Source organism: Neomonachus schauinslandi, chromosome 2 (assembly GCF_002201575.2).
Source record: "Neomonachus schauinslandi chromosome 2, ASM220157v2, whole genome shotgun sequence".
Lineage (NCBI taxonomy): Eukaryota > Metazoa > Chordata > Mammalia > Carnivora > Phocidae > Neomonachus > Neomonachus schauinslandi.
Window position 1 is genome coordinate 10,419,359 of NC_058404.1, and position 72,089 is coordinate 10,491,447.

The window sequence follows — 72,089 nt, forward strand, 5'->3', positions numbered from 1 at the left end:
TGCAGAAGTTGTTTAGTTTTGGGGGCACCTGGGTGGTTCAGTCAGTTAAGTGTCTGACTCTTGATTTCAGCTCAGATCACAATCTCAGGATCATGACATCAAGCCTCACCCCAGGCTCTGTGTTCAGCATGGAATCTGCTTCAGACTCTCTCTTTCTCTCCCTCTGCTTCTCCCCCACTACTCATACATGCACTCTGTCTCCCTCTCTCAAAAAAAGAAGTTGTTTAGTTTTTCACTTTATACATAGGTCTATGGCCCATTTTGAGTCAATTTCTGTGAAGGGTTTAAGGTCTGTGTCTATGTTCATTCTTTTGCATGTGGATGTGCTGTTGTTCCATTTGTAGAAAAGCCTATCTTTGTTCCACTGTATTGCCTTTGCTACTTTGCCAAAGATCAATTGACTCTATTTATGGGGGTTTATTTCTGGCCCGTCTATTCTTTCCATTGATATATATCTGTATCCCTATCTATCTATCTATCTATCTATCTATCTATCTATCTATCTATCATCTATCTAAATAGATAGATATTGCCAGTACCGGTAGTGATTACTGTAGCTGTACCATATATCTTGAAGTCAGGTAGCATCTCCTATAGGATTTTTTTTCCTATAGGATTCTATTCTCTCATTTCTCATTGACCGTAGTCTTTCAGTTCTTTGAGACAGTAAAAACATTGATTTTTACTTGGATTCTTGATTTTACCTCTGTAGCAAATCATTAAATGCTTCAAGAGAAATATCAACATAGACTGTGTAAAAGTGGCCCACCCATTTTTGTATCCTCATTTACAATTAAGTGTTGATATTTAAATCTCTAAAAACATTTTGTTCGCTTGTTTTTAATATACAATCCAAATTTTGTCATTTTTCTTTCAGGAAAACTGTTATGATAAAAGTACCTTAAGCATACCCAGATGTAGCTTGCTATGTCTTTTGTTTATTTCATATTTCAGAATCTTCCCTATTCAAAGTGTATAATAATCATTTACATGTACATTTAATACTTAATTTTTCACACTTAAACCATTTTCATCTTGTGTATAGTAGGTGTGTGTCTCAAAGGGAAAATTTAAATTGCTAAGTTTTCAATTAGTTAACTACCTACCTGAAAATTACAAATTGGCCTGCTTTGTCCTACTGACTTTTATATGACAATTATTACATTTTCAATTATTATATACAAGGGTCTGTGTATAACTGTGTTTGTTTTACTGAAAAGATTACGTGTATTTGCATTAGTGTGATTTGTTTTCAGTTATTTAGCTTTTAATTTTCCTTAATAACAACACGTATAATTAAATTTTCTTATTCCTTATTTAAGAAATTATGTGCACGTTTTTACTTGGTGATATATTCAGATGGATCATTAAATTAATTTGTCATTTTAAAAATATTACAAAGCAATTATTTTAATTGTGGTTACCAATTATTTATATTTAACTTCGGAAAAGATAAAATATGTAGAATAGTCTTCCCACCCTGCAATATTAATATATTAACTCCACTGAAAAATACATAACATTTTTGCCTCGTTTTAGTTTCAGACTGGATTTAAGGTGCTTTGGGTATAAGTAAGGTAATTGTTTTATTCAGTTTTCTGAAACCCACTGAGATTGCAAAATTATTTATTTATGACTGTTGTTTATATTATCCAGTTTTAAGTTATCTAATATTCTAGGAATAAAATTTACCCAACTGTGGGGCGCCTGGGTGGCTCAGTTGGTTGAGCAGCTGCCTTCGGCTCAGGTCATGATCCTGGAGTCCCGGGATCGAGTCCCGCGTCGGGCTCCCTGCTCAGCAGGGGGTCTGCTTCTCCCTCTGACCCTCTTCCCTCTTGTGCTGTCTCTCATTCTCTCTCTCAAATAAATAAATAAAATCTTTAAAAAAAAAATTTACGCAACTGTTATTACCATTACTTAAAATGTACTTTTAAAAATATTTTATTTATTTATTTTTAGAGATAAAGCAAGGGCATGGATGCACACACCAGCTGGGGTTGGGGGGGATGGGACAGAGGGAAAGGGAGAGAGAAAAAATCAAAGCTGTCTCCCTGCCCAACATGGGGCTTGATCTCATGACCCTGAGATCATGACCTGAGCTGAAATCAAGAGTCAGATGCTTTACTGACTGAGCTACCCAGGTGCCCCCACTTAAAAATATGTTAATAAATTTGCTAATAGGCAAACTTTTATTTGCCTCAATTTGCAAACTGATATTTAGTATTATCAGTTCCATGTTCATTACATTGATCTGTGTCTGCCATGTTTCATATTATAGTTAATGCACAGAACATGTGGATAGGCTATAATTGTCCTGTGGTTTATTGTAGTAGACCATAATCTACCCTGTTCCTGGCTCAGTGGTAGAGACATACACAAAATATTGAGATAGGTAACCCTGTGATAGCAAAATTTAATAGTAAGTTGAGTAGAATGAAGACGTTACCTGGAATAAAGAGTAGCAACTCTTCTGGCCAGCTTTTCCCATTGATTGTCTTACTGTGGAACTTCAGATCTATTCATCAGTAATTCTGGGAGGCATACCTTATATTTCAATAATAAAACAATAATAAAATAATTAATAATTTAGAGATAATATAAATGCCACAATAATAACAGTGCCATAATGAATGAACTATCATTCTATCAAGCCTTTCAACCCCTATCAATTTTGTCCTATAATATTTTATATTATATATATTATATAAATAATATATAAATAATATATATATTTATATTTATATATAAATATATATTTATATTTACATATATTTATTTAAATATATATTTATATATACATATATATGTGTATATATAAATATATAAATATATATATAAATATATATAAATATATATATAAATATATATATATACACATATATAAATATATATAAATATATATAAATACATATATAAATAATATATATAAATATTATAAATATTTATAATATTTATATTTACTATACTTCGCTGATTAATAAGAATAATCTTACGGTTTAAGTGTGGAGACGAGAAGAAACTAAGGTTGGTGGCATGGGGCTGTTACTTTGTATTCGTTTTATGACCGACTAATAGTTGAACTCTAGTATGTGTCTGACTGCTTTCTAAATAATGGGGAATCAGCACTAAACAACACAAAATACAACAGTATTTTCTGTCCTTTTAGAGTTTATATCCCAATGTGAGGGGGATAAATAATAAAGCAAAGTAAGTTCCATTTCGGATTGCAAGTGTGGCACAGAGAAGTGTAACTGAGGAAGGGGATAAGGAATGGGGCGTGCACTACCATTGTGTATGTGATGCTCATGGCAGATCACATGGGGAAACCTGCATTGTTACAAAATGCTGAAAGAAGTAAGGGAACCAGAGGCAGAGTTAGCAAGAGGCATTTTGAGAAAAAGCAGGAAAAGAAACCTATCTATCTGATAGCCTCCCTTCAGAGGAAAGGAAAGGAGAAAGCCAAGGTTTGGGACTAGGGCAGGCAAGCCTGTGTCAGACCCAGAGGTGTGAACTCAGAGCTCTCCAGCTCGCCTGTGGCTACCCTGTATGAGTCTGTCTTCTGAGGGCAAGTAGCCTGAGGTGGAGATAGCTAAATGCCTCACTCCAGAAGTGGATAAACAGTTTGTAGACTTTTAGTTGACGGTACTATGTGTGCACTTTGTTAAAACGCTGGGTAGTGTGAACCCAGGGTCTTCGTTATCTTTTCAGTATCTCATGAAGCAACCAATGATGCCAAATTTTTAGTGGCTCTGTAGATTATACAGATGGTGAGTACAGAGCTGTGGTTCCTGATCAAAGGGCTGCTTTGCATGTCACAGAATGAGGGTAAAGTGGAACTGAGCACACTGTAGCCTGGAAAACTTCTGAAGGTGTGGACACTGAAGGTTCTACACCTGGGTGAAAATGTCAGCATGTGGCTGATGGACAAGAGAATAGTGTTGTTGCTGTTCACAAGAGCAACAAGGGAGTGAAGCCTCTGTGCTCTGCTTCTAGTCATTTAAATCTCAGCAGGACAGAGGATAGAAAAAAGACAGACAAGTACACGGAATTACTGTATCACAAGTGGAATGGGGTAGACCGCTGGAATCACAGATTTTATACGTGGATGTACATGGTGATGAATTCTTCAGGTGAGAATTCGGAAAGTGAAGATCTCAAAATCTGGCATAAAATCGGTAACGGTCAAATTTTAGGAAGAAGCAGTTGACAGTGAAAGCATTCAGATCTCTTTAGGAAAAAAAAAAAAAAAAAAGACCAAAAAATGAAGGAATGGACATAGGACTGTGTGCTGATTATAATCACCTCTCCTTTTTCTCATTCCAGCTGCCACAGTTAGGATGATGGTCACTGGACAGACTGTAAACATAGACATTGGAGGAATGTTTAATCTGGATGATTGTATGATGGTCTCATTTAAAAAAAGATTATAAGTGGGAGATGTGATACAGTGTCTCATTGATTTTGCTTCTAAATCTCTGAGTAAAGATGAAAAGATGGGAAACAGCAAGGCCATATTGCAGAGAAATTTGTGCTAGGTGTCACCGAGTAGAATATGGCACGTGCTTTTTACTAGGTTGTCCACAGTATATGGGGCACAGGAAAAACTAAATGAGTGACATAATAAGCCTAGATTTCACATGTTAAATTTGCTCCAACTGGAGTGGTACCTCTTAACAACCTCACTTAGGTATTATCCCAGAGGACCAGAAGATTTCAGGAGGCCATCCTGATGTGGACACTGGTTTTGAATTATATCTCATATTCCATTATCACCCTGAGGACCATCGCCTCATTCTTGACTTGAATTTACCCCTATGAGTACGGTTTAAATTAAAAATGGTCTTTCTAGTAGTATTGTCATACTTTTTACAAATTTTGAGCTTAATATGCATTTATTTTATAATTGTTTCTTCCTGATTTTGTGCTAAGTTATGTCCTCTCTTCTGACTTTCTGAACTTCATTTTGTCTTCTTTGGACACAAGATGGATAATTTGACTTCATTTCTGTTAAATTTGATATTGTTAGATTAAACCCATCTCTCGACTCATTCAATGCAACATATTTTCTTCACTTTCCACCACAGTATTATTGCATATTTTATCATTACACCAACCATAAAATTCAATCCAATAATAAACATGTTTTATAGAACATGGATGATGACCACCCTGTACATTATAGTAAGACTCTTTTAATCTAATATGCATAATTACAAGCTTTGTTTCCATGAAAAAAAAATCCTATATTATTGTAGCAACGTGTAATTTGGCATGAAAAATGAAGAGGTTCATTTGTTGGGTTTTCTGATTTTTCAGACATTTTATTTTCATTATTTTTAAAAATAATTTTTCAAAATCAGATTAAAGACACTGTAATTTTTCTAACCTATTTCTTGAAAGAAAGGTAAAAAAAAAAACCCTCTTAAAGTTATAATAGTAGCACTCATCCCAAAAATCCTACAAATTAAGAATTACAACAGAGATTAATTTCAATATTAGCTGTGACAAAATATACTTTTCCCAATCTTTGAGATAGCACAGTTCTATTTTAGATAGTTAGCAATTTTATTCAGCAACATCTGTAAAGCATTACACATACACACTCACACACACATTTCAAAGAATAAAGAGAAACATTCTAAAGTACTCTGTGGGTGAACTGGACATAATTAGCAGATAAAAATCAATATCCCTCTGGCACGCACTTTCATCAAGGACTCTTTAATAAAATTTGCTTTTGAAAATTAACAGCCAGTGTAAATACTTCACGTAATCTGCAAGGTCATTCTTTCATTACTATTTTAAAAGCATTTTTAATTTGAAAAAAAATCACATTTTGGTTAAAAAGTATAGACACAAATATCTCAGATTTAGAAATATATGAATTAACAAAAAGGAAGAGTGTCTCTACTATGTGTATTTTCTTTTTTTTTTTTTAAGATTTTATTTATTTATTTGACAGAGACAGAGATAGCGAGAGCAGGAACACAAGCAGGGGGAATGGGCAAGGGAGAAGCAGGCTTCCCGCTGAGCAGGGAGCCCGATGTGGGACTCGATCCCAGGACGCTGGGATCATGACCTGAGCCGAAGTCAGACGCTTAACGACTGAGCCACCCAAGTGCCCTTATGTGTATTTTCATTAATAATTAATAATATAAATAATCAAGTTCTTAATGGTAGAACCGAACTGTTTCTGTACACCATTGATAGCATTTAATATAAAGAGTTGAGCAAAGATGAAGGTAACTTATTTCCTCTTTTGTGACGTAGTAGCTGAAGACCATATACGTATTTTGGTTAAAATAGGAGCATTTTTAGTTCTATAAGACACAACAAGGAAATACCGTTTTGACTAGAAATTGCCGAACACATAATTCTAGAATTATATACACTATAAACAGAGAGTCTTATTAAAACTAATAAGATACGGGAAGGAAGTGCCGTTGGCAGAGGGTTTACTCAGGAGGACTCTATTCCTCATATATATGTTTTTTCTTACTTCATATCCCATGAAGATCACTGTGCCGGAAATCCTACCTCTAAAACATCAGATGACTTAGAAGAGTCTGAGAAAGGATATGGCCTAAATACATACAGGTCAGGAAACTCAAGCATCCATGTGTGCTAGGGTCAGAGAGAGCAAACTTCAAAGCATGCGGGATGAGAAGCACATCCCCACCAGTAAACATGGCTGGTTCTATGGTTTTTACATGGTCTGTATGCATAGCCAAAGTTTTCCTTTTAAACGTTCAATAAATTATCTTGATTGCTCCAGATGCTTTAATCTTTTCTAAGAGAAACAACTGGATACACTGTGCGAACAAGAGTCGTCTTCATTTGATGCGGGTAACCCAGGTAGAACTGACCAAAGGTGGACAGAGCAACTAGGTGGCCAGCAGATCCTTCCTGTTGAGATGTCCATTTCAGAACTGTCAGCGGTTTGGAGTTTTGATTACATGCGGTGAAAGGAGAGATCCCTTTCCATTTATGTAGAATTACTGTGGTTTTTTGGTAAGTTATAGGACTGATCTCAGATCTACTGAAGCAGAACAGACTCTCTGACAATGGGGCCAATAAAATGAACCTAACAAGATCATCAAGTGATTATTGGGCCTACTCACTTTTGGAATAGCTTTTTGCTCTAAAAGATATGAAAGGATAGGGACACCTGGGTGGCTCAGTTGGTTAAGAGTCTGCCTTTGGCTTAGGTCATGTCCCAGGGTCCTGGGATGGAGCCCCGCACTGGGGTCCCTGCTCTGCTTCTCCCTCTCCCTCTGCCTGCCCCTCCGCCTAATTGCGCTCTCTCACTCTCTCTCAAATGAATAAATAAAATCTTAAAAAAAAAAATGAAAGGACTGAAAGAAAAGTGAAAAAAATAGGAAATCATAAAAAGGAATTTTTAAAACCAAGATACAATTAAGTCCAAACTTAAAGAATTTACCTCCCCAGTAAAATAGAAGATATATTTTAATAAGTTCTGATAAACAATTATATTCTCCTTATAGAAAACACAATTAAGCTTCATGTGCCACAAGAAGAAGATCAAGCATATGGAAGACAGCGATTATCACAAGATGAATATTAGATTTATCTATGGACTCTTGAATAAAAAGGTAATCTCTGGCCCCTTTCCCAGAGACACTAATTTAATTGGCCTTGGCCTGGGGTATAACTTAGGCTTCTATATTTTTCTTATTTAAAATTTGTGGTTGATTACAATAAGTTGTCAGGATTTAGGACTAAGACAGTACAGAAGGCAAACACCAATCAAAAGAAAGTTGGTAAAACTGCAAGAGGAAATTAAGACAAATGAAGCACAATGATCTTGAACCTTTACCACTAAGTAATTTAGCTTCAAAATAGTATGCTAGAGATACAAGGATAAACTGGCAGGAACGTGAACTTAGATGGAAATATTAGCCTGATGTTCCTGATTATTTGTAGATCAAATAAAGGAAAATAAATAAAATACAGTATTTTTCTAACTAGTAATAATAAGCATAGAGTAGGGATCAGCTAAATATCTGATATTAATTGCACGGATACACAGCTTTTATGAAACAATAATGGAACATTCTATATTAGTAAATAACAATTATTATCATCACCAAAATAGGCAATAATATAAAGTTAAGTGACCTTTTTATTTATTTATTTTTTTAAAGATTTTTTTTTTTTTTTAATTCATTAGAGACAGAGCGAGAGAGAAAGGCAGAGGGAGAAGCAGGCTCCCAAGGAGCAGGGAGCCCAATGCGGGACTCGATCCCAGGACCCTGAGATCATAACCTGAGCCGAAGGCAGACGCTTAACCATCTGAGCCACCCAGGCGCCCTTAAGTGACCTTTTTAAAAAGATACTTTGGTACCACTCTCTGACGATAAGGTAAAGTTGAAAAATGAAATTAAAAAGAAATAGAAAAAACAAACAAAAACCATTTCTTTCCTAAATGGCTTCTACTTTGAAGCAGAAAAAAAATAAAAAATCTGTAATAACCACACTTGGTATCTGCCACAGAACAAAATGGTTTTCAACCCATTATCGCTCTGATATAAACTGGAGGTAGAGCATCTGAGTGTCATTTTGTTAAAAACAAAACAAAACAGTGTACGTGGATGATTACAAAACACTTATCACATGGCCACTTTCTAAAGCTTTAAGTCCTTAATTGGGGGAGATAAAACATCCTATCCTTTTTACTGCCAAAGACCTGCTTTGAGAACCATAAGGTTAATTATTTCTCTATCCCTATAGACATTATCTACATATACCATTTCTCATCAAAGTCAGGAATAAAATTCAGATAACATCACATCATGAAGGATTGTAGGGGAATTCATGTCCTTTAAAAAATCCTATGGGGCATTTACTCTGAAAGTTATGGAAGTTCATTGGCTTTCACTAGAAAAGAAAGAAATGTAGGTAGTTTCAGATTGATCGAGGATATTTAGCTTAAAAATGTTTATTTAGTGTTAACTTTCTTCTATGTTCCTGACACTGGATTAGGTTAAACAGATGTGTGGACTTGAAGGAATGACAGTCTAGCAAACAATGGGAACAATGAATAAGTTAATGTACATCATGAAAAAGGAAGCTGGTATTATTCAGGAACAAACATCCTCCTTAAAAATAAGATGAACAGGTACCAAAGCCAAAATAAGCCAATAGTGAAATACAACACATATCTTTTAAGAGATTAATAGGTAATTTTATTTATTTTTTATTTTTTTTAAAGATTTTATTTATTTATTTGAGACAGAGAGAATGAGAGGAAGGAGGGTCAGAGGGAGAAGCAGACTCCCCGCCGAGCAGGGAGCCCGACGTGGGACTCGATCCCGGGACTCCAGGATCATGACCTGAGCCGAAGGCAGTCGCTTAACCAACTAAGCCACCCAGGTGCCCAATAGGTAATTTTAAAAGCATCATATTTGATTAGGCTAGTCCTTTCACTGAAACTCACTAATTTATAATTTTAAGTTTTGAGGTAAAATTTATAAAGGTATTTTTTTCATTTGAAACTAAAATATATTGCTGAGATATTTGAAAAGCTGTATAATGAGAACAGCTATGATATATTTAAAAATAAAGTTATTTTAATACTTTATCAAAGTCTAGGGAATTTTCCAACTCTTGGTAAAATATCATATCGGCACAAGAAAAAAATAGAGACCCTTGTTTGTATAAAAAATTAATATTCCATGGACTTGGCATGTTTAGTGAAAGTAACATTAATCAATAAATTATTTATTGGGTAGAACTTGTGAAAATGTTAAAATGCTTTGTGCTTCAAACTGTCCATCAAAATAAATCACAAATGGAATTAGTTGTATTTGAATGTAATGTGGTAGATATGGATCCAAGTGTACTTGGAACAAATGTTGAGGCAGTGATCTGCAAATATGTATTGATTAATCTATCTTTCCCTATTGATTTGACATTCACATTTATTATATATTGTTTAAAAATGCTTGGGATTTTTAGGAATTTTTAAAGTGTAAGGTTATTAATTTTATTTGAAACATATGCATGCTTTTTGTTTTGGTTATATGCATAAAGCCACCCTCACTAAAAGATGAAAGAAAGCAAAAAAAAAACCTAAAACATAAAGAGAAAAAGAGAATAAAAAGAAAAGAAGACAGAAATGCCAAGTCAAGCTGACATTCTAGTTTCTAGTTACAAGGATTTGTAACATACAAGTATATTTCTATCTTTGGGTGCCATGAGACACCAGTGTCTATTTCATATATTCTCCTTTCCTAAATTTGAGTTGGATTTTTTATTATAACCAAATATGCACCACCTGATATAAATTACAAGGTGACATTCTAATTAAAGAATGTGCATAATCTGCCTGGGCAAGTACTACTTTTACTAAGGTTCAGTAAGGGAAAAATAAATTATCAGGATGGGCTCATCAGTTTTAAAACTGACACTTAAATGTCTTTTCTTAAATATGTGATTTTTATATAATTAAAATCCTGTTTAACTATCCAAATATCCTTATTTATTTCTTTAAAATTATCTCAAATGAAAAAAAAAATCGTGCTTGTGATATGAACCTTCATTGATACTCTGAACTTCAAGTTACAGAGGAGTATTCTGGGCAAGACTAGTTTCTGCTAGCAGCTCTCTTGTTTTCTCAGAGAAGATGGACAGCATTTCAAATGTCATGTTAAGGAAAATCTATTAATATACACAGTGATTTCCAAATGAATTATATTTTCAGCATCTTCAATTACATTATAAACCATCAGACATCAATAATTATAACTTTGGTTCACTTCTTTTTAAAATTTCTTACAACTACCTGCTACATAAGGTTGTCAGGATAACTGGCTAGTACCAAATATAAAAAATTCTGACGACATGTTAAAATAATTTTATTTAAATCAGTATAACCACTATTGAATTACTTTGGCCTATTGAGGGGAATTTTAGCTACATATTCCCATGTTAAGTGTTTACCTCGAAGATCAAATCATAGAGTATTTTTCCTTGCATTCATGAATCAGATTACAATTAAAAACTATAAGCACTGGAGGGGGCGCCTGGGTGTCTCAGTCGTTAAAAACTATAAGCACTGGAAATCCTAAAAAATGATGGTTCAATCTACAATGTGTTGTGACCTTTAATAAAGGAAAGAAATAAAATTATTGCCCTGAATAAGCAAAGAAGTAGCATGCATAAAAAACTGTTTATGATATGAAATATTAACAATTGACAATAACATTTCTTATTAAATTAGTTATAGCTGATGAATATTGAAACATTAAAATTTGAGTCATTATCGTGTCATAAAATATTTTCTAAATTGTCATCGTATATACTTTGTTTCATTTTATTTTATAACAGGGAGCAAATTGTGAAAAAAAACATGGTAACTTAAGTGTCACATTTTTGGTGGCAATTAACTTTTATTGATTTTATTTATTTTTTTAATTCTCTAATTTTTACTTTTTTTCTAGTTTAAAGTTTTTATTTAAATTCCAGTTAGTTAATATGCAGTGCAATATTAGTTTCATGTGTAGAATTTAGTGATTCATTGCTTGCATACAACACCCAGTGCTCATCACAAGTGCCCTCCTTCATCCCCATCACCTTTTAAAATTTTAAAATAGTGATGAGATGTACCTTTTTGTGAATTTTGGATTCTTCTTCATGGACTACAAAGGTTAAGTTATAATTCATGAACAGCAAGTTACAATCTTGTTTCAACTATAGGAATATGAATTTTGTCTGTTTTTTTTTTTTTTAAAGATTTATTTATTTATTTGAGAGAATGAGAATGAGAGAGAGAGAGAGAGAGAGTACATGAGAGGGGGGAGGGTCAGAGGGAGAAGCAGGCTCCTCGCCGAGCAGGGAGCCCGATGGGGGGCTCGATCCAGGGACTCCAGGATCATGACCTGAGCCGAAGTCAGTCGCTCAACCAACTGAGCCACCCAGGCGCCCGAATTTTGTCTGTTTTGTATATTAAGACTGCATATTATTTCATTGTAGATCTCCTCTTCCTGCCAACACCAACTCACCTACAAACATATCAGTTGGAAAAAACCTACTCTTCCATGGGTAAGTTAATGAAATTTGAGTAACACAAGATGGAATGATTTCTGGAACCAGATTGTCGTGTTTGAAGTCTTGGCTTTCTGTTAGTTAGTGATTTCTTAATGATTTGGTTCTTAAGATATAATAGTCATCTAAAAAATGTGAATAAATACTCTGAAACCAAGTGACTTTTTCATTCTTCTATCCATAAGAGGTCACTATGTCTTTTGAAGGATATGTTAAAATAGTGTTGTCTGGTTAAATAAAGCTTCTCTGCCTTACAAGCCAGGGTGCTAATTTTAAGGGGTTTTTTTGTTTGTTTTTTTGTTTTTTGTTGTTAACGAAAGAGTTTATTGGCTTTCAATATACATCAATAAATTTTTAAATGTAAGTTTGTTAAACTTTATGTTTTATGATAAAAGAATACTTAAGGTCATTTTTTTTGATAATTCTGTACTTTTAAATAAAGCTTATATCACCTAAGACTTCATCTAGTCTATCTTTTAGAATCTTACATATTTTATGGGAATTCCTTGAATGAAGACATTTAGATATAGAAACTGAGAATTGTCAAATTAAGTGTGTTATATTTGTTTGGTTTCATATCCATTAACCAAACAACTAATTGTTTATAACGGAACTTCAGGAAGCTGCATGAATGTAGATATTCATCACAATTAACATAATTACCAATTAATCTTACCTCCCCTAAAATATTTATGGCATGCTGTGTATTTCTTGACCTACTTTCATATACTCATTCCTTCTCTGCCTGGAAATGAATGTTTCTCACTCATTCCCTTTTATATCTGTACTCACTGTTCATCCATTAAGATTCAGTTTGAATGTAAACTTCTCTAAGTCTTTTCTTGACATTCACTCCCTTTTTCTTATTACCGACCTAAGAGTCCAAACAAAACAATAGGTTTGTTATTACTTTCATTGATTTCTCATGTTGTATTTTATTACCTGTGTATGTTTCTCCATTTCTCATTGGATTGTTAGTGTCTTGAGGACAGAAGCTATTATTTATCTTTGTTTTCCTAACAAGAAGCAAGGTGATCAGCACACAGTAGGTTCTTAATAAATATTTATAAAATGAAAAAGCAAACAAATGAATGCAAGAATAGAAGAAAGTAAAAAAAGAAAAAGAATAGAAGGAAACCTTGTGTGATTGACTATTATGCACCTAGCTCCTATGAATGATATTCTCATGAGCTAATCTTTCCAGTTTAGTTTAAAACTTGAAAGCATATGCAAGGAAAAACAATACATGTAGACTGACAGTAGTTCCAGAAAACAAAATAAGTTATAAAGTATGTTAAGGAAGGAATGAATAGTTAAGGTAGGGTTTTAAAAAACAAAATGTGGCAGGAGTGTAGACACATTAAAATTTGGAGACCTAGTAACCCATGTGATGTAATAGGTTGGAAATTAAGAAAGAGGTACCATCAGAAATGTTACAAAAGTATTACTTTTAGTTCATCAAGTATGTGCATGCTGTACACATGTATGATGTATTTTGTGACACAATGAAGAGAAACTTATCAAAGTATGTGGAAAATATCAATTAAATTTAATTTTTATAAGTGAGAGTTTTGAAAGTGGTTAATAATTACTTTTAAATAAAGAAATAATTCAACTTCTATTGCATATTGAGTTTATTTAAAGATTAGTGAGGATTTAGTTCCTGAATTACTTGTCCCTAAAAAGAAATTGTAGGGGCGCCTGGGTGGCTCAGTCGTTAAGCGTCTGCCTTCGGCTCAGGTCATGGTCCCAGGGTCCTGGGATTGAGCCCCGCATCGGGCTCCCTGCTCCTCAGGAAGCCTGCTTCTCCCTCTCCCACTTCCTCTACTGTGTTCCCTCTCTCACTGTGTCTCGCACATTTGTATATACATGTGTGCATATATCAAGCACATACACAAACAACTTTATTTATTTTTTTTAATTTTTTTTTTTAAGATTTTATTTATTTATTTGACAGAGACAACAGTGAGAGAAGGAACACAAGCAGGGGGAGTGGAAGAGGGAGAAGCAGGCTTCCCGCTGATCAGAGAGCCCGATGCGGGGCTCGATCCCAGGACCCTGGGACCATGACCTGAGCCGAAGGCAGACGCTTAACGACTGAGCCACCCAGGCGCCCCACACAAACAACTTTAAATAGATAATAATTTCAAACTATTTTGTAACTCTCATAGTGGTATATATTAATTTCCATTAGTCAAATTATATAATTTGCCATTTTTACCGTGGCAGCCTGTAAAATCTGTCACCTTCTTTAGGATCTACATGCATCCTCATCATTAATCATTTCTATTCAATGACCAAATTAATTAAATATACCTTAGGAACAACTTATGATTTCTATGGGGTTCTAAAGTCATCTTTTGCTAAAATAGCAGAAAACTTCCTTCTAAGTTGGCATAAAAGTGAAAAAAAAAATCATGTTGAATAGAAAAATCAAGGAGAATAATATCCTAAAGGCAGGGATCTTAAATGCCAAGTGCCCTTTCTCAGCCTCAACCATTCATTCTGAAAATGGCCTATCAAAACAGCTTAGAGGGAGCAGGTTAATTACTGTTCCTTTGACATATGTAATACATTTCCACTTGCAGGCCTGTGCATTTATTTAAGGCCAAATGTTGTACAACAAAAGTGTCCTCTAAGGTATTTCTTTCTACCATTTTTTCCCAGTTGGCCTACAGAGCGATTTTTTTAAGTAACACTGTCTTTTTTGGAGATATTTTAAAATAAGGCTTTAATCATGTGCCTCTTTAGGGATAATACAGCCCAGGAATGGTATTAAGAGAAGAGCCTAATTTGCTTTTAAATGCCACCTTAATTTAAATATTTAAGCATATCTATACACAATGCTTTTATCTATGCATTTTTGTCTTTCTGAGTCTTTTCTATACTGTATATGCCAATATTGACACTTCCTTCTACCTGCTTATACTTTCATATCTTTATGTATGTACAGACCCTTATTTATGTAAATGAATAAAGAAATCAATGACCGACTGCCTTTAGTGGATGGCTCAAAGACAGAGTCCATCTTCTTACATGGTGTATTGTACCATCTCCGAAACACAGTAGGGACTCATAAAAAATAATTAGGTAAAGAGACTAAACCTTTTAATTCAGCATCCTAATAATAAAAATACTAATTTCCTATTTTAATGACCTATCTTGGATTTAAAGGAGTAGTAGATGAAGAAACTATAGAGATGATAGATAGATAGATAGATAGATAGATAGATAGATAGATAGATAGATGGTAGATCAATCCTGCATTTATTAGTCTTTATCCTGTTATAAAGAGGAACACATATAATGTTTTTGAAGAATTAAAAATGTCTTTAAGAATTGCCAATGTGTCATTAATACATTAGTAATATTAAGTATTATAGTTTGTTCAAAAAACAAGAGATCACATATATAGAGACATATCTATAAAGATACATTTCAGTCTGTCTACCTACCTTTTGATCAAAGAAAAACACAGACTACATCAACAAAACCAAGAAGTTTAAGTAAACCTGGCAAAATTTCCCATCTTACAGGCAAATGCAATGCTCTGGTGGATCTAGCCTAGGCAGCTATTTCTGCACACTTTATTTTTAATCTTCATATGTTCTTCTATCATGTACAGCTACAAGCAAAATAGTTTTTAATGACTTCATTCCTGGTAAAATTTGTCACAAGAAAGTACTAACTATCAATCTCCCTTATCTATTTTATAAGGGTTATATGAATAGCAATTTCAGAAAGGGACTCAGAGGACTCCAATAATCAAGAATGGTTCAGAGAATATTATATTAAAACAAACAAAAGCCCCGCATCGGGCTCCCTGCTCATCGGGAAGCCTGCTTCTCCCTCTCCCACTCCCCGTGCTTGTGTTCCCTCTCTCGCTGTGCCTCTCTCTGTCAAATAAATAAATAAAATCTTAAAAAAAATAAATAAATAAAATAAAAATAAAATAAACCCCCTCTTTTATTAATCTACATAATCCCTCTTTGGTTTAATAGGATTTTAACTAGCTCTAAATATATGAACCTCACTGAATTTTGAGAGGCTTAAAGCTTTCTTCCAAGCAAGCAAAGTGGATTAAAATCAACCTTTGTGTTTTGTAATTTGCATTTAACTGAACTATACTGTGAGTTTTACTAAAGCCCTTAAGTGGTTTCTTCCTCAGTTGCTGGCATCTCTCTAGGATAAGATCATGAGATTCTATTTCCTTTGATGTATTTCAACTTGCAAACACATTACATGAACAAATTCCTTGCCAGATATGCTCTCTTCTCCCAACACACTCATGCCCCCCAAAACATTTCTCTGCTTTCAAACATTTCATACATAGCTCTTTATTTTCTTTCATTTACGGGTGAAAAATAGATTCTCTGAGAAAATCCTAAAAGGGAAGAAATAGATCTTAATCAAGTGTCAATGAGATGTTAAGATAGGTCAAATCTATGACGGAATTTTTCCGTCTTTCTCAATATTTTCTCTAAATTTCCAGTAGCCAGTGTTGACAAAATGAAACACAACCTTCCTTTTGTATTATCTGCACTGCTCATTTCGACATTCACAGGATTCCTGACTTACAGTTCTTTTTTGAAACAGAATCAAGATGTGTATTTCTTTGATTCATGAAAGCAAAACAAAATATCATGCATGAATTATACTGTGTAACTACTAAAATTTTTATCACTTCTATAAAAATCTTGTATATATGGGTATATAAATATAAAAATAAGGGAATAGTTAACATATACTTTCACCTTTGGTTTCTCAGGGCTATAACCTGATATGAGTTAAGTTGCATAGTTAAATATGGATGATAAATAAAAAGGTCAGACTGTAATAGAAGGGAAAATAGGAATGAAAGAAGGGAGGAGGGGAGGAAGGGAAAAAAGAAGGAAAGCTGAACTTGTTAAAAATGAAGAGAGAGCTGGAAGGCATACTTAGAAGGCACTGTTTGTCTAAATGAAGTGGATGGATGCTTGTATATAGATTTTGGAAGCATGAAATTGAAAGATTTCAGAAGTGTGTAAAGTGGAGTGATGTTTTATGGTTTGGCTGACTTTCAGAAGTATGCGGTTGTAATTCATTGGCTGGCTCTCAGCAGCCTGGCTACTGATGCTGAATTGTCATGGATCAATTAGAACTACTTTTACACAGTTCTGGTGGCTAGAGGTTACTAGAGTCAAAGAACAATCAGTCCATAGGTCAGAGCTTTTTATCCCCAATCCACTTCTCTGTGCTTCTTAGGCAAAGCTGCAGGAGATATTATCAGGGAGTGTCCAGAGCCTCACCAGGGTGCCTGATTCTACCAGAGATAAATGTTTCATTTGCATGTTGGTCAGCACTATTGCAGTTTCCCTCTTTGAATAATTTAGTGAGTCATGTAGGGATAATGGCTGGACAAAAGCATCAAGGTTCTGGATAACATATCAAATGAATATAAGACTTGCAAGAATATGATTTATAAGATTTTTCAGGCTTAATCAAGAAAACAGGTGCCAATTACTCCCTAATTCTATCTCTTCTTTAACTTGCATATATTCTCTTCTTTAAGTTAGAGAAAGCTTAAAAACTAATAAAAAATAAAGAAAAAGAAAAAAGGGCGCCTGGGTGGCTCAGTTGGTTAAGCGACTGCCTTCGGCTCAGGTCATGATCCTGGAGTCCCGGGATCGAGTCCCGCATCGCGCTCCCTGCTCGGCGGGGGTCTGCTTCTCCCTCTGACCCTCCTCCCTCTCATGCTCTCTGTCTCTCATTCTCTCTGTCTCAAATAAATAAATAAAATCTTTAAAAAAAAAAAAAAAAGTTAGAGAAAGCTTAGCCAGGCGGTCATTCCATTCATACAGATATGGCTTTTCTGTACTAATTGTGATACTCATTTGGGTACGTGAAGTCTGGCAATAGTGCAGACTTCCAGCTGGTTGGCCACAAGAAAATCAGAGGCTATTTCTTCATTCATAATTATTAAAGCTAAGGAATTAAATTTGTGGGCTGTGCCCACAGGAAATAAGCTAAACTATTTTTTTAATTAGGTAAAGTGAGGAATACTTTTTTTTTTAAAGATTTTATTTATTTATTTGACAGAGACACAGCGAGAGAGGGAACACAAGCAGGGGGAGTGGGAGAGGGAGAAGCAGGCTTCCCGCGGAGCAGGGAGCCCGACGCGGGGCTCGATCCCAGGACCCCGGGATCATGACCTGAGCCCAAGGCAGACGCTTAACGACTGAGCCACCCAGGCGCCCTATCTTTTGCTTCTTTATGATAACATCCAGGCAGAAAAGGGCTAGACAGTAGATCACCTGGGCAGGCTCCCGGAATGCCAGTCTACAAATAATACTGTTTCTCTGGGATTCTTTTTTTTTTTTTTTTTAAAGATTTTATTTGACAGAGAGAGAGAGAGAGAGAGACAACACAAGCAGGGGGAGCGGGAGAGGGAGAAGAAGGCTTCCCGCCGAGGAGGGAGCCCGATGCGGGGCTCGATCCCAGGACCCTGGGATCATGACCCGAGCTGAAGGCAGACGCTTAATGACTGAGCCACCCAGGTGCCCAGGAACACTTTTTTTTGATTAACACCTTTTATTGTTCAATCTCATGGTAGGATCACCATTATCAGGAACTGTTTTAAAATTATTAGTCACACCACCAGAAAATGGTTTTATTACTCCCATCTCTTCAAGAAAACTGTCCTCTCAGAAAGTTGGAAAGTCACATACTTCACATACTTGTAATTGTCTAATTCTTCATCCCACAGAGAAATAGGACTTGCTCCTCTGCTCCTAGGTTGGGATTAAAATAAATTAAAAAAAAAAAAAAAAAAGGAATGATTCCCACATAAGAGAAGAACCTAGGAAATGGGGGCGCCTGGGTGGCTCAGTCGTTACGCGTCTGCCTTCGGCTCAGGTCATGATCCCGGATTCCTGGGATCGAGCCCCGCATCGGGCTCCCTGCTCGGCAGGAAGCCTGCTTCTCCCTCTCCCACTCCCCCTGCTTATGTTCCCTCTCTTGCTGTGTCTCTCTCTGTCAAATAAATAAATAAAATCTTAAAAAAAAAAAAAGAAACTAGGATATGCATAAAAATATAAACAATTTTTGTGGAGTTCTAGATATATTGTCTCTGGGAATTGTCTAGAAAAATAATCACTGTTATACCTCAAGAATATCCATTTACCCTGTTCTGATGCAAAGATAATTTCCTTTATGTTCCAAAGAATATCATTATAAGTAAAGTTGTCTGATATACCTTTATCTTAATCTTCATCTTTTTTCTATACTTGAACAGTTTGGACAGATACAACCTACTATTATTTATTGATTTATTTGTATTTTGTAGTTGTTAGCATACACAAAATTGCATAAATTAAATGTACTAGCAATAGTTTGGGAGAGCATAATTATATACTATCCCTAGTAAAACCCAGACCTAAGCAAGTTATTATTAGTAGTAAGGGGGCATTTAGATTAAGTTCGTAGCCTAAAAAAGGGCACATAAAAAATACAGCTAAAAGGATAAAGTGCAAATGTATGTGAAGAAAGTATTACAATCATGGTTCTAGACATCTAAGAATCTCATCTCCGTGGTATTTAGCAAACACTGGCCAAATCATGCATATTCCAAAGATTTGTTCCATACTTTCCTTCTGTAACCTATTTGTAGAAATGTTGTGAAGAGCCTCTGTTTTGATCTCTATCAGTATAATCTTTTCCTTTGATAATGGGTGAACTTGTGTTAGTTGGGTAACATTTACCCAAGGATAAATTGCTTATGCTTTAATTGCTTACAAAGTAGTCAAGAGTATTTGATAAGGTAATTTTTTTCTGGTGATGTCCAAGGTTGTATTTCTCTGATGTCTTTTCCAGAATACCAAATTACCTGATTTAGGTCATGCAGGGGATGATTAGGTGGATGAAGGAAAGGATGCCTATGATAAGATCGATATGAATTAGTGCTTTAAAATAATTAGCTAATCCAGCTAAAAGACTGGCAACAAGTATCGATAGATTCATATTTATTTGCATGAGCCTACCAGTGATGGGTTCATAATGCATAATCTATGACTTCTTTATAAGAAATAATGAAAGGATAGCAGAATTAATGATAGTAAAGTGTCATCAGAGCCTACGGATGTATGACAGTTTAGATAAATTTAGTTTTAACATTCTATTTGTTCTTTTCACCTTTCCCAAGAATTGCAAGTGATTTTGGACAGTAGAGCATAAGAAAAAAGAAGTAGAGAATAAGGAATGTAACTTTGCATAATACTTATTCCAGGAAACTGTGTTCTCATGTCAAGGGTTCAGTAAGTTTTGCTTTCACTGATTTTCTCTATTGAATTTCTGTTTTCAATTTCATAGATTTCTTCTGTAATTCTTGTTATTTCTTTTTTCTGCTTGCTTTTGGTTTTTTATTTCTTTTTCTAGTTTCCTTAGGTGGGAGCTTAGAATATTTATTTTAGATTTTCTTTTCTAACATGTGCATCTATTCAATACTATAAATTTCCCTCTAGGTGCTGCTTTCACTGCATCACAAAAATTTGATAAGCCCTATTTTCATTTTCATGTAGTTTAAAATGTTTTTAAATATCTCTTGAGATTTCATCTTTGAACCATGAATTATGTGGAAGTGTGTTGTTTAACCTCTAATAAACCCATCAAAGGCATTGTTTAATTCTGTCACAATGATTTCCATCTTTAGCATTGCTTTTTGGTACTTTCTTAGGATTTCCACGTCTCCTTATATTGCTCATCAGTTCTTCTATGCTGTCTATTTTATCCATTAGAATGCTTAGTATATTGGGGTGACTGGGTGGCTCAGTCCTTAAGCGTCTGCCTTCGGCTCAGGTCATGATCCCAGGGTTCTGGGATTGAGTCCCACCTCAGGCTTCCTGTTCAGCGGGAAGCCTGCTTCTCCCTCTCCCACTCCCCCTGCTTGTGTTCCCTCTCTCGCCGTGTCTCTGTCAAATTAAAAAAAAAAAAAAATCTTTAAGAACGCTTAGTATATTAATTGTAGTTGTTTTAAATTCCTGATTTGATAATCCCAACATCCCTACAATGTCTGTTTCTGATGCTTGCTTTGTTTCTTCAGATTGTGGGGTTTTGTTTTGTTGATTTGCCTTTTGTTATGCCTTATAGTATTTTCTTGATAGCTAAACATGATGTACTGGGTAAAAGGAACTGCTGCAAATAGGCTTTTAGTAATGTGGGGGGTAAGCCGCGAGGGTGGGGGGGAGTGTGCTACAGTCATAGGATTAGGTCTCAGTATTTTAGTTAAACCTGTGTCTCTATATTGTGAACTTCACAGGCACTTCTCAGGTTTTTTCTCCCTTCTAAGGTGTGACAGGATGGCTAGGGGTGACTTTCAGTGATTATTTCCCCTCTCCAGGTCATTTGGGATCTCATAAACAAGTTAGGCTCTGGTTAACTAGTTTTCCGTGTGTTAAGAACAGAGTGTTTTGGTGTGGTATACTTCAGAATGGTTTCCCCATCACCACCCCAGAAGTCCAAGGGGATTTTTCTCAGATACTTATTATGGGCACCTGGTTGAGCTCCTGGAGGTTAATCTCACAATATTTTTGGAGCCTTCCTATGACTGGGCCTCATGAAGTTTTTCACTCTGATTGTTATCTGCACTGAGGCACCAGCTCCTCATCAATTACCATTCAGGTTTCCCTACCATGGCTCTAATTTCTCAGGCAGCTTCCTCTTGTGAGTCTCTGCTCAGGTAAACAGCAACTCCTTAGATATAACTGTCAGTCTCTCCAATCTTGGAGGCAGTAGTTTGCCTCTTCCTCTCTTCTCTTATGAATCCAAGAAAAGTTGCTTGTTTTTGAGACTGTTTAGCTTTATTACATGTTAGAACAGAGTGGCAATTTCTAAATTCCTTACATGCAAAATTGGAAATCAGAAGTCTACTCTATTATTTTTTAGAGTTAGAAATAAACCATCTAATTTTTACCATTAAGAAATAAACAGGTAAGAAGTTAAAAAAGAAAGAAAGAAAAACGGTTTTCAACTAGTTATTTTAATACATTCTAATGGTAATGTGATTTAAATTGTCACCATTTTGTTAAGAAAGGATAAATCAATAGAATGCAGAAAGTCCTGCATATATGAATGGATTTGTTGCATATGTTGGTGGAAATTCTTGTTAGGAGGGAAAGCAGATTTGATATGAATCCAGTCAAATATTATTTGAGGAAGCTATAATAAAACAAAACACATGCAACCTTATTTATAACATCAAACTATTTTTAAAGGGGCTCAAATGTATTAACTTTAGTATTAAACTACAAAGATACTTTAAGAAATGTGGGTGATTACTTTTGAAAATATTTGAGGAAAGCAATCTTTCAAAGCATGCTATGATCATAGAAAGAATCATAATGATGAGCACAAAATACTTTCTTAAATGCTAATATATTCATCCTCATAAAACTATTTTGAATCAATAAAAAATTAGAAAAATGTAGAGGAAAAATATTTCTAAAACTCCATAATGAGTCAGCCTCCAGAAAAAGAAATGTGTATCGTAAATAATGATATTAATTTATTTTCATTGAAATGGATATAAATTTTAAATGCATTATCTAATGCATTATTTACCAATAAATTGTTAAAGAATATATCATATATTGACATTTATTTTGGCTGCAGCAGTTGATTAAAGGGAAATCTCATTCATTCCTTTGAGAAATATATTCAGCAAAACTTCCTACAGGGAAAATTGTAAAATTCCCCTAAAAAATTAAATCGATAATTAAACTAGCATTTTTAATAGAGTAGAATTGCCTTTTCTTTAAAATTATCTTAAAAGAAACAAAAGCAATCAGACAAGAAACAGAATCACAGATTAATTTGTGTATGAAACTAGGGGTCATCCTTCTAAGAGCAGTGAATAGATATGCCAGACATCTGAATAGAAACACTAATGGTTGTAGATATGATAAAATCTGAAAAAGGGTAGCTTTCTCACATAATTAGCACATCTAGATGTGTAAAACTAACTATATCTTCTTTACTATAACAAAGTATTTCATAGCCTTGAAGGTTCACAACACTGTTTCCAAGAAGAAAAAAGAGTGAACATAGTGATTCAAGAGTCAGGCAGAAAAAGGGTATTTGTAGGAAATAGTCTATAAGTAAGGTTTAGAGAGAAGTAATCTACATTGTAAACAAAACAAATGCTGCCAATCAAAGTTTATTGGGTTCAAGTAAAGTTTAATAAAGGATGTATTTGCATATATAATTCTCTCTCCTGAGAAAAGCATATTAGCTTGGACCAGAGTACCAGCTACTCCTGTCCACATGAAATTCCTGCTAGTTTCTGGTCCATTAAAAGTCCCAGGCCAGTCAAATATGAATAATAAAAAGTATACCAGCTTCAGCTCTGACTTAGAGATATGGAAAGAACATCACTTCCTGTCTTATAATTAAGACAAAAACAAAAACAAACTACAAATAAATGCCTTATCTTGAAAGATATAGGGAATGGAGAATATATGACAAAGAACTAACTCCAAAAAGGAAGAAAGGCATGTGTAGAGAAAAACAGGAGTGAAAATTTGCCTACCTGGGACAGACAGCATTAGATACCATATATTTCAATAAAAGAGTCAGCTAGAAATTTTTAACAAGTTTTTATTTTTATTTTATTTTTTTAAAGATTTTATTTATTTGACAGAGAGAGACACAGTGAGAGAGGGAACACAAGCAGGGGGAGTGGGAAAGGGAGAAGCCGGGGAGCCCGATGCGGGGCTCAATCCCAGGACCCTGGGACCATGACTTGAGCCGAAGGCAGACGCTTAACGACTGAGCCACCCAGGTGCCCCTTTAACAAGTTTTTAAAAGCTGAGGTTTGTTTAGCATCAAAGTGTCAAACTCCTGAGGTCTATAGGAAGAACTGCATTTTTTTTTTTTTTAAGATTTTATTTATTCATCAGAGAGAGAGACAGAGGCAGGCAGAGGGAGAAGCAGGCTCCCGGCCGAGCAAGGAGCCTGATGTGGGACTCAACCCCAGGACCCTGGGACCATGACCTGAGCCGAAGGCAGAGGCTCAACCGACTGAGCCACCCAGGCATCCCCCCCCCTTTTTTTTTTTCAGATTTTATTTATTTATTTGAGAGAGGGAGAGGGAGAGAGAGAGAAGCAGGCTTTCTGCTGAGCAGGAAGCCCAATGTGGTGCTCGATCCCAGGACTCTGGGGTCACGACCCAAAGGTAGATGCTTAGCCAGGTGAGCCACCCAGATGCCCCAGAATTACATCCTTTTGCAGACTTTTCATCCAGGAGCCCAACAAATTGCTCACAGGGAATATTGGGGAGCATCCCGAGAAAACTTCCCCTAAGGTGCTGCTGGAGGGAAAAATTATTACCACTCTACTACTACACTTTCCTAAGGAAAAGAAGACTTAATCTACTGAGGGAGGTTATCAGAATCTGTAGCCTGAGGAAAATGGGAAAAAATCATTGAAGACAGAGAGGGAATGCCAACCACCAGCAAAAACACCATGCAGACCCATCTTCCCTATCTTTTCTAAGGAACAACAAGTCTTAATTGATATGAGTAAAGGCATCAAAAATAGTCAAGAGGAGAACAGTAAAAAGAAAAATTCTACATCTGGAGGAAAGGCTAGGCATAGTATTACAACTGGAGAAGGTGCAGGAACCCTCATAAAGGCCACAGCACAGAGACCCATGTTCATGGAGTCTGACTGAGACTTAATGAGAGCACTCAGGTACATCCCAATTCCCCAACCCCCATCACAACATCACCAAGTCCAGTAAAAAGGACAGTGGAGGGGCGCCTGGGTGGCTCAGTTGGTTAAGCCACTGCCTTCGGCTCGGGTCATGATCCTGGAGTCCCAGGATCGAGTCCCGCATCGGGCTCCCTGCTCGGCGGGGAGTCTGCTTCTCCCTCTGACCCTCCCCCTCTCATGCTCTCTCTCTCATTCTCTCTCTCTCAAATAAATAAATAAAATCTTAAAAAAAAAAAAAAGGACAGTGGAATGTTTGTTGGGAACTGTATGAGATAGCTCTAGGAAGCAAAGCAAGGAAAGGCCCAAGAACAAATAGAGAGGCAAACACAAGGTGTTATTAGAAGAATTGGAAGCCCACGATACACTGAGGGTAACCATAACAACAGAACGCAAAACCAACTCACTCCCTAATTAGTTTAACACAAGACTACACACTAAATGCCTAACAGAAGGCAATGAGAAGTAACCCATTTATCATTTGAGTTGGGTTTTTAATTATTTACTACTGGATTTATTCTTCCTGATATCCTGAAGCTATACCAACATTAAGATCAATATTTATCCCTATAACCAATGAGCGAATAACTGAACCCTGCTTTTCCCTTCCCCCAATTTTAAGTTTGCTGCTCTGCACTTTAAATTGGATTAATGAGTTCACAGAAAGTCTCTTCAAATTATTTTCCAAAATTGCTTTATCTTCTAATGATAAACAGAAATATATTTGTCTTTCCTTTAATCTAATTACGACTTTACATATATATTAGAGTTTGTCATATACATAGAATGCTTATACAGTTTCTAGCAATGAATTAGTTTTTTTCTTTCTTTTTTTTTATATTTCTTAAACATTCTAACAGATATTTGGAACATAGGAAATACTAAACTGGTGTTTTTCAGTCATCTATAAGAATTAGGAATCCACACAGCATTTTATATAAAATTTACATTACTCACTTTGATTTTCTTGTCTGCTTCTCATTTCTTTCCTCTAAGTGATTTTTTTCTGAGACTAACTTTTGGAGAGACCTTCCAGTAAGATACAAACTGCAGGGGTGCCTGGGTGGCTCAGTTGGTTAAGTGGATGCCTTCGGCTCAGGTCATGATCGCGGGGTCCTGGGATCGAACCCCGCATCGGGCTCCATGCCCAGCGGAGAGCCTGCTTCTCCCTCTCCCTCTGCCTGCCACTCTGCCTACTTGTGCGCTCTCTCTCTCTCTCTGTCAAATAAATAAATAAAACTCTTAAAAAAAAAAAAAAGATACAAACTGTAGTTACCCTCAATAACCTTTGGGGTGTTGTTTCCTATTGCATTTGATTACACTTCTGATATTTTTTGTTCTTTGGTATTGTTATCACATGATCCCTATTCTGTTTCTTAAATGGTTCTCATTTCAACTGTTTCTAATGCATGTTAAACATTACTTCATGGTACTATGAGAGACGATGGACTCTGAAAAACAAACAGGGTTCTAGAGGGGAGGGGGATGGGAGGACGGGTTAGCCTGGTGGTGGGTATTGAGGAGGGCACGTTCTGCATGGAGCACTGGGTGTTATGCACAAACAATGAATCATGGAACACTTCATCTAAAACTAATGATGTAATGTATGGGGATTAACATAAGAATTAAAAAAAAAAAAACAAACATTACTCCATGGTTTTGTCTCTCCTTTTCTTGATCCTGTGTCCCCGGTGTTAGAAGAGTCACTCAAGGTCTTCTCTTTTATCATCTTATGATGAATTTCATCCAAAACCCTGCTGATTTCTGCTATATTGGCTAGGCCGATATTGATGTTCCCTGGGTCTCTGGAATTGACTTCTGTAACTATGTCACATTAAGTAAGATTTGACATCTTGTTTTTCTTTCCTTCTCCTGATATCAACCTTCATCTAAAAGATTAAAGTCTTCTCTCTCTGGAAAATAACTTATTTCTAAAGGCAGTTCTTTTCTATAATTTAGTTCCATCTGCATTATTTTTGATGACTTTTTTGAGAGTTTGTGCATGTGGATGTCATTTCCTATTTTCAGAAGTGCTGTTTTTCCTAGTTTTAATATTTCATTTATCAAAGGGACCAAGACATTTTGGCAATGCTCATTTCCTATCACTCCTCCATGTTCTCTATTCCAGTATATTAAAAAAATGACTTTATAGTATTTATGTGTCTCTTTTTCTTTTTGGTTTTAACGCCAAGTCTTATATTTGTTAATTCATGTATTAACTGCAAAGGATTTCCTACTATGAATCATTGGGTAAACTTCAGAAGGTTCCAGGACTATTTAAAGTTGTAGGAAAAATTTTGTATAGTAAGCCTGTGTGTGTGATGTGTTATTTCTTTTAAGAAATATAAAACTTATAAGAAATTAAATGTATAGATCTTAAGTTTTCAGTGTTAAGTATTCTGTTTTCATTTTTAAGTTTATAATATCGACAATCATAGACACTAATGTAAGCACCACCAAAAACATGCTAAAAGACATTTCTATCACTCTAGGAAGTTCCCCTGAGCTTCTTTTGTTAAAAAGAAAGGAGCTGAGTAATATGTTTTCTACACTAATCATATATGCTACTCATATATGAATTTAAAAAATGCCACTGATTTAAAATTAATACATGAATAATTATTATATTTAAAATTTTAACATTGAAAATTGGAAAAATAATAGAATGAATCATGAATGCTCAACTTTAAATGGATAGGCAGGTTTATTTAAAATCAATTAACCTATTGCTCTTAAATTAATATCACAAATTTCATGAATTAATTTCTGAAAAATTATATCTGAGAACAGTTGTTAATGTGAACATTCATCAAATAAATATCTCAGGCAGATTTTATTTCAGTGGATCATCCTATGTTTAAACTTCCTAATAAAATGTATTAGAAATTAATACATATTCCTCTCAAATATATATACTCTTTTCAGCCCCATGGCAACAACATAGTAAAAACTTACATTAACAAATCTATGAATAGTCTCTATATTTCTGCACATAACTCCTGAAATGTTCCATCTAAAAATTTTTGACATCAATGTTTACAGTGAGAGAGAATTCCTTTTTTCAGATTTCTCATTTGGTTGTATTTTGCCGTGTTACCAGTATGTGTAATAGATTTAGCAGAAAGGAGGAGGGAGAAAAAGGATCTGTCATCTTGTCCTGACCAAAATCCGGTATGAAGTGACAAAGGTTTGTTTTAGAGATTCTAAAGTATTTGTTTCTAAGGAGTTTGAAAAATTAGTTACTTTTTTCTAACTGGAACTTGATGTTTATTTTGCCATAATCACTCTTTATCAAGGTGCTATTACAGTTCTGGAAGTTAGTTCACCTACTCTATTTTTCTTTCTTAAACTGGTTGCTATGCTGTAGAGAGGAAACATTGCATCCCATAGCCAAACTGAATATTTCTACTTCTTCCTTCTCCCCCCTTCCCCAGTAATGCATTAGCACATTACTCCAGTTCAGAAGAAATATGAACTCAAGAGTAACTCTAATTGCTGGCTCTCTAGCTGAGTTGCATCAATTAATTGCTATTTGGGAATAGATCATTGAAATGCTTCTTTACAGGTGGAAGATAGTGGCAGAGTAGGAGGACCCCAGGTTTGCCTCGGCCCATGAATACAACCAGATAACTGTCAAATCATTCTAAATACCCCTGAAACTGACTTGAAGATTGGAAGAACAGACTCCACAGCCAAAGGGAGAGAAGAGGCCACATTGAAGAAGGTAGGAAGTACGAAGATGCAGTTTGGGAGAAAAACAGATTGTGGCTGCTGTGAAAGGGAGAGAGCCAGGGTCACAGAGAAGGGCCAGAGACAGATTACATATAGGGGGGCACAAGGGGAAAACAAATTCCTCTAGCAATTGGCTTGGGAAGTGAGAGGGGCCAAATTTCATGACTTCTGGCAACCAGTGGGGCATAAAGGCTGTAGTTTTAAAGTCAGTGGTGGTTTGGCTGGAATAAAGCCCAAAGGGCATTACACTTCTTTTAGAGAGAAGGGAGGCAAACAACCCATGGACATACAATGGAAAGAGTGATCTGAAAAGTGCCTGGGGAACAGTGTGGGGAGGTTATTCACTCATTTCAGAGCACATCCCAGAGCAGAAGCATTCACGGAGACATTTCTCCAGGAACAAAGAACTAACCAGAGCCATCTCCCTCCCCCATCCCTGAGCACAAGCACAAGGGCCACCTGAGGAAACGAACACAGCACCGACACTCACTACCTAACTTGCTTATGCCAAGCCCCACCCCCCAGTGTCCCAGAAGAACCACCCTTCTCAGTCTCCTTTGCCTCAGTCCTAGCGAGGTGGGATGCCACCCTGAGAAAATTGCCCCAAATCCTTGCTCACACTGTGCCTCCTGACAGGATTTTTGCAGAGCCCAATTTTTGGCAGTGGTGGCAATAGGTCTCATTTCACTAACAGACCAGAGCACACCCAGTGAAAACACACCACCTTCAGTCCAGGAACCAAACATTGTCTGTCACAGGCCAAGAGAGCCTCTACAGATGACTGGCCTGAAGGGTAAATGGCCAGTACAAAACAGCAGAGCTCACACAGCACTGGAAACACACCCAGAAGTGCCAGACCCTGGGGAACAGAAGAAACCACACAGAAGGGCACTAATGGACCTCTTCTTCATAAAGCCATTGCCCTCAAGAATAGGAGATGTAGCTGACTTTCTTACCACAAAAAAATATAGGCACAGAGACTTAGACAAAATGAGAAGATAGAAAAATTTTCCCAGATGAAAGAACAGGACAAGGCCATGGCCAGAGATTTAAGCAAAATAGATATAAGTACATGCCTGATAGAGAATTTAAAGCAATGACCAGAAGGATACTCACTTGACTTGAGAAAAGAGTGGAAGACATGAGTGAAACCCTTAACACAGAGATAAGAAATAACATAGCAGAGATAAAGGGCTCAATAAACAAAATGAGACACACGCTTGCTGGAATGACCAGCAGGCTGGAAGAAGCAAAGGAATGAATTAGTGACCTACAAGACAGAGTAATGGAAAGTAATCAAGCTGAACAAAAGAGAGAAAAAAGAATTATGCAAAACAAGAATAGACTTAGGGAACTCAGTGACTCCAACAAATGTAATAACATTTGTATTATAGGAGTCCCAGAAGAAGAAGACAAAGAAAAGCATGCAGAAAATAACTTGAAGAAATAATAGCTGATGACTCCCTATTGGGGGAAAGAAACAGATCTCCAGATCCAGGAGGCACAGAGAACCTCCAACAAAATCAACAAAGGCAGATCCACACCAGTACATATTGTAATTAAATTGAAAAAAGATAGTGATAAAGAAAAAAAAAAAATTAAAAGCAGCAAGACCAAAGAAGACAGTCACATACAAGGGAAACCCTATAAGGCTATCAGGATTTTTCAGCAGAAACTTTCCAAGTCAGAAGGCAGTATCATGATATATTCAAAATGCTGAATGGGAAAAATCTGCAGCCAAGAATATTCTATCCAGCAAGGCTATCATTCAGAATAGAAGGAGAGATAAAGAGTTTTCCAGACAAGTAAAAACTAAGCGTTCATGACCACTAACCAGCCCTACAAGAAATATTAAAGGGGACTCTGAGTGGAAAGGAGAGATCAAAAGTGACAGTATAAAGGTGGGAAACACAAAAGAAGTAAAAATGAATATTTCTGTGAAAAATCAGTCAAGGAACTCAAAAAATAAAAGGATATAATATATGACTACATATATCTAAAACATAGGGAGGAAAGGAGTAAAGAATGGTGTCAATTAAATGACCATCAACTTAATATAGACTGCTATATACAGAAGATGTTATATACAAACTGCATGGTAACTAGATAACAAAAAAAATTAAATAAATATGTAAAGAATAAAAAGAAAGAAATTCAAGTACATCACTGAAGAAAATCAGCAAAATATGAGAGAGAAAAAAGGATCAGAGATAACCTTCAGAAATAATGACAAAACAATAATAAAATGAAAATAAATACATAACTATCAATAATTACTTTGAATGTAAATGGACTAAACACTCCAATCAAAAGACATAGGGTGACAGGGGCATCTCAATGGTTCAGTCAGTCAATGGTCTGCCTTCAGCTTAGGTCATGATCTCCAGGTCTTGGGATTCAAGCCCCATGTGGGCTCATGCTCAGTGTGGAGACTGCTTTGGATTCTCAGTCCCTCTGCCCCTTCCACTCATGCTCTCTCTCTTTCTCTCTCTCTCTCAAATAAATAAATAAATCTTTAAAAAATAAAATTCATAGAGTGACAGAATGGGTAAAAAACAAAACCCATCTATATGCTGCCTACAAGAGAGTTATTTTAGATCTGAAGACACCTGCGGATTGAAGTGAGTGGCTGGAGAATCATCTATCATATAATTGATAGGGAGGGGCAGAAGGAGAGGGAGGGAGAGAATCTCAAGCAGACTCCCCACTGAGCACAGAGCCAGGCATGGCTTGATCCCATGACCCATGAGATCATGACCTGAGCTGAAGCCAAGTGTCAGACACTTAACCAACTGAGCCACCCAGGCACCCTGGACAAACTAGACTTTAAAATAAAGACTGTAACAAGCAACAAAGAAGGACACAATATAATAATAAAGGGGACAACCCAACAAGAAATGTAGCAGTTGTAAATATTTATTCACCTAACATAGGAGCACCCAAATACATAAAACAGTTAATAACAAACATAAAGGAACTAATCAATAATAATACAATAATAGCAGGGGATTTTAACACCCCACTTACATCAATGGACAGATCATGTAAACAGGAAATCAACAAGGAAACAATAGCTTTGAATGAGACACTGGAACAGATGGATTTGACAGATATATTCAGAACATTCCATCCTAAAAGAGCAGAATACACATTCTTTTCAAGTACACATGGAACAGTCCCCAGATCAAATAGTAGCCTGTAAAACAAGTCTCAGCAAATTCAAGATTAAAGTCATACCATCTATCTTTTCTGACCACAGAAGTATAAAACTAGAAGTCAACCACAAGAAAAAAATCTAGAAAGAGGACAAATAAATGGAGGTTAAATAACATGTTATCAAACAATGAACAGGCCAGGCAGGAAATAAAAGAAAAAAATAAAATGAATAAATTACATGGAAACAAATGAAAATGAAAACACAATGGTCCAAAACCTCTCTGCTGGGTTGCAGCAAAAGTGGTTCTAAGAGGGAAGTTTATAGCAATACAGGCCTACCTCAAGAATTGGGAAAAATCTCAAATAAACAACAATTTTACACCTAAAGGACCTAGAAAAAGAACAATAAACACAATCTAAAAGCAGAAGGAAGGAAATAATAAAGATTAGAGCAGACATAAATAATATAGAAACTAAGAAACTGATAGAAAAGATCAATGAAACCAAGAGCTGGTTCTTTGAAAAAATCAATAAAATTGATAAACCTCTAGCCAGACTTATCAAGAAAGAAGACAAAGGACTCAAATATATAAAATTGCAAATGAGAGAAAAGAAATAACAGTCAACACATAGAAATACAAACTAACATAAGAAAATATTATGAGGGCACCTGGGTGGCTCAGTCGTTAAGTGTCTGCCTTCGGCTCAGGTCATGATCTCAGGGTCCTGGGATCGAGCTCCTCATCAGGCTCCCTGCGCGGCAGGAAACCTGCTTCTCCCTCTCCCCCTCCCCCTGCTTGTGTTCCCTCTCTCGCTGTGTCTCTCTCTGTCAAATAAATAAATAAAATCTTAAAAAAAAAAAGAAAAGAAAATATTATGAAAAACTATATGTCAAAAAATTAGACAAACTAGAAGAAATGAATAAATTCCTAAAAACATATAAATTACCAAAACTGAAGCAGGAATAGAAAATTTGAACAGACTTATATCCAGCAAAGAAATTGAATCAGTAATCAAAACATTCCCAACAAACAAGAGTCCAGGACTAGATGGATTCACAGGTGAAGTCTAAACATTCAAAGAAGAGTTAATATCTATACTTCTCAAACTATTCCGAAAAACAGAAAAAGAAGGAAAACTTCCAAATTCATTTCATGAGGTCAGTATTACCCTGATACCAAAATCAGATAAAGACACCATGAAAAAAGAGAACCACAAGATCATACCCTTGATGAACATATATGCAAATCCCTCAACAAAATACTAGCAAGCTGAATCCAACAATACATTAATAAAATCATTCACCAAGATCAAGTGGGATTTATTCCTGGGTTGTAAGGGTTCAATATTCACAAATCAATCAACTTGATACATCACATCAATAAGAGAAAGGATAAGAACCATATCATCATTTCAATAGATGCAGAAAAAGCATCTGACAAATTTCAAAATCCATTCATGATAAAAACCCTCAAGAAGTAGGTTTAGAGGGAACACACCTCAACATCATAAAGGCCATATATGAAAAATCTATGGCTAACATCATCCTTAATGGGGAAAAACTAAGAGGTTTTTCAGGAATAAGACAAGGATGTCCACTCTAACCACTTGTGTTCAACATAGTACGGGAAATCCTAGCCACAGCAACCAGACAACAAATAGAAATAAAAGGCATCCAAATTGGTAAGGAACAAATAAACTTTCACTACTTGCAGATGACATAAGCTATATAGAAAACTTGAAACCCTTCACCAAAAAACTGCTAGAACTGATAAATGAATTCAGTATATTCACAGGATACAAAACCAATGTACCGAAATCTATTGCTTTTATACACCAATAATGAAGCAGCAGAAACAGAAATTAAGAAAACAATCCTATTTGCTCCTGCACCAAAAATAGATACGTAGGGATAAACCTAAACCAAACAGCTGAAAACCTGTACTCTGAAAACTGTAAGACATTAAAGAAAGAAATTGAAGATGACACAAAGAAATGGAAAGACTCCATGTTCATGAATTGGAAGAACAAATATTGTTAAAATGTCTATACTAATTAAAGCAATCTATACATTTAATGCAATCCCTATCAAAATACCAAAAGCATTTTTCAAAGAACAAGAGCAAACCACCCTAACATTTGTATGGAACCACAAAAGAACACAAATAGCCAAAGCAATCTTGAAAAAGAAAAGCAAATCTGGAAGTATCACAATTCTATATTCCAAGATATATTACAAAGCTGTCATCATCAAGACAGTATGGTACTGGCACAAAAACAGGCACACTGATCAATGGAATAGAATAGAAAACCCAGAAATAAACCCACAACTGTATGGTCAATTAATCTTTGACAAAGCAGGAAAGAATATCCAATGGGAAAAAGACAGTCTTTTCAACAAATGGTGTTGTGAAAACTGGACAGCTACATGCAAAAGAATCAAACTAAACCACTTTCTTACACATAACAGAAAAATGAATTCAAAGTGGATTAAAACATGTGACACCTCAAACCATAAAAATCCTAGAAGAGAATACCTCTTTGACATCAGCCATAGCAACTTTTTTTCTAGATATGTCTCCTGAGGCAAGGGAAACAAAAGCAAAAATAAACTATTGGGACTACATCAAAATAGAATTCTTCTGCACAGTGAAGGAAACAATCAACAAAACTGAAAGGCAACCTATGGAATGGAAGAAGACATTTGCAAATGATATATCCAATAAAGGGTTAGTATCCAAAATATATAAAGAACTTCTAAAACTAAAAAAAGAAAAATAATAAAACTTCTAAAACGCAAAACCACAAAACCAAACAATCCAACGTGAAAATCGGCAGAAGACATGAATAGACCTTTCTGAAAAAAAGACAAACAGATTGGTAACAGACACATGAAAAGATGTTCATCATCACTTAACATCAGGGAAATGCAAATAAAAACTACAATGAGATATCACCTCACACTGTAAAAATGGCTAAAATCAACAATAAAAGAAACAACAAGTGCTGGCAAAGATGTGGAAAAAAGGAACATTCATTCCTGGTTGGTGGGAACACAACCTGGTGCAGCTACTGTGGGAAAGAGCATGGAGGTTCCTCAAAAATTAAAAACAGAACTACCCTACAATCCAGTAGTTGCACTACTGGGTATTTACCTTAAGAATATAAAAACACTAATGCAAAGGGATACCTACACCCCTATTTTATTGCGGCATTTTTTAGAATAGCCAAGATATGGAAGCAGCCCAAGTGTCCATGGATTAATGAACAGATCAAAAGGAAGTTTTATATATATATATATTTATATATATATTTATATATATATATTTATATACATATATTTGTATATATATATCTCACAGAATATTATCCAGCCATAAAAGAGTGAAATCTTGTCATTTGCAAGGACATGGATAGAACTAGAAAGTATTATATGCTAAGTGAAATAAGTCAGTCAGAGAAAGACAAATACCATATGATTTCACTTTAAAAAACAGAAAAAAAAAAGAAAAAGGAGTGCACTTGTGATGAGCACAGGGTGAGGTATGGAACTGTTAAATCACTATATTGTATACCTGAAACTAATAAGACACTGTATATTAAAAAAGTTTTCTTCCAGTTTTTTTTTTTTAAAGATTTATTTATTTATTTTAGAGAGGGAGTGAGCACAAGCGGGGGAGGGGCTGAGGGAGACTCTTTAAGCAGACTCTCTGCTGAGTGCAGAGCCCCACATGCAGGGCTTGATCCCAGGACCCTGAAATCATGATCTGAGCTGAAATCAAGTCGGCCAAGTAACTGATTGAATTACCAAGGCACCCCCTTTCAGCTTCTTTCAATTAGTAGGGTATATGTAATGCAAATAAAAGCATGTTCCATGATATTTCTGAGAACGTGCACTAATTTTTGTTCATTTTTAATAGCATGCCTTTAATTATAATTAGGCTAGATAATCGTGTTCTCCTGTAAGAAAGGTAACAGAAATCTATTGTCATTTAGCTAACAGTTACATTGAAATTTTTCTCTTTGATTTGAAATGTTCTACTTCTTTTTCCTTCAATTTCTTAATCAAAAGGAAAAATATTTTACAGTCTTACTCTGTATTCCTTTTTACACATAGGGAGTTTTGCAAGCTATAACCACCATCATTCCCTTCAATGACTGTAGCTAAACATTTAAGCTAATTTTTGTTTCTCAAATAAGAAATTTCATTTTCTCTTATATAAGTTCTTTCAGGAAATGGATGTGATCTGTATTCACAGATATTCATTGAATTTTTTTTCTATTGGTGGTACAATTTACTATTTTAGCAATTAGAGAAGCCCTAGAAATAATGTGGAATAGCTGGAGAAGTAGTTTGTAAGTACTCTGAGCTGATACTACTACTGTACTGGGTATAAAAGCAGATGGCTTTCTAATACAACTATGGATATACTAAATCTATTTAACCAAATAAACCAGCATTATAGTCCAATACGAAAGAAAACGAGTTAAAATAAGTTGGCTACATTATTTGCAAAGATAGATTACCCGATGATTTTAACCTAGTCTGATTGGCTTTAGACTCACATGAATTGATGTTAAACGATGACAAAATGTTCATTTCATGTGGTTGATTTAACTGGTAGTAGAACATAAGCTGGATCTTAATTCAAAATCAATATTTTAAAAATTGTGGAGTTCTCTACAATGTTCATTTGTTTCAGCCACTTTTAAAATGCTTTCTCATTGGCAACGATCCAGATTAAGAAATACATATCCTTGGATTTTGTGGCATGCAAGTTGTTCAATTGAGATTTACTCCTAATACACAACAGCATTAGGATTAAAATATGCATACTTTAGCGTTCACTTTAGGGTTTGCTGAAAGCTTTCAGTAGATAGGAAAGTTAAACTATGATGCCATATTTGCTGGATATTATTCATGACTGGTCAGGTAAATCTGATAAACATCCATACCCTCCAGACAACTTTTTCTGATAGTTTTTTATAGTTTATTTAGAGGGCCCAAAATGTGCTGTCACACAATTTATAGTCCTGGAAGAATAGACACTAAGGGATCTGTTATAAAAAATATGTTATGAACTATAATTATATTTTCTTGTAAGGTTGTAAATTAAGAATGGTATAAAAACAAGCATACTCGTGAAGAGGGTATACATTCTAATACCATAGCTGTATTCCCTATCTTCTGAGGGAAAAGATAGTCCAGACCGGACTGAAAAAAAAATAATACAAGAGAAGGTTTTTTGTTTTGTTTGTTTTTTATTTAGCTACTATGTGCCAGACACAATCTCACTTAAATATCTTATAGACCTTGCCAAGCAAGTTGAAACAAAGCAGAACAAAACAAAATCAAGGTTCAGTCACTTTAAATACGTTGTTCAACATCACATAGCTCATTTTTGTACCATCCTATATTTCCTCATAGTACTTAAAACAATTCCATTCAGTCAGTTATTAAGTTATAAATTGTTACCTGATGTCTGTGTGCTCTGGTAGGATATAAACTCCATGGCTACTTTGTACTCCCCTGAATCTAGCCTCCTGTGTGCTCTTCATAAATATTGGTTGTATAAATGAATGGCTCCTTCAGGGGGGTGGCTAGAAGGATCAAAAGTAAATAAGAAAATATGGATTGAGAATTTTAGCACAGTTTAACAGGATGGGGCTTTCCATAATACTTTTTACAAATCCAGGCACCTTGAAAATTTCCTCTATTTTCTAATTTATTTCATATGTTAGCTTATTTTTGTCCAATATTAGATTCCTGTGGCTGCTGGACTAAATTATCACAAACCTGATGGGTGAAGACAACAGCAATTTATTCTCCTTCAGTTCTGGAGTGCAATTTATTCTCTTTCGGTTCCCATTCAGTCTGAATTCCATGTGTCTCTGGCAAGATTCTACTCCCTGTTGCCTCTCGATTCTGGTAGTTCCCGCCATTTCTTGGCATTCCTGGCGTAAGGCTGCATCCCTCCAATCTCTGTGTCCATCTTCACGTAGCTGTCACTTCTGTCTGTATGTCAAAGCTCCTTAGTTTCTCTTTCATAAGGACATTTGGGATGGATTTAGGGGCCACCTGGAAAACCCAGAATGATCTCCACATGCCAAAATCCTGAAGCATACTGCAAAGACCTTTTTCCTTTTAAGGTAACATATTCAGGTTCCAGGGATTTGAACCTGAAATCTTTGGGTGGCCGTTAACTCATCATTAAATATTTTAAGGATTTTCCATTTGCAGATCCTGGTTCTAGGGCTTAAGCTTACAAAAATGTATAAACTGAAGTTGCTAAATATAAAAGTCTGTCCTTGGACCATCCAGAAAATTAAACTGGGGACAAATTCATTTCAGTTTAAAAGAGTTAAGAATGAGAGTTTGGAAGAGCATGGGGGTGTTTTCATTTATATCCAATGCAGTATGAACTTCCATATTATCTCTTATCCCATTCATTGTGAAATAATTAAAAATTTATGGACATATTAGTAATTATTGTTCATGACTTAACTTAAGCTCACACCTTACCCAAATGTCTCATCCTTATTGAAATGATTTTCATTTCTGACTCTATTAACCTTACACTAAAGAGAAAACATAGAAAGAAAATTGACTAAAGCAAATGATTGACTTATTTATTGGCTGGATAAATTAAAACACAGAAATTAGGAACTCCTCAATTATATCTTAACTGAAAGATAGAATGAATTATATAATATTGCTCTTTGCAAAACAGAAGAGATAATGGATTGAGAAACAAGGAAATGTACTGGCTTACAAAAAGAGATCTATAATACAGATGGCAATAATCTCATTGAGATTCTCATAAAATTAACTGATTTTTTAATAACATTTTAATGTCTATTATTAGTAAATTGCTGTTCTGAGGCTTCTCGGGCAGCATCCACCTGGGTCTCTTGGAAACCCTGTTCTGCATGAAGCCAGCTGCCATGAAAGAAGTCCAAATCCCTGAGATCACCACGCTGTGAAGAAGTCCAAGTTAGCCATGGAGAAAAGCCATGTTGAAAGAGAGATGCCTGACTTCCTAATATGTCCAGCCATCCCAGATCAACATCAGAGACAGGGATGAAAAAGCCTTCAGATGACTCCAGTCCCACCCATTATCTCACTGTCACTTCAGGAGGCATCCCAGCTGAGAACCACCCAGCTGAACGCAGTTAAACTCCAGAACTATAAGAGATTATAGTAAATGGTCACTTCAAGTCATTAAACTTTTGGGGGGCTTTGCTACATAGAAATAGATAATTAAGACACACTCCCTTTTTACAGATGAAGAAGTTGCAGCTCAGAAAATTTAAGTAAATTGCCCAGGGTCACATAAATAAGTAATAATGTGGAAATCAGACCTAGCTTTTAACATTCTCATACATTTTCATGCCCTCCATATCATTCTACTGCCTTTAGGTGTCCCAGCTTTCTTGTTTCCTTGCTCTTCCACTGTTAGCATCTTATTAAGGCCTTATCATGTCATGAACTAGTTTCCTCCTCTACACCCTCTTCTCCCCTTTTCCCTCTACCTCTTTCTTCATGATCAGATTATGATCTTTATAATAACAGTAACAGCTTATAGTTAGTAAGTAAGAACCAAATGCTAGGCACTTAGCATTTAACATGAGTCAAGGATTTTATATCTGTTATTTCATTAAATATTCCCACAAACCATCCCACACATCATAGTTAAATTGTCATCACTAGATTCTGCATTTAATAAACCATATTTTGCAAATAAATTTCCTTTTCCTTTGGGATACATACCATGTTTTCTAGGATATTTTTATTGTGGAAGAAGATGAAAAATAAACATGGATATTGAGGTAATTGCAGGTGGTGACAAGTGCCATGAAAAATAAATTAAAAAATGGAGTGTTGCAGTAAGGAACATTATGTCTGAGGCATAGTGCTTTCGGGGGACTATGTAGGATGTAGTGGTCAGATAAGTCTTCTCTGAGAAGGTAGTGATCAGGCTGAGATCAGAAAGATGGAAATGAGCTCACCAAATGAAGATCAAGGAGAAAAGTGTTCTAAGCAATGGATAAGACCAATGCAAAGACCTTGAGCCTTAAAACGTTTGACAAATTCAACAGAATAAAATAATGTTTACTTGGAAAGTAACGATTAAGGAGAAAAAACTTTAAAAAAAGTGGAGGTAAGATTAGCAGGGGCTGATTATGTAGGATACTGCAGTGATAGGGAACTTGGCTTTAATTCCAAGTATATTAAAAAGGCAATAAAGTTATTGAACAAAAGGGTTGGCATGCTATGATTTATAATCGTTATTTAGGAGGGCAAATGCAGAAGCAGGGAGATCATTTAGAAGGAGGCTCTTGAATAGTTGAGGTGAGAGCAGATGGTAGCTTGGAATCAGTTGATATCAGTGAAGATAAAGAAAATGGGTATTAGAATCTACAGGATATTCTCTTCATTTGTGCCTCAATATGTATGAATGTATGGTTATAGGGTTTTTTGTTTTGTTTTGTTTTGTTTTTTAATTTAGAACACGTTAAGGTCCAAGGAGTGATAACAGGTGTTGGCCACATGAAGGACTGAATCCTAAATAACTCTCCATAAAACTATTTTTGTCTTGGATAGACTGAAAATTTCTGCAGTGATACTACCCAATGTCTATAATTGATCAGTTGATTAACTGCCTTTCTCTATAAATTTTGGTCAAAATACATATGTTTCACAAGAGTATGGTGCATACAAACCAAGAAACTTGAGCTCTTCCTGGAAGAATAATGCATGAGCCTGAATTTTTTTAATATCTTTTTATGATTTGGGTATCTGCTTCACAACCTTATGTTTCTCTGTTTACCTAAGCACTTAGAAGAAAATAGAAGATTTTTAAATTTAAGAGAAATATTTCTGAGAAACAAATCATTTAACCGTATTTAAGAAATTAATAAAAATATAATATACCTGATTCTACCGGGTTTCCCACCCATATTTCTCGGAAAAATGATAGTTTCACTATTCTCCCTAACTGTAAGGAGAACATTGTGTTCCCTAATGTTATCACACTTAATTCTTAGAGAATGTTTTTTGTAAAAGAATATAAAAGTAAGTAAAGCAAAATAAAAAAGCAACAAAAATTACATACGTTAGTTTTCATTTTTTTAAAGTATGGTAATTTTAAGATGATACTCAAACATTTCAGTTAAATGAAGTTAGTTCACCAGACTCCAAGTGCAGATACTATCCAACTAGGCAAATACTATCCTGGATCATTGTGGCTTTACTTGTTAACATTTAGTTGTTTTTCTCGTAATCAAAAGGATTCCAGTATGTCAGATTGCATGGCAGTACAATGGGTGACTCATCTCTTATTCCTGTTTAACATGATGAACGCATAACACAAGTTGGCTATAAAGTTATGTATTTCATATAATGTTATGGAATATAATATTATCAAAATTATATCTGATCCCTCAAATATGATCCTTTTTATCCAACCCCAATCCAATGTTTCCATTTCAAGAGGATCCTTATCATTTCTTCTCTGACTTCTGGCTATTAGTAGCCTACTAATAAGATGCCAGTGATTACAACCACAATCACCTCTGTTTACTCCCTTACCTACTGCCGAAAGGATCTTTCTAAGCCAAAGCTATTCTCCTCCAGTGCCTAACATCTATCAGGGGTCTTATACTGCTTTCCTGGATATCCCATTCAATATAGATGCCTCTGCTTTGGCACAATTTAGGCCACTGTGCATATTTCTATTATTTTATTTATAAGAACTATTTAAATTATAGACAAGAATAATCCAATAAATGAAGATGTTCATCTTCTGAAAATACACACACTTTCAAAACAAAATACTCAACTATGAAGCCAAACAGAAAATACTATGCTGACCACGACATAGATTTCTAATATACTTGAGTTATTTTCATGAACATAGTAATTTCAAGATCCCTAATATAACTTGAAGCAGAAATAATAGTAACTTCACTCAGAATTCTGGAGAAGTTAATAGATATTGCAAAAATGTATACTCATTTCCCAACTGTTTAATGCATCAAACATAATCACATGCTCCTTTAAGTTTTATTTTAGAAGCAAACTTACAGTTTTATCTATTAAATCATTATTTGAGAGAAAGGACTTCACTGTGACTTTCTGGAAAATTCATAAGTAAGTTTATAGGGTACCAAGAAATAATATTTCTTTCATCTTATTAGTTGCTTCGATTAGCATATCAACTTATTATTGAAGATATGTTTTACTGTTTAGTGCTTATCCCCTGATGGATTAATCTATGTAGTCATACAGAAGCAGGCACCAGATTATAATTGTTATTTATAATTTATTCATATTTGATACTTTGCTACTTTTGTGTTGATATTACTAGGTTAGAGTTGAAACAGTTTGAGTGAATTTTTTGTGCTTTACCTGGAATGGCTCATAGCTCTTAATTCAGAGTTAATAGGATTTTGAGACACTAGACCAGTAAAGGAAAGTAGCCTCATTTGATAAGTAGTGATTGATTAGATCAGTTAACATTTTTTTGTTATTGTTGTTACAGAAAATAAAATCAAGCAGTGCACAGATTTGTGTTTTCTCAATTAATCATTTAAGTTCTCCATGACTTTTACTTATATTTCTATGATATTCATTCTTATATTTATGGGGATCTAGAAAAGCAAATCAATACTTACTTTTAAATTTTTATGTAATGATTAATTTTATGTGTCTCGACATTATGTACCCAGACATTTGGTCAAACATTATTCTGGGTGTGTCTCTTGAGAATGTTTCTGGATTAGATTAATATTTGAATTGGTAGATTGAGTAAAATAGATTGCCCTGCCTAATGTTAGTGGGTCTCATAATGAGTTGAAGGCCCGTATATAACAAAAAGGGTAAGAATTTCTTCTACCTGACTGCCTTTGAGCTGCGACATTGGTTTTTTTATTCCACCTTCAGATTTGCATTGGAACATTTGTTCTTCCTGGGTCTAAACTAAGCCTGCCGACTTTCAGATTGGAACTACATCATTGACTGTCCTAGGTGTCTACCTTGCTGACTGCAGATCTTCAAACTTTTCAACCTCTGTAATTGCTTGAGCCAATTCCTTATAATAAATCTCTTCCATATACATAAATATAGCCTCTTGGTTCCATCTCTCTGGAGAACCCTAGTACATTCTATATTCTAATATAAATAAAATTCAGTAAGCTATGTCTGAAATGCACTGAAGGGAAGAAATTAAAACTATGTAAAATGACTTTTGTTCATTTCTTACATTTGCTCTTTCTTGCATCATATATTTATTTATTAATTAATAAGCCAGTACTATGTGCTAGTTATTGTCTAAAGCACATGAGATGATGTAGTGAACAACATAGACAAAGATCCCTGCTTTCATGGAACTGGCAAGTTAAACAATAAATAACAAACACTATATAAGTAAATTATTAATACTTTGGAAGGGGGTTAAAAGAAAAAGAAAAAGAAATGGAGAAAAAGAAAAAAATATAGGAGTGCTGAGGGAGGGTCAGGGTGATGGGGCAAGGACACTTAGTAATTTCACAGAGCTGTTAGAATGGTCTTTCCTAAGAAGGCATCTTTGGAGCAAATCTTGAAAGAAGTGAGAAAGAGGTAATCACACAAATATCTTGGGGAATAGTATACCAGATAGGTGGAAGAGCCAATTCAAAGGTTCTGAGGTGAAATGTACCTCATGTATTTGAGAAAGAATTAGGACGCCAGCGCAGCAAGGGGCTAAATGATCTAAGTTGGAGGGGAAATATGATGTGACCAGAACAGTAACAAGGTGAAGAGATATCCAGAGCCTTGTTGACCAATGGCAAAACAATAACGTTTGCACAGAATGAAATAGGAAATTATTTTCAGGTCTTAAGGCACATGAATTATATATCTAATGACTATTTTAAAATAACACTTTGGCAAACATCTTGAGAATGGACCGGAGGAAAGGAAGGACAAGAGCAGTTAACACAGTTAAATATTATTACAGAAAATTGGGGATGGTGTCAACTCACAGGATAACGACAACTGAGATGGTGAGAAGTGGTTGGATTTTGGAGCATAACAAAAGGGAATTCATGGCTGGTAGAATGTGGCCTGTGATAGGAATTCCAGGAAACTTTGCCAAATCATTAGCTTGAACCACTGGAACTAGTTGTCATCAACCAACATAGTAAGGCTGTGAATAGAGTAGGTAGGAGAAGAAGAATGGGAGTTCAGGTAGGGAATTGTTTGTTTGTTTGTTTGATTTGCTATTGGACAACCAAGTAGAGATGTTGAGAATGTAGCTGAATATATGGGCCTAGAATTTGGGAAATCTATGTGACCTGGAGTTATATACTGGGAGTTGTCATCCTATAAACTGTATTAAAAGCCATAAACCTAGACAGATTTCCAAGGGAATCAGTGCAGACAGAGAACAAAAGAGTATGTGGAAATAAGCCTTAGGAATAAAAGAAGAAGCCATAAAAGGAAAGTGGAAAACACCCACTGGTAAAATAGCGGGGGAAATCAAGAGAATCTGGATACTGAAAAGTAAGTGAAGAAAGTGTTTTGAGGAGGGGTCTGACACATTGTCAAATGCTACCAGTAGGATGAGAACTAAGAATTGACCATTCTGTTTAGCAATGTGGAGATCACTGGCAATGATTACAAGACATTTTTAGAAGAAAAATGGGACTGAAATCTAAGTGAAGTAGATGTCTTAGTGCTGTGTATATATTTCCATCACCTGTTTTATTAAGTTAGGATGACAACAAAATATTTTAATGAAATTAAAGAGTAACCTGTTGCTTACAGAGATGGGCTTCTTGTATTTTTAGTAACATAAATAAGCAATAGAGATATATTTCTATTTCAAACGCACTTTGTAATATTTTTAAATAAAAAAAGAAAAATGTTGAAAAAGATTTTCTAGTTATGGATTTTATATTTGCATTATGTGATAAAGAGTATAAGCCTCACCTTCAATCAAAGAGCTCCCTTATGAACCTCTAAGTTCCCTAAATCTGTGGCATTAATTCTCTTCCCATATATGCTCCAAAACGGTATGCTCAAGCTTCAGCAAATTATTATTGAATGCAGTGGTAATCAATACAATAAACTCAATATCCTCCATTATTACATCAATCCTGATTACTTTGTTCAGGTAGTTAGTAGGAGCTGTGTGAAAACAGGATAAAGACAGACACAGAAACGTTAAGAGAGAAAAAGACAGGGATACTCCTAAATATGATCAAAGATATTTGCAGTAACAAGTTTGATATACAAAATAAAACAAAAAAATCATAGCTTGATTCAAATGTAGTAATTATTATCAAATGAACTTATGTATAAAACTAATTAAATCTTATCATGTACTATATATCTTGTGATTTGCCATCCCAGCTACAAATATCAAGTAATATTTCTCTATCTTAAATATATAAAAAGATAAAATAATTTTAATGTTCTTCAATACTGTGTAACAGTTTAGAAAAATCAAAAGAATAAAACTATTCTTTAGGATGATCATAATATATTTTAATTCTCACTATAAATATTGAAATGCAGAATTAAGCACTGATATATTGAATCAAATCAACTCAGGCAGGCAAACACCACTTAAGCAGATAGTTTTTCCAAATACTATTTTAGACAGCCAAAAAAATTGTGCTTATTACATAGTCCAGGACTAACTGATCTTTTAACAAGTTCTTGAGAGAAAGTTGAATGTATTGAATGCACTATATTTTAAACTCAAGAACATATTTGTCTGTGGCTTTAAAAAAGTACTCCATTTTTATTTTACCTAAGTATATGTTTCCTAGTTTCATAAATATGTTTTTTTAACAACACTTTTAAAACATTACTTCATTAGAAACATACGTGAATTTAAATGATGTCATCAGATTTCTGGACTTGTTATAATTTATTTGAATTTAAAAATAGTATCCTATATTAATTTTTCTAAGATGATTTTATTTAGATATAGTAGAGAAAACACTTCTAAAGTTATAAATATACCATTTTTAAGTATTTTATTGTATACTTAATCAAAATCATACCTTTATATTTCTCGCTGAAAATCTCCATCTTTCTTTTTTTGCTTCACTGAATACCCTAGAGCTTCCCAATGGGAAAATAAATAAAGCCTCTAATAATGCCTAATTTCCCAAGGCGCATCCTGTCTTGATTTGGAATATTTTAACAAAGGCAAGAATAATCAGTCTCCACTGTGTTTATCAAAACTTTAGAAATTTTCACTACAATTTTTTTTCCTTTTAAACATATAAGTGATTGCATAGGCTTCCTGTTCGAATTGGTAAAGTTTCCTTTAACTATTTGAATGATATGTTTTGACACAGAGTCTCAAAAGCCTTAATTTACAAGCAGGTTATGATCAATAATGGTTAAGATTATGACGAGTGAAGGCTTACTGATTTCCTTCTTGCTTGTCACCCAGGGCTCTTGTGAGTGGTTTCCTGTTTCTATCACACTTGTCTAGTGAGGATGTGTTTTAACTCCTCTCTGTCCTTGTCTAATTTTTTAAAAGAGATGGATGCAATATTGGGTGTGTCTGAAAGTTTGGTTAATTTTATTTGCATTCATTAAGATGTGGTTTATTCACTTTACAAGGTTATTTAGACAGAAGGCAGCAATTTGGGGGGAAAATCTCATTTATACACACCAACACCCATATTTAAATAAATACAGTGGTATTTTAAGTAACTCATAAAACCAACCTGGTGTGACCTGAATACTGTTTTAAACCCTTAAATTGGGGGCGCCTGGGTGGCTCAGATGTTAAGCGTTTGCCTTTGGCTCAGGTCACGATCCCAGAGTCCTGGGATCGAGCCCTGCATTGGGCTCCCCGCTCAGCAGGAAGCCTGCTTCTCCCTCTCCCACTCCCCCTGCTTGTGTTCCCTCTCTCACTGTGTCTCTCTCTGTCAAATAAATAAAATCTTAAAAAAAAAATAAAATAAACCCTTAAATTGTAGTGAAATTGGAATTATGTATAGTGAAGAAGAAAACGTCTACTAAAGGGGGAAGATAAAACAAACAGAATTAATATCATTTCTATTAACTGACTTCCTTAATTAATCTATTCTAAAATAGTTGGAACACAGTTTCTTGAGAACATGAACTCAGTGGGCCTTCATTTTTTTTTTTAAGATTTTATTTATTTATCTGACAGAGAGAGAGAGACAGTGAGAGAGGGAACACAAGCAGGGGGAGTGGGAGAGGGAGAAGCAGGCTTCCCGCCGAGCAGGGAGCCCGATGCGAGGCTCGATCCCAGGACCCTGGGATCATGACCTGAGCCTAAGGCAAACGCTTAACGACTGGGCCACCCAGGCGCCCCAAGATTATTTTTTTACCTTTTAAAGTGGTTTTACTCTTTGCCCACTTTTAGTTTTCAGGATTTTATTTTCTTAATGATTTCCCCCCCAAAAAAATGACAAAAAAAAAAAAAGTCTGTACTGTTACTAGCCAAATAATTAACATTGTATGGGAAATTAAATAATGTATGTATATATATATATATATGAATTAATTTTCTTTGTTTCTTTGTAGTTTTATTTTTAGTGTGGCTACTAGAAAACTTTAAATGCCACATACGGCTCATATGTGTAGTTCTCATTATATTTCTGATGGATATATTGTTCTGGAGCATTGTTTACAATAAATGGCATTATTAATGCTAACAATGCTGAATGGAAAATCATAATGGAGCAATACAATTACACACATCCAATAAAAATACCTGTCAGCCTTTTAAGTTTCTTTTTTTTTTTTTTTTTTTTTTTTATTTATTTTTTAAAGATTTTTATTTATTTATTTGAAAGAGAGAGAATGAGAGAGAGCAAGCACATGAGAGGGGGGAGGGTCAGAGGGAGAAGCAGGCTCCTTGCTGAGCAGGGAGCCCGATGCGGGACTCGATCCAGGGACTCCAGGATCATGACCTGAGCCGAAGGCAGTCGCTTAACCAACTGAGCCACTCATGCGCCCAGCCTTTTAAGTTTCTTGTAAATGATAAGATCTCCCCAGGTTCTGTTTCATTTTCCCTGGCACCCGGGGGAGCCACACCCATTATATCTGTCATGTGCAGTGATGGGTATAGTTACAGCTGCAAAATGATCTCCTTTTATATCTCTATTTCCATGTTCTCAGAATGAAGAATATTTCACCTTTTATCTGGAAATTTGCCATTATTTTGCCTCAGACCAAAAGCTTTATTTTATTTAACTTTTTAAAAGTTATCATGGGTAGCAAAGATACACTTTTTTTCCTTTGCCAAATGTTCTGAATAAGATCATTTTATTAACTCAATTGAAATATAAAATATATAAAATACGCTTTTCACACTAATAAGCCTGATGTTCATCTTCCAGTGACTTACGATCAACTCAGAAATATCTCAGTTATTCAAAATCCAAAAAAGCATGCTGTGAATTTGCATCAGAAATCTTAAAAAGTTAATCAGGCGCTCATTTTTACTTAAGATGATAGAGAAAGATCACAATTTGACATAATTTGTTGTTTTTGTGCTTCTGTCCATAACTGAGTAGCTCAGGGAAAGCAGTTACGGAAATTATTCTGCACTCCCCCCCCCCCCGCCATCTTGTACCCTTGTATCTCTGAAGCATGTTTAAGTGAAGTCTAGAAATCCTATTTATTTTCTTGCATAATGGGAAGCTCCTACTAAGTACTGGCTTGAGAAACCCATAACAATCTTTTTTTTTTTCTTCTTCTTTTAAGATGATAGCCACAGGGACTGTTTAGAGTTCATTGAATTATTCAATTCTTACTCTGATGAGAATGCACAAAGGCTCAGAAATTTTAGTATTATTTTCTCATGGTGTTTGGGGCTTCACACATAGGCAAAGATGTAGCTTCAATAAGAGAATTTAAGAATTACTTAAGGATTATAACATTAACCACATACAGGTTCCTATACAGGCATTCATGTGGTATATCTATTGAGTATTTATTATGCACTTTCCCTGGGAAATACAAAGGTGAAAAACTAATAGTCACTTTCTAGTTCTAGAAGCATGGGAGCTAGCATACATTATAAGACTTTCCCAATCGAAATTATTAAGTGGTGGATAAACTGCAATTTAAAAAAACCCTTTAAAAAGCCATAATTCTGCTGACAAAATACAAAGGAACTTCAAGGACTAAAGCAAAAAGAAAATAATACAACCCTGGGAGGTAGACTGTACCAAGGCTAATATTGGCCCTCAGTAGGAAAGAATTGTTCTCTCAGTAGGAAAGAATTGTACATTGACACTTTTTTGTTTTTAGGGTTTTTTTTTTTCATTTTATCATAATGATGGTAGACTATATTTGAAAAGCAAAATGTTGTCATTTTGAAAATAGCATTTTTCAATAAGAACATCTTAATATCAAACAGTGTCTACCAATGTAATAATCAGCCAGACGTAGGGTTTCCCTAAATATTCTTTTAGATTTTACACAAGTTTAAAAATACTTAGCAGCATTAATATAGCAACTTATGAATTCTGGTTCCATGTGGGTAATGTCTCTGAGCCATCCAACATATAATTTAAAATCAGCTGAATCTCAGACGATATGGGGTTCTTCGTGTCAATCAATCCTAAACAGATGATAATACTTAGAATCACATAAAAATTACATATAGACACTCTTGAATTCATATGTGTGAGCAGTTAAGGGTATGAGCAGGGTTCTATGACACAGAGAAACTAGTAACAACAAGCTGGTTACCACCTCTAGGGCTGAAGTGGTAAATAAGGAAATAATGAGCACAGAGAAAAGGGGCCACTGAGTGGGACCTCAGTCTTGGTGTTATGCTACCACTGAGCCAAGGTCCTAAAGATGGAGGGAGCAGGAAAGCTAGAGCTGACCTCTTCCACCTCCAGTCCTCCAATTTCTTGCTATAAACTCCATTAACTGAACCCACCCTGAAGACCGTCAATAGACTTCCCGAAATTCTATGGCCCTCTTTATTAGCAGAGGGATGATGGAACTATGAGAATGCATGATCTATTTTGATCCTTCATTAATGCAAATGGCAATATTATAAATACTATTTATGTTCTTCGTTTTAAGATGGACAAGATCATTTAAGACCAGAGACCATGCTTTCTCCCCTTTAGTCAATTACAGCCTTTGTGTATTGACATACAGTCCTCAGCAACACTGAGGATCAAAGACAGAAACAAACCAGCATTTTTCTGTGTAAACACTGTGCTACACTAAGTGAAGCAATGACTTTGTTTTCTTTTATGTAAAATCCAAATCATAAAATTAGAAGGCCAAGAAAACAAATGTCCCGTGCCAAGCAGAACGATGCATTTCTCACTGTCTCTGATTATATATTAGATGTAGAATTTGTGGTGTTTCACCAGTAAAAATGTATGCTGGAATGTATTAAAAAATTTACAAGGCACAGTAGGTATAATGAGGTTATAAAAAATGAGTAAAATGTGGTCCCTTTTCTCAAGAATTTTATGATGGGGAATAATACACATTCAATAATGTTAAGACATGATTTGTAAATGCTGAAAGAGATATAATCACACTATAGGTAAAAGCACATAGGAAGGTAATTTATTTTTGAATGGAAGGATCCAGAGAGGCAGGGGTGGGGTGGGGTGGGCAGTAGGTCTTGGGTAGAAAATGGAAGATAGAGCTAGGGAGATGCATTATTACATTATAGGAGAATGGATGGAAAAAAGTAACCCAGGGGTGGAGGCAAGTAACTCAGAAGAGGTACAAGAATTTTAATGTATTAATCGGAACATGTACTTTTCTCCAGATAGAGGAGATAAAGCCAGAAATGGAAGTTGGGGTCATATTTTAATGGATTTGAACACTATATTTAGAAGTTCATTATGAATAATGAAATTCTATAAGGGTCTAGCAAGGTAGCAGTGATATCAAAATGGTTAAATTTATTAGAGCTTCTAATCTTAGATGATTTTTATATTATTTTAATCTATACATTATATTTTAATGAAAAGTGAGAAAAGTATAAGATAAAGAACCTTGAATAGGAAAACACTAGGTGCATAAGTATGATTTAATCATTTGTAATAATTTATATATGATAATGCCTGCACTAAAAGGTATATATTCCAGTAAAATGTTCACCATATAAAACTTCATTACTAGAAGTTGAAATCATTTTGAAACAATAGAATTATTCCATAGTGTGGAAACAGCCCTACATGTGCCTTGATAGATGTAAAGGAATTATTAAGCCCAGTGTCATTATTTATAAACTTGAAAACTGGAAATTAACAGGTAGTGATTTGCAAAGGAAAAAAAAAAAGGCACACAAAGACGTTAATCATAAAATGAACATTATCACAGGCAATGGCCAGGTTAAGGAAAATAACTGAATTAGTACTTTAATGCTATTGCTTTTCAGACTTTAATGTGTACAAGGAGATTTTTTAAAATTATAGCTCCTGATTCAGTAGTCTGGGGCAGAGCCTGAGATGCCTCCCGGGATTCTACAACTGAAGCTGATGTTGCCAACAGGAAGTATCACTCTTTGGATAGCAAGTCTTGAGACAACCTCCTTTAACCTTCTCCTATTTTATAACCCTTCTTCCCTCCCACTAGCATAGTGCTGATCTTGATTTTCCTTATATCTTAATACCTAAATATATCTCTCCCAAACTGTGTATGTGCATATGGATTATTTTATATTTTCCAGTTTTGAAAGGTATATACATGAAATATGAGATTTTTAAAAACAATTTTATTTATTTGAGAGAGAGAGAGCACGAATGGTGGGGAGAGGGAGAGGGAGAAGCTTCTCGCTGAGCAGGGAGCCCGATGAGGGGCTCAATCCTGGGACCCTGAGATCATGACCTGAGCCGAAGGCAGACGCTTAACTGACTGAGCCACCCAGGCGTCCCAAAATATGAGATTTTTAAGCATTTAATATTATGTCTTAAGGGTTAGTTATAACTGCTTCTTTTATTACTCTGCTGTATATTGTTCTATTTTATGATTATATTACAATTTATTTGTCTATATCATTATTGTATCTTCTAATTGCCAGCAAACATATAAGCAGCAGTAGTACTATAACTGTTAAAATTCTTATGCATATGTGCAGGGTTACATGTGCAAGAATTTTTCTAGGGGATAGACTGGAGGGAAATAATTCCAAAGTAGTGTAACATGGAGTCTGACTCCATTTCTGATGTTTGACTGTGGACAGCTTTTAAGCCTCTTGCTACCTTTTCCCCTTTTGCCCCACATCTGAGAAAGTTGATAAGAAAGCCCAGGTGCTTCTGCCTTTGGCACTGGTGGGTCCTACAAATCCTCTCCCTGACTCCACCTCTTAACCTCCCCTAAACCCCCAGTCTCTTTCCCTGTTCTCTTTAGTCATTGTGGAATCCACCTGGAAAGGCTGATTTATTCTTCTTAAAATACTTCATTGTATAAGAAACAAAACCTTTTGTATCCTCTCACTGAGTGTGCGATGTCATCTGTCTCAACATTTGAACCAAATTTTGGAAAAATGCAGCTTATATCCTCAAGGTGGCCTTAACCCATTGGATAAGTAAGAAATTTCAAATGTACCAGGTAATGCCAAATCATTTTCTAAAGTGTAAAGAATTATCATTTCTTTACATGTTTTCCAGTGCTTGATACTGTTAAACTTAATCTATGTGAATCCATTAGCTACACAATTTTATCTTTTTATTCTTGATTTATTTGATAATTATGTTTGAAACAACTTTTTGTAGGTTTCTTCACCATATGATCCCATCATTATTTTTTATTCTCTGAAATATCTGTATATACTTAGTTTTTCAAAATCTAATTGCTATTGACTAATAGTTTGTAATATGTAATAAATGTGAATTCATAATAATTTTAGGATTATTATGGTGCCATTTTTCTCTTATTTAGCATAATGTCTTTTCAGTCAATTTACAGAATCTTTTCATGACCAGAAATTTAACATTTGATGGGATATTTGTCAATTTTATCATGCATTTGCATTTTAATATTCTTGTTTAATATCTACTTTTATCTCTTCAAAAAGGTTTAACATTAAATATTTACATTTACATGTCTAATACACCACTTATTGATATGGTACCATGTGAAGAAGGAAGGACTGATCCATTTTCACTTTCTTTCATCATAGATGACAAATTTTCCTAGAAACATTCATTTAATGATCCATCTTTTCCCCATCCACATGCAATGAAATTTCTGCCCTATAACAAGTGACCCATGTTTGGGTAGAGTCATTTCCAGAGTTTAAGTGGTATTTAGTTAGTCAATTTATAGATCCACTTGATTTGTAAACATGCTTAAATACTATACATTTAAAAAATATCTTGACATCTGTTACAGAGAATTTCCTCTATATCACACTTTGTTAACAAAGTGTTTCTGTTATTCTTGAACCTTTGTTCTTCAATTAAAAAAATTAGAAAACATTTATCTAGGTCTTAAAAGGTAAATCTGTGGGGATTTTATTTGGAATTATATTGACTCAGTGGATCAACTTTAACAGAATTTACATATTTAAGACTTAAATTATATATCCATTTATTTTATTATATACACATTATTTAAGTATTGTGATCTATATAAAAGATATATAATCTTTTTCATAAAGATTGGCATATATATAATATTTTACTATTTTCTAAGAGTTTATTTATTTATTTGAGAGAGAGAGAGCATGAGCGGTTGGGAGAGGCAGCGAGAGAGGGAGAAGCAGACCCTCTGCTGAACAAGGAACCCAACTCGGGGCTCCATCCCAGGACCCTGAGATCACGACCTGAGCCGAAGGCAGATGCTTAACTGAGCCAGCCAGTCTCCCTATTTTTACTATTATAAAGAGTAATTTTTATATTAAATATTCTCAATTTGTTGGTGTTTAAAAATACAAATGATTTATACATAAAAATCTTAAATTCAGCTATATTGTTAAAATCTTTACTTTCAAGCCATTCTATGATGTCATCAGCTCTCAAACAATAAAATGGAATATTTAAAAAATATCAGCCTTATATAAATATGTATTATCATTTGTAGTATTTTTTAGCAATGTTCCCCATACATTGGGGAACTATCTATTGCCGGAAATTTTTACTGTTTCTAAATATCAATACTTATTTGGATTTATCCACATACTTATTAATGTCTTTGCTCCTCATCCTATTTTAGATCGCAAACGTCCCATATAGGAGGAATTCCTGAGTTATATCCTTTATTTCCTTTATTCATAAACCTTGTCTGTTTTGCCTAAAAATTATTTTATCTCACATTCTTTATTGCGTTTTTCAATGGTCACAGAAATCTGATGTGAAAGATGTTTTCATGACATACATTAAAAGTTCTCTTCTGGGGTGCCCAGGTGGCTTAGTCGGTGGAGCATTTGACTCTTGGTTTAGGCTCAGGTCATGATCTCATGGGTCATGGGATTGAGCCCTGTGTGGGGCTCTGCAATGGGCGTGGAGCCTGCTTAAGATTCTCTCCCTCTGCCCCTCCCCCAACTCATGCACCACCCCACAAATAAATAAGTGAATAAATCTTTTAGAAAAGTTCTCTTGTACTAAAGGAAGGAAGGGAGGAAGGAAATGGGAGAAGGAAGGAAGGAAGGAAAAGAAAGAAGAAATGGAGGAGGAGAGAAGGAAGAGAATATCTGACCCACAAATCCTGAAATATGTACCATCTGACTACAGAAAACATTTGCCAGCTCTAAATCTACATGGATAATTTGTTTGGATTCATTTTCTAGTCCACAGATTTTCTTTTCCATACTATCTAAATTGCAGTTTAAAGTGTCACTGTATTTTCAATGTCACTGGGAAATACATCATTTCCAAAACATACATTTGTTTTTGTCATGTGTAGTGGGTCTTTATTTATACTTTTATAATTTTTTCCTTACGTTTTTCAATGTTTAAAAAAACTGATGCAGATTTTATTTTCTGAGTTTGTTTTTTTCATAATCATGGTGTCTTCTTTCTATAATTATATCTTTGAGGAAAAGAGTACAATTGAATTTCTCCACAGGAATATTCCCAACCTGGAAAAATATGATAGTGAATGTTTTACTGAAGTTTAATGGGCCATACTAGTCATATGAATTTGCAACAAAAATTTCATGAAGACTAACTTATGGCTACAAATTCTCAGGGCAAATATATTCTCCTCTATCCAATGCCAAATTCAAGATAGAAAATTTCCCTTATTGTTCCCAATATTTTTTCATTTACTCTTGTCATTTATTTTAGCTCTTTTTTGTGCCAGCTCTATGTGGGGAAATACAAGGTTTATATTCTGTCTTCCAAATGCTATGCAGCAACCAATGTTTGCAAGGCAAACTAGACTGAAATACTCAAAATCAGAAATATCTCCGAGATGAAAATATCTGCTAGATCGAGTGACTCCTCTGTACCAAGTGCATTTCTTCTGATATGGATATATTTCTAATGTTTCTTAGATCTTTATTCAGTAGATATAATGATCCTGTTGCTTCCATATTTTAAAATCATGCCATATTTTAAAATCATGCCATTTCTTTTTTTTTTTTTAAGATTTCTATTTATTTATTTGTCAGCGAGAGCACAAGCAGGGGGAGCAGCAGAGGGAGAGGGAGAAGCAGGATCCTCACTGAGCAAGGAGCCCGATGTTGGACTTGATCCCAGGACCCTGGGATCATGACCTGAGGCGAAGGCAGACGCTTAATGACTGAGCCACCCAAACATCCCAAAATCATGCCATTTCTTAATGATTTAAATTGTCATATATTTAAACTATTTGTAAAAGTTACTCCTTTTATTTCAAATCTTCTCTAGCTTATCCCTCATTTTTTTTTTTTTTTTTTGCCTTTTATGGTGAAGTTACTCAAAATAACAGTGGGCTAACTTCATAGCTGAGAGCCTATAGGAATATCTCTAAATAAACTATTCTTATTAATTTTACATGATCTTTCATCAGAACTTGACATTGTTGACTACTCCTTTTTTCATGGCTACTAAGATGCCTTCCTCTCTTTATTTTTATTTTCTTTCTTAATTTCTCTTTTTTTGTGTGTTTAAACCCTTTATCAGTTACATGAAAGGTTTCTTACCAACTATTTAATGTTTAAGAATTGGTATGTTCCAATGATCTATCATCTGCTCTTCAGAATAAATTCTTTTTCCCTAGAAATGTTTTTTATACTTACATGGTTCCACATTTTATTTTATTTTGTTAATACCTTTCATAGTGATGACTATTGCCTGAGCACCAGGCACTCATATCCAACTGCTGACTAGATTTTTCACAAAGATCTCTCCCTCTGTTAGTGCACAATATCCTTTTTAAAATGCCCTATTTCCCCATCTAGATCTTTTTTAAATTTTTATTTATCTATTTTAGAGAGAAAGAGAGAGAGAATCTCAAGCAGACTCCCCACTCCTCCCTTGAGGAAAAACTTCAAAATGCTTTTATTTATTTTTATAATTATCTAGGTGTATCTCCCATCAATACATATAATGTATAATACTAAATATTTATTTTTTAGATTTATTGGTATTTTCTCTTTTTTTAAAAAAATATTATCTCCAAGAAACCATCTACCCCATCTTATTCATGTAGGACGTACTTACACTATAACTATACAAGATAAAAAAAATTGCTGGAATTTAGAAATAATTATGTGAAAGTGTGGGAGTTTGTGCTTTAACCAACATACTGAAAATCCTTTCAGGATAGCTCTGGTTTTTGTTTGGTTGTTTGTTTGTTTTGTTTTTAATAAGAAGAAACATGTTATAGGCCTAAAATATCAAAGTTAACTAGCATAATAAGATTGACTTTATTATGAGACTAGATAATGAAAAAGAAAAAGGAAGATTTTTCAGGCAAGAAAGAAATGCTTACTGTGGAATAAAAGAAGTCTTTACATTTACAAAGGATATATAGATCAGAAAAAAATTCGACTACCATATGTCTCTTAAAGAATATCTCTTCAAGACTCTTAAAATTCCTTAAATCTGGGCGCCTGGGTGGCTCAGTTGGTTGAGCGACTGCCTTCGGCTCAGGTCATGATCCTGGAGTCCCTGGATCGAGTCCCGCATCGGGCTCCCTGCTCAGCGGGGAGTCTGCTTCTCCCTCTCCCACTCCCCGTTTGTGTTCCCTCTCTCGCTGTGTCTTTCTCTGTCAAATAAATAAATAAAATCTTTAAAAAAAAAAAAAAAAAAAATCATTTCTAAAAAAAAAAAAAAAAAAAAAAAAATTCCTTAAATCTGTGGATAGTCATCATGGAAGTTTGAGATATTTATAAAATGAAATATGTATCAGTAAAATAACATTTTTAACATAATATATTGAGTTGCAAAAATTTTTAGGAATGCTTGAGTGTACCTATAAACTTTAGGAAATTATTACATGAATAGACACATCCTGCCACCTAAAATCCTTAGCCTTATTATAAAAAACAGAAGACTGTAATTTAAGTGTTGTATTTGTATTTCATTTTGCCAAAATTTTTATGAACTGTCATCATATTACATTTCAGATGGGAAGAGTTAGCACCTAAAATAGTTAATTAATTCCCAGTTCTGACAGGCAAAATTTTGTGGTTTAAGCTGTCCCACTGTCTTTACATAAACAGAAAGGAAAACAAGACAAATAATCCTCCCAGACTTGAGTTTAATACATTCTCAATTCACTTACAAATAGGCTGCATGTGCCTGCATAAAACAAAGATATTCAAAATTATTTAAAAAAAAATTCCAGCAGATATAATACCTTTATTCCAAACTTGCATTTTGGCCATCATAAATGTCCTTAGATCCTAGTCAACCTTACTTCTCTGGCCATTTAGACCCATGGGCATGATAATATGAGACTGTTTTTTTTTTTTTTTTCTTCAAATTTTTTTTTTTTAAGATTTTATTTATTTATTTGACAGAGAGAGAGATAGCGAGAGCAGGAACACAAGCAGGGGGAGTGGGAGAGGGAGAAGCAGGCTTCCTGCTGAGCAGGGAGCCCAATGCGGGACTCGATCCCAGGACCCAGGGATCATGACCTGAGCTGGAGGCAGACACTTAACGACTGAGCCACCCAGGCGCCCTGAGACTATGTTTATAAAGCTCTATCAACTGCCTTATTTCCATTAACTTTTGCACAAGATTGTAAAAATAAAATACAAAGTAATTTTCTTCTCCTCATATCCTTAAATGGATAACATGTTTCAGAATAAGTCCTAGTGAGAAGAAATTGACCTTGGATTCAGAAAGTGAGGATTCCAATCCAGCCAAATCATGTGACCATGTTTTCTGTTTCTTTCTTTCTTCTTTTTTTTTTTCCGAACTATTCTTGAGCCTAGCCTGATGGAGGAATAAAACAGATAATGCAGGGGAACTTTTATGTTGGAAGCTGACTCATCATGTTTCTTTTTATTAGTAAATCATAGACTGAAATAAAATGTGGGCAATCTCATGGTGAACTGAAAATCTGTATCTTTTAGATGATTTTCTCAAGATTCAGAGTCTTCAAATTATGTAAATGTTTTTTCTGACATATCTTTGTTACTTTGTGTTTAAAATATATGTATTTCAACTTTAGAACATTGATAACCTATTTTTTAATTCAAAAGTAGAACAAAATTTCAAAGGGAAAGCTTCTTACCTCCACCTCGGTATATTTGCTGTATATCTGGGGATATAATTTTCCACTAAAGTGTGTGTGTGTAAAATACATAATAATCATAATTATAACACTATAATATTCTATAATTTTCTTTGGTGATTTCTCTAAGCAGAGTATATATAGAGAATGTCTTTCTTTTTAATATATGCTCAATAGTTTATTGCATGGGAGTAGCATAAATTGTTTTATCCAATCCCCTAAACATGACCATTTGAGTTTTTTCAAACATTTTATTGTTATAAGCAAGGCTTTAATGAACAATATACACGAGTTAGTGCAATTACTTTCTTGGGGAAGAATTGTTGGAGTTTAATATATTTTGCACTTTTGATTGTTATTCCTAAATTGTCTCTGAAACAAGGTTTTGATGAATTATACTCCCACCAATAATAAATGAGAATGCTTATTTCTGGCCAGAATTGAGTACTCTGCATCTTTTTATTCTTTTTGCAAACTACTAGAAAATTACCAATAACCACTTTTTTTTAACTTTCATTTAAAATATTTTACCAATTACATATCATCAGGTTGAGCTATATTTATCTATTTGTATTTCCTCTTCTATAAAAGTGAATAACTGTATTTCATGAGCAAAATTCCCTGGGAGTATTCAAGATTGAACCAATATTTCTATGAGTGTCATGGAGGTTAAGGAAAACGCCTGTATAAATTCACACTGCATCACAGGATTTCCATATTTGAGGAGTGAATGCCGGGTTTGAGAAGCAGGGGATGCAGTACTTTCACTGACTTTTTATTTTATTTTATTTATTTTTTAAATTTTTTATTGTTATGTTAATCCCCATACATTACATCATTAGTTTTAGATGTAGTGTTCCATCATTCACTGTTTGTGCATAACACCCAGTGCCCCATGCAGAACGTGCCCTCCTCAATACCCATCACCAGGCTAACCCATCCTCCCACCCCCCTCCCCTCTAGAACCCTGTTTGTTTTTCAGAGTCCATCGTCTCTCATGGTTCGTCTACCCCTCCGATTTCCCCCGCTTCATTCTTCCCCTCCCACTACCTTCTTCTTCTTCTTCTTTTTTTTTTTCCTTAACATATATTGCATTATTTGTTACAGAGGTACAGATCTGAGATTCAACAGTCTTGCACAATTCACAGCGCTTACCAGAGCACATACCCTCCCCAGTGTCTATCACCCAGTCATCCCATTCCTCCCAACCCACCCCCCACTCCAGCAATCCTCAGTTTGTTTCCTGAGATTAAGAATTCCTCATATCAGTGAGGTCATATGATACATGTCTTTCTCTGATTGACTTATTTCCCTCAGCATAATACCCACCATTCCAACCATGTATTGCAAATGGCAAGATCTCATTCCTTTTGATGGCTGCATAATATTCCATTGTATATATATACCACTTCTTCTTTATCCATTCATCTGTCGATGGTCATTGTGGCTCTTTCCATAGTTTGGCTATTGTGGACATTGCTGCTATAAACATCGGGGTGCACGTACCCTTCCGGATCCCTACTTTTGTATCTTTGGGGTAAATACCCAGTAGTGCAATTGCTGGATCACATGGTAGCTCTATTTTCAACTTTTTGAGGAACCTCCATACTGTTTTCCAGAGTGGCTGCACCAGCTTGCATTCCCACCAACCATGTAGGAGGGTTCCCCTTTCTCCGCATCCCCGCCAACATCTGTCATTTCCTGACTTGTTAATTTTAGCCATTCTGACTGGTGTGAGGTGGTATCTCATTGAGGTTTTGATTTGGATTTCCCTGATGCCAAGCAATATTGAGCACTTTTTCATGTGTCTGTTGGCCATTTGGATGTCGTCTTTGGAAAAATGTCTGTTTCCGTCTTCTGCCCATTTCTTGATTGGATTCTTTGTTCTTTGGGTGTTGAGTTTGATGAGTTCTTTATAGATTTTGGATACAAGCCCTTTATCTGATATGTCATTTGCAAATATCTTCTCCCATTCTGTCAGTTGTCTTTTGGTTTTGTTGACTGTTCCCTTTGCTTTGCAAAAGCTTTTTATCTTGATGAAGTCCCAATAGTTCATTTTTGCCCTTGCGTCCCTTGCCTTTGGTGATGTTTCTAGGAAGAAGTTGCTGCAGCTGAGGTCGAAGAGGTTGCTACCTGTGTTCTCCTTTAGGATTTTGATGGACTCCTGTCTCACATTGAGGTCTTTCAACCATTTGGAGTCTATTTTTGTGTGTGCTGTAAGGAAATGGTCCAGTTTCATTCTTCTGCATGTGGCTATCCAATTTTCCCAACACCACTTGTTGAAGAGACTGTCTTTTTTCCATTGGACATTCTTTCCTGCTTTGTCAAAGATTAGTTGACCATAGAGTTGAGGGTCCATTTCTGGGCTCTCTATTCTGTTCCGTTGATCTATGTGTCTGTTTTTGTGCCAGTACCATACTGTGTTGATGATGACAGTTTTGTAATAGAGCTGGAAGTCCGGAATTGTGATGCCGCCAGCTTTGCTTTCCTTTTTCAACATTCCTCTGGCTATGCGGGGTCTTTTCTGGTTCCATACAAATTTTAGGATTATTTGTTCCATTTCTTTGAAAAAAGTGGATGGTATTTTGATGGGGATTGCATTGAATGTGTAGATTGCTCTAGGTAGCATTGACATCTTCACAATATTTGTTCTTCCAATCCATGAGCATGGCACGTTTTTCCATTTCTTTGTGTCTTCCTCAATTTCTTTTGTGAGTATTTTATAGTTTTCTGAGTACAGATCCTTTGCCTCTCTGGTTAGATTGATTCCTAGGTATCTTATGGTTTTGGGTGCAATTGTAAATGGGATCGACTCTTTAATTTCTCTTTCTTCTGTCTCGTTGTTGGTGTATAGGAATGCCACTGACTTCTGTGCATTGATTTTATATCCTGCCACTTGACTGAATTCCTGTATGAGTTCTAGCAGTTTTGGGGTGGAGTCTTTTGGGTTTTCCACATAAAGTATCATATCATCTGCGAAGAGTGAGTGTTTGACTTCTTCTTTGCCGATTTGGATGCCATTTATTTCTTTTGGTTGTCTGACTGCTGTGGCTAGGACTTCCAATACTATGTTGAATAGCAGTGGTGATAGTGGACATCCCTGCCGTGTTCCTGACCTTAGGGGGAAAGCTCTCAGTTTTTCCCCATTGAGAATGATATTCGCTGTAGGTTTTTCATAGATGGCTTTTATGATATTGAGGTATGTATCCTCTATGCCTATACTCTGAAGAGTTTTGATCAAGAAAGGATGCTGTACTTTGTCAAACGCTTTTTCTGCAGCTATTGAGAGGATAATATGATTCTTGTTCTTTCTTTTGTTAATGTATTGTATCACATTGATTGATTTGCGGATGTTGAACCAACCTTGCAGCCCAGGGGTAAATCCCACTTGGTCGTGGTAAATAATCCTTTTAATGTACTATTGCATCCTATTGGCTAGTATTTTGGTGAGAATTTTTGATCCATGTTCATCAGGGATATTGGTCTGTAATTCTCCTTTTTGATGGTGTCTTTGTCTGGTTTTGGGATCAAGGTAATGCTGGCCTCATAAAATGAGTTTGGAAGTTTTCCTTCCATTTCTATTTTTTAGGACAGTTTCAGAAGAATAGATATTAATTCTTCTTTAATGTTTGGTAGAATTCCCCTGGGAAGCCATCTGGCCCTGGGCTTTTGTTTTTTGGGAGATTTTTGATGACTGCTTCATATCCCTTAGTGGTTATAGGTCTGTTCAGGTTTTCTATTTCTTCCTGGTTCAGTTTTGGTAGTTGATACATCTCTAGGAATGCATCCATTTCTTCCAGGTTATCTAATTTGCTGGCATAGACTTGCTCATAATATGTTCTTATAATTGTTTGTATTTCTTTGGTGTTGGTTGTGATCTCTCCTCTTTCATTCATGATTTTGTTGATTTGGGTCATTTCTCTTTTCTTTTCAATAAGTCTGGCCGGGGGTTTATCAATCTTGTTAATTCTTTCAAAGAACCAGCTCCTAGTTTCATTGATCTGTTCTACTGTTCTTTTAGTTTCTATTTCATTGATTTCTGCTCTGACCTAGGATGTGATCTATTCTGGAGAATGTTCCATGGGCACTAGAGAAGAATGTGTATTCCATTGCTTTGGGATGGAATGTTCTGAATATGTCTGTGAAGTCCATTTGGTCTAGTGTGTCATTTAAAGTCTTTATTTCCTTGTTGATCTTTTGCTTAGACGATCTGTCCATTTCAGTGAGGGGGGTGTTAAAGTCCCACACTATTATTGTATTGTTGTTAATGTGTTTCTTTGCTTTTGTTATTAATTGCCTTATATAATTGGCTGCTCCCATGTTAGGGGCATAGATATTTACAATTCTTAGATCTTCTTGTTGGATAGACCCTTTAAGTAGGATACAGTGTCCTTCCTCATCTCTTATTACATTCTTTGGTTTAAAATCTAATTTGTCTGATATAAGGATTGCCACCCCAGCTTTCTTTTGGTGTCCATTAGCATGGTAAATGGTTTTCCATCCCCTCACTTTCAATCTGTTGGTGTCTTTGGTTCTAAAATGAGTCTCTTGCAGACAGCATATCGGAGGGTCTTGTTTTTTAATCCAATCTGATAGCCTGTGTCTTTTGATTGGGGCATTTAGCCCATTTACATTCAGGGTAACTATTGAAAGATAGGAATTTAGTGCCATTGTATTGCCTGTAAGGTGACTGTTACTGTATATTGTCTGTGCTCCTTTCTGGTCTGTGTTGCTTTTAGGCTCTCTCTTTGCTTAGAGGACACCTTTCAGGATTTCTTGTAGGGCTGGTTTCGTGTTTGCAAATTCCTTTAGTTTTTGTTTGTCCTGGAAGCTTTTTATCTCTCCTTCTCTTTTCAATGACAGTCTAGCTGGATATAGTATTCTTGGCTGCATATTTTTCTCATTTAGTGCTCTGAATATATCCTGCCATTCCTTTGTGGCCCAGCAGGTCTCTGTGGATAGGTCTGTTGCCAATCTAATGTTTCTACCATTGTAGGTTACATATCTCTTCTCCCGAGCTGCTTTCAGGATTTTCTCTTTGTCTCTGAGACTCGTAAGTTTTACTCTTAGATGTCGGGGTGTTGACCTATTTTTATTGATTTTGAGAGGGGTTTTCTGTGCCTCCTGGATTTTGATGCCTGTTTCCATCCCCAAATTAGGGAAGTTCTCTGCTATAATTTGCTCCATTATACCTTCTGCCCCTCTCTCTCTTTCCTCTTCTTGTGGGATCCCAATTATTCTAATGTTGTTTCATCTTATGGTATTGCTTAGCTTTGAATTCTGCCCTCGTGATCCAGTAGTTGTTTATCTCCCTTTTTCTCAGCTTCTTTATTTTCCATCATTTGGTCTTCTATATCACTGATTCTCTCTTCTGCCTCATTTATCCTAGCAGTTAGCACCCCTGTATTTGATTGCACCTCATTAATAGCCTTTTTGATTTCTACTTGGTTAGATTTAGTTCTTTTACTTCTCCAGAAAGGGTTTCTCTAATAACTTCAATGCTTTTTTCAAGCCCAGCTAGTATCTTTAAAGTGATGATTCTGAACTCTAGATCTGACAACGTACTAATGTCCGTATTGAGTAAGTTCCTGGCACTCGGTACTACCTCTTGTTTTTTTTGTTGAGGTGATTTTTTTCCGTCTTGTCATTTTGTGCAGAGGAGAATAGATTAATGAGAGAACAAAATGCTAGCAGGGTAACAACGTCCCCAGAAAATATACTCTAAACAAATCAGAAAAGACCTGAAGCAGTGGGAAAAGAAAGGGAAAGAGAGAGAAAAGAAGAAAAAAAAAAAAGAAAAAGATAAAGATAAAAACAAACAAAAACAGAACAAAACAAATTAGAATGTGATCAAATATGATCAGGCTGGTATATAGATCAGTGCCACACACTAGATTTTGGGTGTATTTTGATCTGTTAGAAGAAAGTGTCTCCCAAAATGTTAAAGAAAGAAAAACTTATATATGTAAAAAAATAAGGGTTGATATGATGAAGGGATGGAATATGACTGTAAAGATGGAAATTATAAAAAATTTTATAAAAGGAATTGATAAGAATTTGTTTGAAAAAAGAAAGAAGAGGATTTAAAAAAAAAAGAGAGAGAATGTGATCAGGCAGGGGAGTAGAAAAAACCATACACTAGGGATTTAGGGTATATTTTGATCTATTAGAAGAAACTATCTAAAAATTTTAAAGAGAGAAAAACTTATATATATATGTGAAAAATACAGGTAACTACTATGAAGGGATAGAATATGACTCTAAAAATGAAAAATAAAAATGTTTTTTTAAAAAGGGATTGAGGGGCGCCTGGGTGGCTCAGTCGTTAAGCGTCTGCCTTCAGCTCAGGTCATGATCCCAGGGTCCTGGGATCGAGCCCCGCATCGGGCTCCCTGCTTGGTGGGAAGCCTGCTTCTCCCTCTCCCGCTCCCCCTGCCTGTGTTCCTGCTTTCGCTATCTCTCTCTCTGTGAAATAAATAAATAAAATAAAATAAAAAAATAAAAAAGGGATTGATAAGATTTTGGTTGAAAAAGGGAAAAAGAAAAATTCAAAAAAAAAAAAGACAGTTAAAAAAAATTAACTTTGAAAGACTAAAGAATCATGATAAAAAAGCCATGAATTCTATGTGTATTATTCCCCTAGTGCTGGAGTTCTGCCGTTCTCGTTGATGGGTAAACTTGGTCTTGGCTGGCTGTTCTTGATGATCTTCTGGGGGAGGGGCCTGTTGCCATGGTTCCCAAATGTCTTTGCCGGAGGCGGAAGTGCCCCGCCCTTGCCTGGGCCGGACTAAGTAATCTGCTCGGGTTTGCTCTCCGGGGCTTTTGTTCCTTGTGAGCTTTCTGTACAGCCTTGGAGGCGGAGAGTGAAAATGGCGGCCTCCCAATCTCCACCCCGGAGGAGCCGAGAACTCAGGGTCGCTCCTCAGTGAGCCCCCAGAGAAAAGCCGCCAGTCACTCCTGTCTCCCCGGTCTCCGGCCGCACTCCATGCTCACCCGGCCTGTGACCGCGCATTTCTATCTCTGGCACCCAACCCCGTCTGGAGTCTCCAAACCCAGCAGATCCCTGCGGCGCACTCCCGCGCGGCTCCTCCTGGGGGAGGAAGGTGAGTCTCCCCGGATCTGGTGCTTGTTGGGTCCCTGCTGGAGGAGCAGGGGCCCGACTGTGCCGCGGATCACGGTTTATGGCCACCCCGAGCTGAGAGCCCGCGCCTGGGCTCCGCCTCTGCAGCCGGCTTCCCTGCTCCGTTACCTGGGAGCTCTGCCGCACTCAGGCACCCCCGGTCTTTCTGTGACCCCGAGGGTCCTGAGACCACACTGTCCCGGAGGGTTCCACCCCCCGCTTAGCCACCGGAGTGACGTCCCTCAGCGGAGCAGACTTCTAAAAGTTCTGATTTTGTGCTCCGCAGCTCTATCACTTGCCAGAAGCGGCTGGAGGCCCCCTCCCCCACTGTCTATCCTCCCGAATATCGCCTCGGATTCACTTCTCCGCACGTCCTACCTTCCAGAAAGTGGTCGCTTTTCTGTTCAGAGAGTTGTTGCTCTTCTTTTCTTCGATCTCCTGTTGAGTTTGTAGGTGTTCGGAATGGTTTGATCCCTATGCAGCTGAATTCCTGAGACCAGATGAAATCCAGGTCTCCTACTCCTCTGCCATCTTGCTCCGCCCCCCCCTTTTTTTTTTTTAAATAAGGCTGTTGTAAGTAGGAGTCAGTGTGAAGGAAAAGGAAGAATTGAGTAATGTATTCTGTATTAAACCTTTAGAAAGCTCACTTTTGCATCAGATGTTTATATCTAGAGAATTAATAAAGTCAAGATTAAAAATGCCTTTCATGTTGCTACATGAGATACAGATTAAGGAAGTTGTCTCAGTTTTCTTATTAATAGTTTGGGGAAGAAGAAAAATTTTAAATTGCTACTTTTTAAAAAGATCTTAGATTTCACCTTTAAAGCGTTCAGACTTCACATTCCTCAGACTGGATGATGTGTTTTTGCCCAAGGGCATATGAATGTCACTCCCTCAGAAACCCATCAGTGCCAGGTCTAAAATGGCCAGAGGAATTGCTGCACACAGGGCAGGCTGCAGTATCCATCAGCTCTTGCTGCCTTCACCGCTCTGCGGGCTGAGCGACTTCCACCGACATCTGTATGTTGTGCAATGTCAGTGCCCCGACTGGCTGTGTGGAGCTGTCCAGCAGTAATGCATAGATGGATAAAATATTCGCATGTAACTGCAGGATTTTAAAAAGTCCCATATAGTCAGATCTATAAACCCAACAATATATAACAATATGTATGGGGCAAAATTATTTATTTTAATTGTTAAATTGTAATGGGTGGATCAATCTAATGGCAATTACAAAAACTTAACTGTTTTCCCAATTTAGTAGCTTTAATACTGATGCTTATGTCTATGTACTTTTTCAAAACATGTAAAAGTCAAGCACTTATTTCAGACTGAAGCCTTCTTTGAGACTGCCTTTTTGATTCCCAAGTGGCAAGATGCAGACTGCATGGGTGAGATAGTCATATGTAGACCCTAGAGTATTTTCAAAAAGAAAATTATCTCAAGGCCATGATGCACGTATGATAATTTTTCTCAAATTATTATTTTTTAAAATATTCTCGTCACAGTAGCAGCCTGAAAAGAACTTTTGATGAAACTGGGCAGGTGGAGTAGACCAGCCAATCTGTTAGCGTGGGATGTAATGTGCCTTTTTGTTCTTAAAGATTTAAGTAAATTTTTTTTAAATAAAGTATAAAAATCAGTTTTAATGCTGTTGCCAACTAAATCATGATTATTATCAGAATCATCAGATAGCTTGGAATGAAATGAAGATTGATTTGAGTAATTGGATAGAACAAGAAAACTGGATAAGACAATAAAATAAGCCACAAAAAAAGGCAGAATGTCTGATATTATTTACTAGAAAAATTCCCATCACTCACCATTCGGTGGATTTAAAATAATCTGGAGAAAAACTCATAATATAACAGGGATAATCTCTGTATCTATTGCTATCTATTTCAAATTTAGCTATTCCTATGGCAAACTTACATGGCATTATTTTTGAAGAAAACTGTGACGACCTTGTCATGGTGACAGATGGTGTTCCAAAGTCATATTCTTTTCATCACTAATCTAACTACATGATTTCACTTTGGGTTCAGTTTTGTGAAGAATAAATACAACCTCTATACGTAAAGAATATTTTATACTTTATGAAAATATAATAATTTAATTTAATATAACATAATATAAATGCACTTAAAAGGCGAGTCCATTACAATTTGTATTTATCTTCTTGTAAATACAGTGTTCTCTTGTCTTGGGCTTTGATAACATAACACTTCAAAATTATGTATGCAATTCTTCTCTTCTGGACTTGTAGCAGGAATCTATATATTATAGTTTAGTAATGAATAATATCCATTATGTAGTTAGAATTCCTTGGTTCAAATCCTGTCTCTACCACTTACTAGGTGGCTATTATGAGATTGTTCCACTTACAGAAAAGTTTTTGATATAAATGGCATTGAATTTCTTTTTCTTTTTGCTGTTTTTCAATGTATGTGCTGGATTTTAACTTTTTAAATTATTTTAAGGGATCTTTTGTTTTATTTTATGTTAGCCTTTGTGGACGAGTTGAAAGAATATTAGAATGTTATTCCTTAATAGCTGTTATTAGTCATAACAGATGATGTCAAACTCTGGAATGTCCTGTTTGTTGTTACCACTGCCTATAATATAGTCTAGTGTGACTCATATTTTCATTCATATTGAATGCTCTTCTATTGGTCTGTATACATACTGTTTTATGTTTAGTGTACTATTTCATTATATTATGTATCTTAAAAAAGTAGTAACTTATTATGCTATATAAACCACATATCTCAGTATTATAAATAAAATACAGTGCAATAACTACCATTGTACTATCACACCCACTATTATTACTATTGCTTTCACTCATACTCTGAACAGCCCACACTTACTGAATGTTTTCCATATGATCAGAACGATCCTAAGTGCTTTATATTTACTATTTTAAATTTTGTAATAACACTATGAAACATTAGCGGTCTCGAACAGTTAGATATCTCCAACACTATGAAACATTAGAGGTCTCGAACAGTTAGATATCTCTAACAAATCGCAAATCTCTTATGTGTTAGAACCCAAACGTGAAATCTAATGCATCCTCTCCAGGCCAAAGCCTGTTTATGCACTGCAAGGGTATAAAGCCTCTTTGACAGAAAAGCATTAAAAACAAGATGAGTAAACCCAATTAAATATCTTTTGCTTTTTTTTTTTTTACCTTTTTTCTCCTTAATCTGAATATTTGCCACTTATTTTTCAAAAGTGTTTCCTTTTGTATTTTACTTCTACTTTGATCACATATTTAATTTTGTTCTAGTTTGGAGCTTTATTTATTTATTTATTTAAGGATGTTTATTTATTTATTTGACAGGGGAGAGAGAGAGCTCAAGCAGGGGTAGAGGCAGAGGGAGAAGCAGACTCCCTGCTGAGCAGAGAGCCCCCCAAGATCCTGGGAGCATGACCTAAGCTGAAGGCAGATGCTTAACCAACTGAGCCACCCAGGTGCCCCGGTGATCAAGTACTTTTATATTTTCCCAAAAATATGTATATATCATGTAGGAAATAACATATATTTTATTTTATTTTCATGTATCTTTTTAATTTGAAATGGGACCTAAAAGCATTTGATCCCACTTTCGCAAATTACTGAGAACATTAAAGCTAGCTTCAATACCTATTCACCACTTTTTTTTTTCTTCCTCTTTCATTGAAACCATATAAAACTAATTTTTGGAGCCATCTGCTAAGGTGTCTTTAAAATATTTTCAATTTCCCAGTCATTGCACAAGAGCAGAAAGTAGCTTTTTTGTACTAAACTAAAATTGGTGATTTATGAAATGTCTTGTATGAATTAGGTCCCATATGTTGCAAGTGTTGAAAAATATACTGTGAGTTTTAGAGTCACCTACAGAACTTTAAGGACAGGAAAATACATCTAGTCATTTCTCTAACTTTCTCCTGGGTCACAGGCTAACCATTTCAGGCAAACAAGAATCCATCCATGTCTGAAGGAGCCTCCAGAGAAGGTTTCTTAATATGCCCTGTAATGCTTTCACTCTTGCTTTTAGTAGAATCTCCTTACCGCTAACTTTATTGCTATGGGTGAAAGCTGCTTCTATTGTTCTTCTCTCCATGGAGATGAAGAACAGCTACCCAATATCTTCTGTGTAAAGACATTTGAAATTCTAGAATACAGTAATAAAAATTCTTCTTTGCCTTTGACTAATATTTTCTATGATGTATTTGAGACTTTAATATGTTTTCAGGATGCCCGTGTGTGTTCTGAGCTCTGGAAGACTTTCTCATGAAGCTCATATTTTTCTATATGAGGTATTGGCTGAGCAGCTAAGAGAAGTCAATGAATTGCTTTATATTATTCTAATATATCATTCTTTCATTTGTTTAAATATTGTTATCCCAAACATGAACCAACCAGGTAGATCTCATATTTAAATTTCTTCTTCATGTCTGAAAAAAAAGGGAAGGGAAACAAATCACCAAAAAGGATTACTTTATGGTTATACCAACTTTATTTAAAGAATAGTTTTGTTTGGGAACCCTTTCAAATTCATCCGTGAGCCTGAAATACCTTGACAGAGATTATTTCTTTCAACAAACCATTTTTAGTTATTCACAGAGCCTCATAATCTATAAGCTTGATTACAACCACTATTTATTTGTACAGGTGTTATTGGCCCCCGTTTCTAACATAAACTGCAATTTTATCTTGGATTTGTTTGGCAAGGGCTCATGAGAGAATGGGTCTAAAAACAAAGGAGAAAAAAAAATGGAAATAGAAGCATTTACACTAAGTACACTACATCATCCAGTCAGGAGGATGAACTGATATTTTTATCCCTCAAATATAATCAACAGCAGTAGTCAGGACGAGTTTTCTGCAAAAGGCAAGATAGCAAATATTTTAGGCTTTGCACACCATATGGTCTCTGCTGCGGCCACTCAACTCTGCTATGGTATCACTAAAGTTGCCACAGACAAATTGTAAACAAATGCATGACTGTGTTATAATAAAACTTTATTACAAACACATGAGAAATGCTGCATTTTGCCCATGGACATTATTTCATCAATTCCTGTTCTAGGACAAAGAATGCCAAGACCTGCCTATTTCTGCTTGGCTTTTTGTTCCCATGTTTTCCAAAAATCTCTCCTCTGGTCGGACTCTCTGAGGGATTAATCCCTCAAGAAGAGAACTAAACTGGAAATCCACAAAACTCGACCTCCGTGTCCTGTGCAGGCACCTTGGATGCCTACAGAAGGCACTTTCCTCGTGCATCCTGGCTAACGTGTATCATGACCTTAATCTGTCTCAGTAGGAGATCCCCCTACCTAAGTTCCCTGCTTTTCGTTTTTCATAGTTTAGAGCAAAATCTAAGCTTTGCCATCACGAGCCTTCCAAGATACCAGAATGATCATCCCAAATTCTATCTCCAGTGACTGGATAGCCAAGTGCTCCTCATAAATTCCATTACTCAGTTGCTCAGGCTAAAAAAAGACAGACTTGTTCATTCTTTTCCTACTTCATACAATTCATCAGGAAATTGTACTAACTATCCTTGAAAATACATGTACTCAGCACCATCCCCAAGGTCCCTCCTGGTTTGGGCATCATCATTTCTTCTATGGATTATTAAATCTACCATTTCACCCCAATCTATCTCTAATAGAGAAATTATATAATTAAAGCATAAGTTTGATCACATCAAAGTCCTCCCATGAGTCCTCATTTTAGCCAGAGTGAAAAAACAAGGTCCTTACGTGTCGGGGTAGCTCAGTTGGTTAAGTGTCTGCCTTCGGCTCAGGTCATGATCTCAGGGTCCTGGGATCAAGCCCTGCATTGGGCTCCCTGCTCTTCGGGGAGCCTGCTTTTCCCTGTCCCTCTGCCACTCTCCCTGCTTGTGTTCACTCTTGCTCTCTCTTCCTCTCTCTCAAATAAATAAATAAAATCTTAAAAAAAAAAACAAAAAAGCAAGATCCTACAATGGCATGCATGGCCTCAGTGCATATGATCTGTGCCACCTCCCCACTGTTATGCCTTCAACTTCTACCACCGTCACCTGCTCTTTGGATTCCAGCCACACTAGCCTCTCTCCTATTTCTTGACTACAGTAGGCACACTTCCACACTAGAGCATTTCCTAGACTTAATTATTCTGCATGGAATGCCCCCCCCCACTCTTCACTTAAGCAATGGCATCACCTCTTACTCTTGTTTTTATATAATTCCACATTCGTTAAGTCCTGACAAGGCCAGTTACTTATTAACTACAACCATCCCTACTGTAATCAACCACTCCATCTCTCAGAATAGCTCTTATCTGCTCTGCTCTTGCATTTTTACTACATATCAATCATCACCTTCTGTCATAAATTTAAATGTTTATGAAGTTGTATTTACTATTCCTGACTTTCTCTAGCTATTAAATTGCAAACTCCTGAGGCCATGAATTCAAATGCAATGTGGGACCAGACAGGAGATAAACCTCAAAAACATGATAGTAAGTAAAAGAAGCCAGACACAAATGGTCACATGTTGCATGATTCCAGTTTTATGAAATATCCAGAAGACGTAAATCAATAGTGACAGTAAGCAGATGGGTGGTTGCCAGAAGCTGAGGGTGGCGAGAGGAATTGGAAA